The sequence below is a fragment of the Blennius ocellaris genome (assembly GCF_963422515.1).
Source record: "Blennius ocellaris genome assembly, chromosome: 3".
In the NCBI taxonomy this organism is placed as follows: Eukaryota; Metazoa; Chordata; class Actinopteri; order Blenniiformes; family Blenniidae; genus Blennius; species Blennius ocellaris.
In genome coordinates, this window is record NC_137652.1 from 4,930,919 (window position 1) to 5,002,322 (window position 71,404).

The 71,404-nt window shown below is 42.7% G+C and overlaps 5 protein-coding genes across 5 annotated transcripts; 2 read left to right on the top strand and 3 right to left on the bottom strand.

Annotated features, from left to right (window-relative positions):
- Nucleotides 1-4,581: 4,581 nt before the first annotated feature.
- arpc1b (actin related protein 2/3 complex, subunit 1B) lies at nt 4,582-11,661 on the bottom strand. The gene is made up of 10 exons (XM_080520645.1): nt 11,320-11,661; nt 10,682-10,817; nt 9,949-10,053; nt 8,678-8,900; nt 8,465-8,572; nt 7,439-7,681; nt 7,266-7,341; nt 5,538-5,737; nt 5,151-5,241; nt 4,582-5,028 (listed from the first exon to the last, which is right to left on the bottom strand). The coding sequence occupies exons 2-10, from the start codon at nt 10,743-10,745 to the stop codon at nt 4,990-4,992; spliced, it is 1,149 nt and encodes a 382-aa protein (XP_080376771.1). The 5' UTR covers nt 10,746-10,817; nt 11,320-11,661; the 3' UTR covers nt 4,582-4,989.
- A 2,736-nt stretch (nt 11,662-14,397) lies between these two features.
- Nucleotides 14,398-22,916, bottom strand: arpc1a (actin related protein 2/3 complex, subunit 1A). Its single transcript, XM_080520646.1, has 11 exons — nt 22,636-22,916; nt 21,885-21,976; nt 21,496-21,600; nt 21,064-21,286; nt 20,013-20,120; nt 19,767-19,870; nt 19,571-19,679; nt 16,643-16,718; nt 16,342-16,535; nt 15,317-15,407; nt 14,398-15,229 (listed from the first exon to the last, which is right to left on the bottom strand). Exons 2-11 carry the CDS (start codon nt 21,946-21,948, stop codon nt 15,191-15,193), a joined length of 1,113 nt encoding a protein of 370 aa, XP_080376772.1. The 5' UTR covers nt 21,949-21,976; nt 22,636-22,916; the 3' UTR covers nt 14,398-15,190.
- LOC308149283 (uncharacterized protein) lies at nt 22,624-27,053 on the top strand (the record flags this gene model as incomplete). The annotated part of the gene is made up of 4 exons (XM_080520972.1): nt 22,624-22,708; nt 25,167-25,341; nt 25,458-25,531; nt 26,038-27,053. The coding sequence occupies 4 exons, from the start codon at nt 22,624-22,626 to the stop codon at nt 27,051-27,053; spliced, it is 1,350 nt and encodes a 449-aa protein (XP_080377098.1).
- A 1,302-nt stretch (nt 27,054-28,355) lies between these two features.
- abcg2b (ATP-binding cassette, sub-family G (WHITE), member 2b) lies at nt 28,356-41,488 on the bottom strand (the record flags this gene model as incomplete). The annotated part of the gene is given in 16 exon segments (XM_080520974.1): nt 28,356-28,503; nt 29,256-29,308; nt 29,446-29,535; nt 29,643-29,797; nt 30,266-30,390; nt 31,317-31,406; nt 33,517-33,668; nt 33,953-34,098; nt 36,003-36,095; nt 36,304-36,455; nt 36,615-36,711; nt 36,714-36,771; nt 38,375-38,530; nt 38,605-38,722; nt 38,832-38,891; nt 41,373-41,488. Coding segments are annotated over 16 exon segments (1,809 nt in total).
- Nucleotides 41,489-43,587: 2,099 nt separating this feature from the next.
- Nucleotides 43,588-47,827, top strand: hapstr1b (HUWE1 associated protein modifying stress responses b). Its single transcript, XM_080520230.1, has 4 exons — nt 43,588-44,001; nt 45,394-45,477; nt 45,613-45,888; nt 46,009-47,827. Exons 1-4 carry the CDS (start codon nt 43,806-43,808, stop codon nt 46,245-46,247), a joined length of 795 nt encoding a protein of 264 aa, XP_080376356.1. The 5' UTR covers nt 43,588-43,805; the 3' UTR covers nt 46,248-47,827.
- The last annotated feature ends 23,577 nt before the right edge of the window (nt 47,828-71,404 follow it).

Genomic DNA, 71,404 nt, shown 5'->3' on the forward strand with positions numbered 1-71,404 from the left:
TGGCGCTGCGTGACGTGTGCGCCTCGTGAGCGCCGCTGATCATATAATCAAGACTTGTGTCAGTCCACTCACACTGGCTCTGTCTTTATCCTGGCACCTGGTTAGTGTGTGGGACGCATCAGGCAGGAAGGGAACATTTTGTCCTCAGAGAAGATGTGTTAGAAGCAAAAAAAAAAAAAAAATGGGCGAATGTCAGGATTTGACGGGAGTTTGAAGAGGGCCAAATTGTGATGACTTGACGAGTTTCAGAGCCTCGTCCGCCGGTCTGTCTGTCTGCAGTGGTCGGGACAAAAACAAGAACAAAATGTGTCGGAAACTTATCGGCATCCGACGCGTGTCGCGAACGAACGACCGAACAGCGTAGGACGTCCTCGCTGCGTTGTTTTAACAACACGTCACACCTCGTCGCAACAGGCCAGAAGAACTAAACCACCACAAAACATCTGGGAGAAACTTGATGCTGCATGACAACAGATGCAAGTGTGACGTGATTAAAACCTAGAGCTACACTCGGTAGAGCGCAGACCTTCGCCACTGCCTCATTTGTGTGCGGAAGCAAGTTAGCATCACCGGCACGGTAGCGGTTAGCTCATATCGATGCTAACTGACTGAAACGCTTGAGCAGGGAGCGTCGCCATGGCAACCGATTGGCGCTTCGAGGAAAACAAATCATCCATGAAGATTTCATGCAATTTGAGAGAGTCGCTCTGTGAAACGTTGGTTACACACACACACACAGACACACACACACACACACACAGACACACACACACACACACACACACACACACACACACACACACACACACACACACACACACACACACACACACTGGACCACGGTGGACTTAAAGGATCTGCGGCTCACGTCTCAGTGTCAGATACCACAGCTCAGAGTTCCAGACCTCCATTAGTCAGAGCTGCTAAAGGAAGCAAAAGCACAGCCTCCATGATGTTATTCATTAAACTGGTGTAAAAAAAAACCTCCAAACTAAACAGTACAAATATTATATATATATATATATAATAATATACAGCATTTGATGACAAAGACAATGTTATATCCAGGAAGGAGGATATTCAGCTTTTATCATCCTGAAGTTACTCAACATGTTTGATTTTTTTGGACGGATGATTGGAGAAAACCAAAAAAACGACATATAATCATGAATAAATAGGTAGTATCATAACTAAAATCCCAAATCCCAGTAATATTAATTACAAGTAAAGCAACAACTGTGAGCATGTGCTTATTTTTAATTATTTCTCAGTTGTTTTTTTTTACTTATTTTTGAATTTTTGACAACAATGACAACACAGATACTCTATTCTGCACAATTACATGTATCACACCTGCAAATTACCACTTCAAATATTTCTCCAATTCACTCACAAACGTGTGCATCTTTTTTTTGTTTTAAGAAAAAGTTATTTACTTAAATACATTTTCCATGACTTTTGGATTTTTGTAATAATTATAGCCTCTTTATTTATAAGCTGTTATTCCATACGTTTCAGTTTGTGTGCAATACATTTAAAATATATGGACATTTTATTGCTTTGTTGTTGTTTTTTTTAAAGACGAGGAAAATAAACACTGTGTGCAATGTGAATGTCTGCGGTTCAAACTATGTATTAACACTTAGGTGCAATATAGAAAATCATTCTTGCTAAAAGAAAAACAAAACAAGTTAAAGTCTAAAAATTCAGAGAAAAACCGTAAATCATCACAGTCAATCATGGTTTTGGTGTCATCCTTTGGTGTGACGGCAGAAAAAAAATAAACAAAAAAATAAAAGCTCCACAGTCAGAGGGCTGTCCACAAAAAAAAAAAGAAAAAGAAAAGACAAATGAAGTAAGAAGTGTTATGTAACAAAAGAAACCCAGCACCCACCTCCACAAACATGCAGTGCCAAGCAGCTAAAAATACAGCTGCTGTTCACTCGTGCAGCACAACCGATATCTCATTCAGGAAAACTGCTTGTGGTTGCACGTGAAAAGGTTTTATTCTACTTTTCTATATCCGAGCCGTCCTGCGCTGAGAGCTGAAGAAGGTCAGGGACGGAAACCAGAAACCAGAAACCAGCGACAACACCTCAGACCAAAGACCTGTGAGGGCCAGATGTTCCAGAACATCTGGAATGAGACTCCTGGTGAGCATCAGCGTCTCTGATCTGATCAAACTGCTCATCGGCTCATGGAGGAAAAGCAACACACAGATTAAGTGACAGTAGAAACTATTCTGGCCGGCTTTCCACTGGAAGTTGGGAGGAAATGATGATGAGGAGGGGCAGGAGAAAGAGAGAGAGAGAGAGAGAGAGAGAGCGGGAGAGAGATCTTTAATAATAAAAGAAAAAGGGGGCATCTTAACAGCAGATGTGTGTCAGAAAGCCAAATGTTATGTTGTCAACAGTGAAATCCTGCCAGCATCGTCAGCATCTTCATCTCTAATCATCAGCACCACCACCCTCCTCCTCCTCCTCCTCATCATCACCATCATCATCATCATCATCACCACCATCACCATCAGTAACAGGCTGCATGATGTTAACATGATCCTTCCTCGTCATTTCATGATTTCAAACAGGCGCATTTCACCCACCTTACAAGATTCATTTACAGTGGAAATCAGCAACAGTTGACAGCAGACACAGTGTGGCCGGAGCCCGGATCTCCTCTCACTGCGGGGGGTGGTGGTGGTGGGGGTGGAGGGGGGTGGGGGGGAGGGAGGGAGACGGGGACGGGTCGCTCCGCCGGTCACTTCGCACTGGAACGTGACGATCGTCGCCGTTTCGCCGTCGTCGTCGTCTTTATCCTCATTTCAAGCGGCACCGGGAGACGGATTGCATCCCGACCCAGCTGCCTCCAGAGGGTCCAGTCCGGAAGTGTGGGCGTCGGAGGAGGAGGAGGCGGAGGAGGAGGAGGAGGAGGAGGAGAGAGGAGAGGAGAGGAGAGGAGGAGGAGGAGGAGGAAGAAGAGGAGGGAATGAGTCTCTGTGGACGCGCTGGGTTTATGCACGTTCGGTGCTGCTGCCGCTGGTGGAGGTGCTCGCTCGCTCTCTCTCTCTCTCTCTCTCTCTCTCTCTCTCTCCCTCTCCCTCTCTCTCTCTCATCACGACTGTGGAGAGGATTGTTTTTCATCGCCACATCACTTCGCGAGCGGCTGATTCATAGCGGTGGCAAATCGGTGCCTGCAGTTCTCGTCGCTGCCTGAAGGTGGAGCTGCATTCGCGCAGATGAACAGCGGGGCTGCAACAAGCCTGAGTTCCAACTAAAAAAAACCCAAAAACAACAACAACAAAATAAAAATTCAACCATTTAAACTGTGACTTGATTTATTTTTTTTGTAGCTTCAAGTTTTTCGTTTGTAGATCAAACTGTAAATGACAGATCACCGAAGTGGGAATTTCCCATTTTAGGTTTAGTGTGGTAATTTCACAACACAACGTATGTTTGAATATTGACAATAATACCAACTCATTTTTTTTTTCTTAAATTCAATCACAGAGCTGAATTGTGACTTGTTTAAATTAAGGAATGCAGCTGACAACGGCATTCGTATATTCTTGCATATGAATAGAAAATGTTGCCGACCCAATCATTAAAAAAGTATTGCATTTTTATTATGTGCTTGTTTTCACAATCTTGCACCGATTTTCAATGTGTAGTTTCTTTTTTTTTTTTTGAGTTTCTTTAATCAGGAATGAGAGATGAAGTTATTGAGCTGGGAAGCTTTGTGTTCTTTATTCACAAATGTGCATTTGAAAACAGCAACACTTCATTTTATTTGATTTATTTTGCTTTTCCTTCAATAAAAAATTTAAAAAAAACTTAGAAATGACCAGATTAATGGAGCCGGGAAGTTCCCACTTCAGGTTTTAAGAACACTGTAATCTGATAATGTAGCATGTTCTTTGAATGCATTGTTTGCTGGTATTCACAAAGAGGTTAGAAAACAACAGTAAATTAGGGTTATTTTAATGTTTTATTTTAAAATTAACTTTTTTTTAATTCATTTTATTCAGGACACTGAGAAATTCCCACTATATATTTAAAAACAAACTGGGCCCATAGAATATCTCTTAATTAAAAAAAACCCACTAAAATATATTTTCCTTGAAAGTTAACCTTGTCGATTTTGCACTGCTTTTGTGTATCTTTCAGTTTCTTACTTAGCGTAATTTAAATAATGCTTTAATCAAGTTAGGAACTCGGAAAATTATCACAGGAAAAATGTCGATTTAACACCAACTCAAGAAACAACTAAATAAGATAAATAAATAAAAAACAACCTCATCATGAAAAATTGATTTCTTCTAATCAAATAGAAATACAGTGACGTTTTTTCACATGGAGACATAAAGATAGTGAGTGACGTCAAACTTACCTCATAATTTCAATAAAGTTGTCTAAAAAAAACCAGCTACTACAGTTCAGTTCAAACTGGGAAACTTATCATTGCACATAAGGGAATTTCTCGATGGGATCATTTCCTTGCGATCTATAAAAAACTGAGTGTACTTCCCTTTTTCTAAATAGAATCACATGTGATCACACACACAGATGCACACACACAGAAGTGTAATAGCAATTATTTATTAAATGCTTATTATGACCAGCATAAGCTCTTAACAATACTGCAGACTTTCCTTCAGATGATTATAAGATGCCCGCTTTAAGCGTTCAGCTCAGTCTGAGCTCTTTGTGATTGTACTAATCTAACTCGCTAAGTACCATTAGCAGACCTGAGGTCAGTCCCTCTGCATGCGGCGTGCGGTTTAACAAGCTCAGCACAGAGCTTTAGGGGGATTACAAAAACTGGGAGACCTGAGGTCCGATCGGTTAACTGGTATAAAAAAAAACAACAAACAAACAAACAAAACAGCATCTGATTAACATACGGCCGAGAAGCTTTGTGTAGTAAGGCATCAGTTTTTCTTCATATTTCCAGAAGCTACGACACTTTGGTCCGAGAAATGTAAACTTCACTTCAAACAATCTTTAAGTTCTTCATGGCGGACTCCAGAGTCTGGGAAGACACAGGAAAAAACACCATGAGATCACAGAGTCATGGACCAGAAGACTATATTCTGTGTGTGTGTGTGTGTGTGTGTGTGTGTGTGTGTGTGTGTGTGTGTGTGTGTGTGTTACCTTGACATCCCAGATGCACATCCCTCCGTCCATGCCAGTGGTGCAGAACCGAGTGCACTGGTTTCTTCCTCCATCCAGCACTGAGATTTGGCTGAGAGAATTGCAAGCAAGTCAGTTTAGGCTCAGTTTAACACAAGGAAACACTGATTAAAAAAAAAAAAAAAAAACTAAAGATAAATACTTGTTGGTGCAGTGAACTGTGCAAAATACAAGAACATTAGATAACAGGAACTGATCATGTGCAAGTGAATATAATAGAGAAACGGCAACGTACCGATCTTCTTTAAAACGTAAACAGGAAGTACAGATATTTGTGTTCCTGGTGACAGACACCCCAGAGCTCACTGGTTCTCTTGATCCACACACGAGGACATGTTCTCCCCTGACCTGATGCTGTTCTTGTGCAGCGTGTTCAGCTCCTTGTCGGTGCTCTGGGTCTCGGAGGCGCGGCGGTCCAGGTTCTGAAAGCGTTCCCTGGCGCTGATGCCCTTCTGGGACGCCTGCTTTGGAACGTCCAGCTTGCCACCGAAAGTCATGCTGCCTTTGGCGCCGTCGTACACAAACAGCACCGGGTAACAGTCATGGCCCTACGCAGAGAGGCCAAGTGGAGGGAGTGGGTTAGAATAAAATTAAAAAAAAGAATTATTGACTGAACATCATTTCAACATTTTAGTTGTTAAAAAACAAAAAAAACTGTCTTAAAGCTCACTTCTACTGAGTGTGGTTCGTATATTGTTTATCAGTTTTAAAGTTATCATAGAAACTGTTAAAATATGTGCATTTCTCAATTTTCTTTAACAAATATAACATTGAAAAGTCTCTTCAATTCAAAGTGCACACATAAAATTAATTAAAATGAAAAAAAAAAAAAAATTACACCGATTAAAGAAATAGAGCAAGAAAACAACGTCTGGGAAAACCCATCCTAGAGAAAAGTGATACATGCCGACTGTGCAGACCTAAATATGTATGGAGAATTAACTAACTTTGTGTAGATTGATTTGTTCTCATTTCGTCTCTAAGAAAATAGGGATGATATAATAATTATTTGGCCCGAGCCAAATTTGAATGATTACAGCAAATAAAGTCTGCAGTATTTCCTGCTTTGTGATAACTCAGTGTGGAGGCAGGTCAACAGCAGGCGCTAACTTATCAGTCACGTTTCCGTCGTGGAGGTTATAGTGGGTGAAAAGGTCACAGCCACAATGACGACGGCAGTGACAGAAAGAACCACCAAGGATTTTTCTGATTTTCTGCTATTGCTCTTTCAATTATCAAAATCATGTTTTTTGTTCTTTGTTTTGTGTCTTTTGCTTTTATTATCATTGTTGTGATTGTTTTGCTTTTTGTTTTGTTGTTGCTCAGGCTGGTTTGATCTCATGACAGTTGGAAAATATTGGGATCAGTGTGATTACTGCATTACTATAAAAAATATATATATATACATATATATGTATATATATATATATATACATATATATATATATATATATATAGCACTGTAGCACTAACAAGGGTATTGTATGTATCTTCCCACCCAGTCTATCTCTGTCTTTCCTTTCCTCTATCATCTCTCCTCTCCCCCCACAGTCGCAAACAAACCTGCTTGCTCATGTGGATATGTTGGGCTTTTCTATTTTCTCTGTAAAAGCACATAGGAATGACTGTACTGTATTTAAAAATGTAAAAAAAAAAAAAAAAAAAGGCGGTGGGGGGGAGACGACGACTCTCAACGGGTTGTAAATAATGAATCAAATAATTCACCCCAGAAGTGGACATTGGATGATGTTGGAGATTGAATTTAAATCCTGTTATGTGTGTACGGCGAGAACCCAAAAACAAAAGAAGTGGGGGGTTTTTTCTCGACTGATAAAAAAATCTAACGGGAGGAGATTTTAATTTGGTCCCTGATCTCTGGTTGGACCGTCCTCCACCTCAGGGGCATTTTAAAGGAGTCATGTTATTAAAAAAAAAAAAAAAAATGAAGAAATTAAGATGAGATGCAGCAAATAAATGTATGTTAATGACAACAACAACAACAAAAAGAAACAGTATGGATTAAAAAGAGGATGAGCAGCGGCTTCAAATTAATGTTGAATAAAGGAGGAAACTCACAGCTGCCACTAAGCTGTTCTCAGTGATGAAGGTGACGCACAGCAGGGGAAGAGTCTCCGAGCTCAGACTGTTCGTTCTGCAAAAAGCCAAAACAAAAGGTCAGAGAGGAGCACGCACGCACACACACACACACACACACACACACGCACACACACACACAGGTGAGCTCTTACGTGCTGGTCTTCCCGCCCTCGGCCACGGACACGGTGGAGTCGTGGGACGTCCAGGCCAGACGGTTCCCGGAGTGTGAGAAACACACACTGTGCACCCAGCCGCCGCCGCCGCCTTCCCCGGACGTCTGCGGCGAGGACCCAGAGCCCCCGGACTCGAACAGCACCTCTCCAAATGGCATCTTGCTGCCCCAGGGGGTCGGGCCGGGCTTCTCCTCCACCTCCTTTATGTAGGCTGAGAACACCCTGTGGGACAAGGGGGAGGGGCACCCGGACGCTTATTTCTTTATTTTTATTTATTTATTTATTTATTTGAGCAGTACACATTCTGCTCAAAAGGAGTGGGCTGAAGCAACAAGCTTATGAGCGCCCACCCCCAAACTCAGAGCAACAAAAAGTACATTCCCACACTAGAATAGAAAGAACAAAATGTCAACAACAACAAACTGACCCTGCACTGCCAACACTGGTATTATTGTTTTTTTACTATAGTATGTTTATTGTACTTATCCTACACTTTGCCACCCCGCTATCATAGTTTATTTTCCTTGTATCTCATCCTACTGTATATTTTGCTTTAGAACTTATTATACTTTATGATTTTTATCTTATTTTTAGTCCTATTTGATAGTCATTGTATATAAGATACCTCTATTCTTACTAACTGTTTGCACATTCCTTGTCTTTCCTTTCCTCACGAGTGTCCTTAAGAGCTGAATGTTACGAGTAAATTTCTCCACTGTGAGATCAATAAAGGCTTATCCTATCTTATCTTATCTTATGTTTCTGAGTCCTAAAGTTTAATTTATCACGTATTTCATAATGACCAGTACGATCTGGGAACCTTCTTTGCATTTGGCTTGGTAACAATGTGTAACTGGCTTTATATAACATCTGTACTGCTTGGAACTCAACAATGTCAGTAAACTTCACGATTTTTGATTTTAATAAATAAAAATCAAAACAAAAGCTTTCCTCCGGAGCTTTTGTCCGCGTGCGATTTCTCAAGCCTCCCCAGGGACAAAATACCTGCATTTGAAGTCACAGGAGCCGGCGGCCAGCAGCACGTTGTTGGGATGCCAGTCCAGACTCAGGATGGTGGAGCGGATGGGCTTCTTGATGTGCTTACACACCCACCTGCAGGCGACAGCACAGTGTGAGCCGCCGCCGTCCGGCCGAACCCCCCCCCCCCCCCCCCACCCCATCCCCCCGTCACGTGAAATGAGCGGCAGGCCTCCTCACCAGTCATTCTCCTGCTCGAAGTAGCAGATGGAGATGAGGCGCGAGCCGCTGCCCACCGCGAACTTGTTCTCCCTGGGCGACCATTTCACGCAGCGGGCGGCGCGGTTGATCCTGAGGATGACCAGGGTGGGTTTCCACGCTCCCTCCTTGAGGGTCCACACGTAGGCGTTACGGTCGGCGCCGCAGGTGACGATGCGGTTGCTGTCCGGAGCCCAGTCGATGCCTGCGCATTTAAGGTAAACGTGTGTATTTGACATTTACGTAAAATCCCCATTTCCACGGTTTTCAGATACCCGAGGGAAAAAAAATCTCAAGGTCTGGAAGGACAGATTCCAAATCAGGAGGGAACACTATTGGGTGTTTTATGAAAACACTTGTATAATGTGTAGTAATTGTAATAAAGACAAATCATAATAATGGAATAGGTTTTAGTGTAACAAAGTAGTTGGAGGCTAAATAAAAAGACTCAAACTGAAAGCATTTAATTAACATAGAAAAGTTCTTTTGATTGTTCCCAGCTCGAAACAACCTTTAACTATAACATCATTTAAAGTAAAAAAAAAAAAAAAAAAGCATGTATGTGTGGGAGCCCAGAGGGCGAAATATAATTTGTCCTCTCACATTTTTTACTTTCCTCTTGAGGAGTATAATAATAATGCAATAATGGCCAATTATGTGTTAATTAAATTTTTTTTATTTCAACATAATAATGATACATAAATTTCTTCGAAATAAAACTTTTCTTGCGTGTTTTGTGTTGTCTGATTATCACAAATAGGTATAGTGGAGGGGTACAGTTGTCACATTGATTCATTGAGGATTCCTACTCTGCGGCACTTTCTCTCAAGTATGACTGTAAAATGTCTTTGACTATCTTATTGCGATTATTGGCTTCATTACATTCAAAATGGCCCAACTGACTACGCTAATGGCGGTTTCTTACATGATCCGCCATTGTTACATTATTGGTTGCTGCAAGGAGGCTTCGTCTTTCTCATTTATGATTAAAATCATGATTAAATCCATGCCTCCGGGAGTTCCTGAAATTGCATGTTTGTGGAGTTGCCAAAAATAATTAGAGCTTCTGCCTCTTTTGTTCCAAGGCAACTTTAACTCACGTGCACGTTACGACTGAATCGACAGCCGTACTGAGGACATTCTAATCTGGGGTGAATCATTTGGTCCCCAAGTCACATTTCTCGTTCAATATGAATATGATGTACTTCCAATTTTTCTAAATTGAACCTTGGCCTCTGGTTTCAGTTGCTCACCTGTCACCTGCCCATTGTGCTCCTTCAGCTCATGGAGCTTGGTCCACTTGGTCCCGTCCTTCTTGTAGATGTGGACCTCGTGGTTGTTGGGGCACAGGGCGATCTCTGGAGCACAGAAACATATTTCACTGCGACTGACTCGTCTGCGTCTATGACCGACGTGAGCTGGACGGGCTGATCGGCGAAGTGGAAAAGACCCAGCTGACTGTGTGCATGAGCACGGAGGGGAAAAAGTGAAGGAATACAGTTTGTATCTGCCCACAGGCTGCACATGGACACATGGTGCCTTTAAATAGACAAGAGCGCCAATGTTTCCTTCCATAACAGTGTGGCCAGGCCTTCATGTTGTAGTCAGCTGATGAGTCAGAGGCAGCGTTCGTCTGAGAGCAGCAGTGTGGGTGCTTCTCTCTGCATTTCTGTTTTGCAGGAGGACCAAAACTTTGAGTGTTCAGCTCGCATGTGACTCGATCCGTTACATCCGCTTTACCCAGAAACTGAAGTGCTGATCAAAAAAAAAAAAAAAAAAGCCCAAATATGGTGTTGAAAACCTCAGTGCGAGGCCTCCTGCGCCTCACTGTTAACAGGAAACAGGAAATACCTTCCGCCACCTGGGAGCCAATCACAGACCTCTGGTTCATCACGCCACTGGCTCCGCGGTCAACGATGTACAAACAGCGCAGGGCTAAACGATGAGACGTAATTGAAAAAAAAAAAAAAAAGCAGCACAACTTACGGGTCCCATCTTTGTTCCAGGAGTGACAGCTAATTGGTTCCAGCAGGAAGCTGTGGTAGGCCATGGCCAATCAGATGTCAAGAGACGGATCAGGAAGTGAGGAGAGGAACCAGGGGTCGGTGGGCAGCAGTCAGTTCTATTAAGAAAAAAAAAAAAAACAGAAGTTGCATTGTTCAAAAGGGAAGAGACGAAGGAGGGACAGAAACGGCAGGGCATTTTTAATCAAGACAATCACGCTTTATAAACCTGTACACACACTTTTTTGATATTATGGGCAGTCACACACACACCAGCTGATTTTCACTGAAACACACCGAACTCGTCTCGCCCGGCTGTGTTAATGAAAACCAGAGCGTTCAGCGGTACGAGAGGAACCGAGCAGGTCAAAGGCAGCACACATCAGAAGCCAGAAGTAAAATTCAAACTGTTCCACCAGTCGCCTACAAATGTTACACAACATTATCCACACGTCTCTGCTGTGAGCGAGGGGATGTGGGCAGCAGGACTGCCTGTTGCACTCTCTCCATTCTTTTCCTGGAAAAACACATCATACTTCCCAACTGTGTGTGTGTGTGTGTGTGTGAATGAGATGTCTAAACAAACTCAGTCAACTGTTAAGTATTTTCTAAGCTACTTACCCCCGGGGGCAGAGCAGAGATGAATGGGTGAATGGCTGCAGAGATGGGTGAGGGGTGGGGTTGGGGGGGTGAGGGGGGGTGAGGGGGGGGTAGAGAGAGAAAAGAGAGTAGCAGATCAAATGAAGGAAGAGGGTGTTCAGCTCGCGGACTCTGGCCAGTCAACGCGAACGCCAACGACAGAGTGAGCTCAGGAAAGGGTGCAGCCGAGCTGAAGAGAGGGAGGAGAGGTCAGAGGGGGAGGTGGAGGAGGGCACAGTGAGGCTCAGGCGGGGACGCAGGAAGGAAGTCTGTGCAGGTCTCGGCAGCTCGGGGCGGAAAAGGAGAGGAGTTGAGGAGAAAATGAGGCCAGACGTTTACATTTTACACAAGAGCGGAGGAGAAGGAAGAGAAAGCTGGGAGTAGGAAGTGAGGGAGGAGCATGAGCACAATACAATGTTATTCAAAAAGGAGGTTGAAGGGGGCGGGGGGGGGGGGGGGGGGGGGACAACAACTCCTATAAGACATGAAAAAGAAGGGGGCGGGAATAAAGTTAGAGGAGGGGAGTAAAAATGGGAAGAAAGTAGAAAGGGTGGCGTCAGGAGAGTGAACTATACTTTATATTTGCTCCCTAAAAGCCAACCTTCTCTTTTGAAATGTGAACTGTTGCTTTCTGTTGGAATCTCTCTGGCTGCTCATCAAATAGCTTCGGGGCTGAAAGGAACATGTTCTCTGCATCAGTAAACAAGGCCGTGAGTGGAGAATTTCCTAGTTTGTCTCCTCATATCTTTGTAAAAGTTTTGATTCTTGTGATAAAAGCTGATCTGCCAGACTACTAAAAAGTTTAAAACATTTTCAAAATGTACTTTGTGAAAATTACTTGATCAGACGAAACATGAAAATATCCCTCCCCCCCCACACAAAAAAAAAACGTGCTAATATGGTTACAGCTATAAAGAATGAAAACGCCGTCCTACTTTAGATCGCTTGAAAAGAAAGAGGATACAGAGCAGCTTTCGACTCACTTTGAGGCTTGCTTGGTCGTCTTCCAGTAGCAAGGTTGGTGGTTCAATCCCCATCTCGCTTTGTCCGTGTCATAGTGTCCTTGAGCAAGACACTCAAACCCCCCCAAAGTTGCTTCTCATGGAGGTCCGGCACGGTGCGTCGCAGTGTTTTCCACGTGTGCGAGTATAAAGTGTGACAATAACACTCATCAAAAGTCATTTTAATTTAGGAGTCACATAACTTGATTTTTACTGGACCAGATGGATGAGAGCCAAATAATTTCAAAATAAAATGTCAAAAAAGTCCGGTATTTTAAGAAACCTTAATAAGCAGAACTTCTTAAAGTGAATTAAATGCAATCTTAACATAAAGCCATGTTTACGCCACCTGGTGCAAAACACAGTGAAATGTCCAACTGTGGGATTCTGAGCGCTCGTTAGACGCTAATCCGGCAAAACTTCTCATTTTCATCTGCTTTTGAAACATGAACTTCAAACGTCACGCATCCTCCGTGTTGGCGAGGTTGTTTAATAAATAAATCCAGCAGAGGGCAGGGCACATTGCTGGTTGACGACAGTAAACAAGTTCATCTGAAACTTCTTTTCTCTCGACGTCGTTCTAAAAATGGAAGGCCACGTCCGTATCCACCCATTTAGCCCCAAGCTCTTACTAGTTCAGCACAATCCCCCCACCATGAGGTGAACCAGAGGAACCTTTTGTTTACGTCTTCTTTGTCATCGACCAAGCGGAACCTCCGATTGGCCAGCTTAGGATCTACGTGCCATATGTTTAACCACGTTGATTTACGAGACACCAAAATGACTCCTTCCGCAAAACGGCCAGTGTTTTTAAGACCCACTGAATCAACAACACAGCAGATTAACAGGCGTGTTGGACGCTGCTTTGTCTGCAGTGGATCTGCTGTGATGTTTGTTCTTGTGGACCCACTTTGATAACTTCATTTCTTTTTAAATTAAACATTGACTTGATATCTCAAGCATCAGTAAAAATATATGACTTTCGTGTGACCTTAAATGAGCCTTTATGATTTTTTTTTTGCAGTTGATGATCTAATATGTAACAGTTTAAATGTTTTCTTTTCCTTGTGAAAGCTTTGCGAATAAAGATTGTAATACAGAATTACGACTACTAATCTGTAATATTTTTACACAGCAGAATAATGAAGCCGTTTTGTTTAGTTACCTAAAAGGTGTTTTTAGCAAGAGGCCAGTCAGTAGTGAAGTAACAAGCACTTTTGTTTCAGAGCGCAGTTATTCAAGGATCAATTCATTGGTTGACTTTTTGTGGCGTTTGCATGATTTTTAAACACATGTGGTTTTTTTCAGTGAAGGCATGTGGTGATACGAAACCACGTCGGATCGTAAAGTCAAAAATCGATGGGACGCTGGTGAACTCTTGTAATTGTTAGGTGTTAAATTGAAAGACATATATAAAGGTCAAAACAAAAGACAGTAAGCTGGGGGTTGTTTTTGCTCACTAATTAAAGGGTTAAACTGGAAAGTTTGAGTAAATCCCTCAACATAAATCAACATAAATCAACTCGCTGCTCAATCATTTCTTCTCTAGCTTTGGTGTGGAAGACGTCTACAATGTAGTACGACGACGACCGCTTTAGTAAAATGAACATTAAAGGGCCCAGCTGGTAGCTAGTAGAATAGTTTTTTTTTTTTCCTTCTGTTTGTTTCAGGAATAAACTACACCCCTGCAAAGTGAATTGAAATTCCATTAGGCTGGGACTGATTTGCACAGAATGGGATTCTCATTTTGTCTTGGTGATTCATTATCAGACTGTAATGCTCCAACAAACACGAGGCAGTGATGACGGGATCTCCGCAAACAGTTTAAAATATTCAGTGACACTGCATTGAAAGCCCAACATTCCTCGGGGTGTTCATTAATTGTACCTCATGTTTCAGGAAACAAGCCGGCATTGTTTCTGGGACTTCATTGATCTGGAGATGGCAAAGTTACTTCCTGCACACACACACACACACACACACATAAAACACCCCTTAGAGGCATCCAAGAGGATACGCAGATTGCACAAAGCAGCAGGCGACGTCAGAGAGGGAACACAGAAAGGAAGAGAGCAGTCGGGTGAGTTGTGTACTGTAAATGTATTTTCATACTTTATTTCATGTCTACCTCCTGATCAGTTACATAGAAACCCTCCGTCTCGTGTGGTTTTAGTGTCGTAGCTACAGAGCCTAGTGCTGGCGAGCTGCGACTCCGCACAGAGTGTCGACAGCCGCTTTCTCTCTTCCACCATCAGACCTGTACAGCTCCCAGCAGCGAAGCCCCAACATGTTCTCAGAATATCCAACAACCCCGGGGGGTAGAACCTTGAAACAGAGACCTCACCCCACTGGAGAATATCTACCATCCTCCAGGAGGTGGAATGAGCCACCCCCCCCTCCCCCCCTCTCTGCCGGACACTGATATTCAGAGGTCATGTTGAGGTTAATCTGAGGTGAAATACAGTCCGATTTTTGGATAAAACACACCTTTTAGTGTTCGACTTTTGGTACAGGAGGTTAGAGAACATAAAAACACACATTTCACGTCACGTTTTAATACGTGTCAGAGGACCTTCCCAATTTGACACCTGGTTAACCTTCATTTAAAAACAAACAAAAAAAATAAATCAACAGTGATTTTACACGTCAGCTCAGTGTGTGTAGTGTGTGTGTGTGTGTGCGTGTGCGTGTGTGTGAGAGAGAGCGGGTGAGCACCCACAAGAGTGTGTTATGGTCTGATCAGTGCTTCAGCAGACACTCGATAATGTGGTCAGTTGTGTGTGTTACTGGCTGCGTTCAGGGGAGGGGAGAAGTGAGGCCGCAGCGTCTCTTCATTCATTCACAAGATTTCTTCACATGATGCGGAGACCCTGGATAGAAGCTTCTAGACTCTGAGGGGTGGGAGGGGAAGACAAAGAAAGAGTCAATGACGGTGGACGATGGAGAATTCCAAGTGTAAAAAAAGAAAGATCACTGACCTTAAAGTCCCAAATGGTCATCGCTCCGTCGATGCCTGTGGTGCAGAACTTGCGACAATCCCTTTTGTCTCCCTCGTAGATAGACACTTGGCTGAAGAGCAGGAAGCACAGAGGTCAATCCAACAACGTGAACATGCACTCTCGTCTACAACCGCAGCAAGAGACCGTATTACTTGTGGTTTATTATCACGTTTTCCACTCAAAAGACCACAGAACCCTATTTTTTAATGAGTGTCTGTTGCTGCGAATCCAAAGTCGTCCCAAATTATTGAAATACTTATGTTGTCGGTGGGAGGATTTGAAGCTGGTCTGGCCTGTGGTGGATGATCGCTTAGCAACACGGAGAAAGAAATTGTTCTATTGGTTGAAATACTTCCGTCATGCAAATTTGAAAGCCAAGCCTATACGGTAGAAACTGACATTATCAATTAAGTGTGAACACACATTAATGAGCGGACAACCTGCCAATTGCAGACAATGGATAGGTTTTCCTGGCAAATGTCAAGCTGAGTGACACTAAAACGGCCAAAATACCTGGGCGAGACCCAGCTATGTGAATATTCAGTCACTGTGGTGGTAATTCAGACATTACTTTTGAGATCTGAATAAGCTCCGCCTCCTCTGCGGTGCGGTGTTGCGCTGCGACGCTGCTCTCAGCTTACCAACCCCACACCGACAGGAAATGCTTCCCAGTATTGACCACTTCAAGCAATATGCTGATTAAATTAAAGTGCATCTCTTTCTGTACAAATATCAGTCCGACTTAAAAATGTGGACAGAAATAAAAACCTGCTTTCAGTTCTTGTTACATGCATTTGTTCACAATTCTACCTCATCAAATGGGACTGAACAAACAATCCCTGCATATCCGCCTACAGTGGGAAAAAAGGTTGAGCAATTCTGTCATTTGGTGAAAACTAATCATAAAATGTCCAATTTGATGAATGCGAGTAAAAAAAAAAAAAAAGTAAAGATCTTTATACAATCTGCGCTTTAATTTAAACAATGCGTGTGTCCTGGCTCACGTGATGCTGTTCTGGTGCAGTGTGTCCAGGGCAGTGTTGCGGTCCTCAGTGGTGGCTCTCTTGTCCATGTTCCTGAAGCGCTCCATGGCAGAGATGTTCCTCTGGATGCTCTGCTTGGGGAGGTCGAGCTTCGACACAAAGGTCAGGGATCCGCCGTCGTCACAACGGAACAGCATGGGGCAACAGTCGTGACCCTGACGACGGAAAACAAACAAACAAACAGTGGCGGTGAACCCACCTTTCTCAGCTGTTGCATCGTGTCAAGAATTCATTTATTTATTCATTCTTTAAATGTTCTTACCGCAGCTACTAGACTGTTCTCTGAAATAAAGATGACACTGAGCAGAGGAAGGAACTCCGTCTTCAGCTGTGAGGGACTGAACGCACAAAAAAACACGCAAATTTACTTCAGTCGTGAGATGTCGAAGCATCGAAGTGTGAAACTTTTCGTGCCGACGTCTCATTCGCTGCGCCTCAAATCTTGCATCCTACCATAATTGTTAACGTATCAATACGCTGCTGCGTTTCCATGAGCCACAAAAATGACGGTGGTTCTACAAAGAGCCACATCGTACACATGTGGGCTTACACACAAACTCCCTCCCTCAGCACAGACACATTGATATAAAGTGGAAATGTACGTAATGTATGAGACATCAGGTGTGGGTTTACATGCATTAACAGGAAGATTTTCAGCCCCTTCAGGCCACAGAAATGTGCAGGGACCGTCTGCGAATTGCAAAACCACAGTGAACAGTGAAGGCAGCCGCGACAAACCACACATCACTATCAAATCAAGGGTTGTCGTGTGATCAAGTGTGATTTGTTTACTTGCCACTGTAGTGCTCTCACAAGCCCAACCTACTAAATGTAGGGGAGCAGCACCACGGCTGTGGAACGTTTTCATGCTGTCGGAGGAGGACAGTGCACAGGAATTCGAACACAACTTTCCGAGACTTGATTTCGACATTTAGCATAGCTATATAACTAATACTTCTAATCCAATAGTATTTCTGTTAACTTATCATCCGAGAGATGCGTTTGAGTATGACTTAAGAAAATCCGAACTCCGAGTTTCACACGAGAACTATTTATTGCTGCAAGAGATTGCACGCCGATGATTTCACTTAATGGATCAAGGAGCCGCGGGTTGGCCACTCCTGGAGCAGGTGCTTATAAATCAGGGATTACTCACAATGACCAGCAAAAAGATTACTGGAAATTAAAATGAATTCTCATAAACTGAAGAATTATGTTCTATTCATTTCATAAATGTATTTCTAAATGTGATGAGCTGATTTTTCAACATTATGTATGAGCTGGAGATAATCATTTTAATTTAATGAAAGGGTTCAGATTTTGTTATTTTTTTTATTTCAATTTAATCAGATTGCTTGGGAAGCATCTCCCTCATCTGTTACTAGGCAACAGTCATTTCCATCTCATCAATCAGAATAGTTTACAAACAAAAACACACCGTATTGGTCTGAAAATGAAAAGGCGGTTGTGATTAGAAGACCCTCCTATTTGGAATAAAACGACTTGCCAGAACAAACTTTTTGTGGAGATCCACATCATATTCTCTACAATAAAGAACATGAAGACACATGATATAAGACAGCTGTTGTCAAATCTTCTGCACCTCTGCTGAACTTCTGAGACTTTTCCTGGTTACATATATAATCTTATATACGTACTCCAGTGACCTCAGTATGTTTCACACCGTCATTTGGTTCAGGTGGCGTTCAAGTACAACATTGAGGACCGGATCAAACCACCTGGAAAACAGGGATGGGGCCGATCCGATCCAGTATCGCTATCGGGTTCCGATACGAACATAATTCATGGATCGGAAATGTCCAATCCCTGAAGCCTCGCCTGTGCTTTACTGTTGAAATGACAACACAGGTGTTTCCCTGCTGCTGCTCTGCTCGCTGGCTGCAAACTGTGGAATGGATTCCCCGAGCAGAGCCGGGTCTCAATGAGACACAGAGTGATGGGTCAGGAAATCCATTCCACAGTTTGCAGCCAGCAAATGACTATATGGTTTGGAATAATTACAAACGTGCAAGTCGTTCGACTTTGTTGGTTTTGGTCATTTTTCCTTTAGTTTTGTGCTTTTGACACGTGCCATGTGGCCACAAGGGATGAATCAATACGTGCCGTTGATTGATCACCATTATTGTGAATTAATAACCATTCACGGCATTTTTGTTTCATTATTAAAATTCATTAATTTAGAATTGAAGTGTATAGAGCATGGAAATACAATTTATTGCAGTTGAGTCATACTGCTGTGATAATTATATTACACATGTTGATGCTGCGATAACAATGAATGTGCAGTAGACTGCAGCCTAATAAGGATCACTGACATGTTTAAGAGGCCACGAGGCTGTTTTTATGGAGAAGTCAGCTGAATATAGGACCTTAAAAAACGAACAAAAGTGAAAAGTCCAGCACACATGCAGCCTTGTTCTGGATCAGAGAGCCAGAGGTAAACTCAGTATTTAGAATTCTTGTAACAAAGATGGAGCTTGAACAAGCTTTTAATGTAAATTAAAGGAACGTTGGTGATTTTTCAGAGACTGACATCGTTCACCTGCAGCTACTTTCTGTATGTTTTGCAAAATCACCACCCAGCATTTAATTATGGCTAGGCCAAAACATTTGGACAAAGTCTAATTTTTAAATAACTCCCAACTAATGAACTGGAAAAACAAGCAAAAAAAACCCCAAACATTGATGAGGATATTATCCCTAAGACAAAATCTTTGGTGTCATCCCGGTTGTTTAGGGTTGGTATCACAATTCAAAAAAAATAAATAAAAAGTTATTCTAAAGAGATTTGCAGCTGAGAGCTTTACTGATTCATGACATTTCTTATATACTTTTTACTTCTAGTTCAATGAGAGAACATAATGTCTTATACCATTATAGAAATAATTATTTTTTGCTTTTCAAACGGCTGTATGAAGAATTATGCCTTTATAAATGTGTCAGTTTGTCTCGAGTAGACTTTATAGGGCTCGTTATTAGCTATAAAAAGATGGTATAATATTTTTGTAAAGCATTTCAAACAGCAGTAACGTTGCAAAGCCTTCAACTTTATTTTCTACCATCTTTCACAGTATAAAGTGGACAGTTTTGCCTTTATTTGGTGTGTCGCTGGAGCCTGAGAGAAGCCCGAGCGCTACGCGGCACCTGTCTGTGTGGAAGGAGGACGTACCTGGCCGTCTTGGAGCTGTCCACCACCGTGACAGTGCTGTCATGGCTGACCCAGGCCAGACGGTTACCAGACGCTGAGAAGGACACCGAGTGGACCCAACCCCCTCCACCTGAGGGTCCAAACAAAAAGCAGCTCGTTCAGTTCGGAGATTGGGACAGAAGTGGTGTGAGAGCGGCTTGATAGAAATGATACAGACCGGCTCCTCCGAACTCTGCTAGCACTGCCCCAAATGGCATTTTGCTGCCCCAGGGCGTGGGGCCTGGTTTCTCCTCCACCTCTTTAATGTAGGCTGAGAACACCCTGGAGGACAGAGAGGGAGGGAGGGAGCGCCGTTAAAGGGAAGGAAATGCGCACGGCAAATGAGGCAAAGAGGTCCGGCCGCTTTTCAGTTATTCCTCCCCCCCATTGTGTCGTTTCTAATTCAGGCACCAACAAGTTTCACCTGCATTTGAAGTCACAGGAGCCGGCGGCCAGCAGGATGTTGTTGGGATGCCAGTCCAGACTGAGGATGGTGGAGCGGATCGGCTTTTTGATGTGCTTGCTCACCCACCTTAAATCACAAGAGTGCCTTTAGTTATTTATTTTTAGTGATTTCTTGAAGCACACAATCAAACCTAAAATACCTCTGGCAGACTGATAAATGGGCTGGTGTATAATTGGTGTACAGTTAGTGAGGGAGAGCAAGATGAATGAAAACGGGCAGGTACAAGGCCCGGGAGAAAAAGAAACGGTTGTTTTGAGTGTGGGAGTGGATCCTGCTCAGCCCAGTGGAACGCTGCACTTTGGTCTTTAAGCCAGAAGAAGACAAACGGGTACAGGCGCCATACAATGACCGTCTATGAAGGAGTGAATGCAATATGAATATTACTTAAATCAATGTAAAAAAAAGAATGGAAGCAAAACAAATTATCTAAAAAAAAAAAAAAAATTTTTAAAAAGCCTATACAATGGAAACATTACATTTTCTCACAATTTAACTCAAACTTTGAAGATGATTTTTGGATTTACAATATAAATGAATACATACAAGTTTGAAAAACTGAACACTTGTTGATATAGGTGAGAAAACAGCTATTTGAATTTGTCTGCCTGTACACACTGCACACAATTGAGAAAATGCAATGATGAACCCATTGTAAAGGAATTCAACCATGGATTTTTGTTGGGTGTTTTTTTTCCTTTCAACATTTTCAAATTGGTCAAAATAAAAACATCTCACGTGAAAAAAAAAAAAGAAATCGCAAGATTACTTCATTTAAAATTAATAGTTGACAATATTATACATTCCATAAAGTTCTTGCTGCAACTGTCCAGTGTTGTTGTTATACTTAAAAGTAAAAATGTCATAAATCCTACACAGGCAACACCCATTTTCAAGTTCATGCCAACTATGAGAACATGTCTTCTGTGACTGTACCCGACACAAATGTGTGTTATCAAATATGATCACTTCTAAAAAGGTAAACACTACAAGACACCACGAGACGCCTCACCAGTCATTCTCAGACTCGAAGTAGCAGACGGAGATGAGTCGAGCTCCACTGCCGACCGCGAACTTGTTCTCCAGTGGGGACCACTTGACAAAGGTAGCCGCCCGGTTGATCCTGAGGATGACCAACGTGGGCTTCCATACACCCTCCTTTTGGGACCACACGTAGGCATTACGGTCTGCCCCGCACGTCACGATGCGGTCGCTCTTAGGAGCCCAGTCAATACCTACGAACGTACAGAAAAGAAACGCTGAAATGCCACAAGATACTGAACACAGGCTTGAATGAGCCTGGCTACAGATAAGAATTTATGGAGAATATATGAGTCATGACCATGCAGGCTTGTATTGATGACCGCTTCACGAACGTTCGCTAATGATTACATTGGATGACTATGAGTCATCATCACAGTCTCACAAAAGCTGGATTCAGTACCTGTTATGTGTCCATTGTGCTCCTTCAGCTCGTGAGTCTTCACCCACTGGTTCCCACTCTTCTTGTAGATATGAACTTCATGGTTATTTGGACTGATTGCAATTTCTGGAAAAAAAAAAAAAAAAAAGGGAAACACTGAAATCAGCAGGGCCACATGATGGGTCAGACAGATAGCGGACAAGTTGAACCGGTTCCCACTATGCTGGGAGTAATGTTCACACACTTCGGCATTCTTATAGTCACTGGATCATAAAATGAATGAGTGGGTGCGACTAAAGGTGTTAGCCTGTGCTTGAATATTGATTAAATCCAGAGGATGGTTTGTGTATTAATCGGTGTGTTATAGCAGAGGCAAGGCACAGGTGTGTGTGTGTGTCTCGTGGCCTTACGCGTCCTGTCGCGGTTCCACGCGTGGCAGGTGATGGGTTCCAGCAGAAACTGATGGAGGGACATCTTGTCTGGGTGTGGTCCTTCCCGGGAGCTCTACGAAGCGACACGGCAAACAAAAAACAAAACAAAAAAACCCCCACACAACTTAGTTTAGCAAGTAGCCACAAACAAACCCGGCTACCAACACCAAGCAACCGGCCACAGCGACGCCCGTGTCGGCTGAAAACCCTCCAGATTCCTGCGTGTGTACAAACACTGGTAACCACCGAAACCACTTCCACGATGACAAAAATAAATAAATAAAAAATCTATTCAACTTTAATTGAACTCGGAAGAGTTAGCATGAATTAGCTCAACCCTCGCCTATCTCGAATCGAGACTTGTCACGGTAACGAAGCCAGCAAGTCTCCCCTGGAAAATTCACACTTTTATCAAGAACGACACGCGCAAACACGTCTGTACCGAGATATTTCGCGAACTCCAGCGACGTAACCTCGACGACGTTAGTCGGTTAAGTCGGTAGGAACGTTACTACTCGGCGCGAGCCTGAATTCCACCGGTGTCACACAGGCCCGACAGCTGATTCAGACACATTTCTGAATTACTGACGAGCTGCAGTCGACAGGTTTACGAAGCAGGCCTCCCTCCCCACTCAGTCCTCGGTTTCCCCCAGCGACGGAGACGCTTTTAATCCGGACTACAGCCGCAGCGAGCCGCCGCGCAGCACCGCTAAGCGCGATGCTAACTCACCCAGTCAGTCCGGTTGTCCGGGTGGGCGCTGCTCGTTTAGCCGGCGAGCTACAGGGACGCAAAGCGGGGAGAGGTTAGGTCGGGAGTGGACCTGAATTCGCGGACTCTGGTCAGTCGACACGAATTCGTCCGGGAATGTGGAGGGAATGTCAAGACGGCCAGCAGGATACGACCGGGAGCATCCGGCAGCTAACTCGGTAGGCAGAACCCGTGAATGATGCCTGGCTGACAGCTAGCTTAGCATCATCACGCTGGCTGCGAGATCCGAGTGTCGGGGGGGCTGGCTCACCAACCGCGACCAAGAGCAACAGCGCCCCCTGTGGCTCATGGAGAAACATCCACGTATGGAAGCACTGTGCATTATTATTATTTTTTTTTTCAGTTTGAAATTTAAAAGCCATAGAATTTCGAGCACATAAAATTTTTCTGGATTTTTTTTCCAATATTTAATTAAATTCAGTGTGAAAATATTCCTTTTTCTAAAATTTGGAATGTAAATATACATATTTAAATTAACCCCTAAAAAAATAAATTCAGTGTAAAAAATGTCAACATCTAAAACATTAATTGTAAAAAAAAAAAAAAATCAACGTCTAAAAATTCAGTCTCCCCTGTGCTATCACATTCTGCCACCAAGTCAGCCAGCACCGGACCCTCTAAAAGCAGGGGAATCAAACATGAGGCCTGTGGGCCAAAACAGGCCTGCGACAGACCCAAATCCAGCCCTGGCGTCCTGGGGCGGTTGCACCGGAGTCTACCCAGAATCCACTTCCTCCCGTTCCACGAAAACATACTGATAGAAACCTGCTGGTGGCTACTATAAATCCACAGTGGAGATGTTTACTGCTTCACTGTGTGGTTCACTGGCTGCTCGGCTGCAGGCCGAAGGGCTCCTCAGTGGGTCATTAAGATGAAGCGGAGAAGATTAGAGGCCGTCACTTGCCTTAACTTGAGGACATTACCGAATTATTGTGCGCAGACAGTCATAAAGTGTCTGATCTAAAGGAATCAGGAGACTATACAGAGGCATAAAATCCCTCAATCAGAATCCAAACTCTTAATGTGGAACAGAAATTTGATAATTTATCTGTTATGAATACTTGTAGCTTAACATAATTTTTTTTTACATTTTCTCTCTCTCTCTCTCTCTGTATGGAAAGTTTTCTGTTTTGCATTTAGCACCTTTTCTGTTTTCTAGAACAAATATTAAAATCATAGTGTGAAAGACATGAATTGCAATGAACTTTCATCACATTTAGTTCCATATTTTCTTGAGTAAAACGCATCCAAAACGTTTTCTGTTGAAATTAGAAGCCACCTTTAAGAACGCTTTAAAAGAATGAGGTAGTTTGTCCAACCAATCAGAGGAGACTTCAATTAAATGCAGCTGCCAGGTGAAGCCAAACTGCTGCAAAGCTGAAACCAGGTGGGCTTTTACCTGCTATGTCGGTTCCATTTCATCACATTTAAATGGCATCTAAAGCAGACGAGTCATTTCCTACACCTCCACCACACGTTCCATCAGGTGGAACTGACATTACAGGTGAGTGCTTGGCTTTGCCGGACTTTTGAAGGCGATACAGCTTCAGATGTTTTGCTTGTTTCCTTCTCCAGATGGGAGTAGAGCTGAGTTTGACGTGGAGGTTTACCACAGTCAAGCACCTTTCAGTGCTTTACCGCCTCCGCCACTGCTCTCTTCACTCTCCTTTTCCCCAAAACTGGGCTGCTCCACCAATGTGCACACTCCTCTTCCAGGTACAACGATCACCTCATATTTTTTTTTTTACATCTTTACAGAAAATGGACGTTCAAATATCTCTTTTTGAATTCAAACTCTAGCTGGAACATTTAAAGTGATGAGTGAAAGTGAGAGAATCAAGCCTCCCTCTTCCAAACATGTTACATAATCTATCTACGAAAAAAAAAAAAAAAGAGCTTAATTGATTCAGAAAGACGACAATAGTTTTCACTACTTTTATTTACAGGTTTATACAGTTTAGACCTAAAATGCAAGTCTAAACAGTTGAAGGTCTTGTTGGACCACTTGTACAAAATGTCATTAAGAACTTGGCTGACAACTTTGTCTTGACTTAACCTTTGTCATAGAAGATTTAACCCTTTAGTGGACACTTGTTATGCAGGCATTTCAAGAATTTAATGTTTTTTTTGTCATGTACAGAGATGTGATGGAAATACTGACTAAAACCACATGTTTTTATAAAGAAAGAATTCATTAAATAGGATGAATGTCGCTTGATTTTCTTTTTTAAACACATTGTTCCACATAACGATGTGTCTTGTTTTGCGATGGCAAAGCCTAAATATGACTTACTAGGTATTTAGTATTTTCCATGCTACTTTTGCACAAAACACTGAAGTTACCAGATATGATCATGTGCTCAAGAAATGTTTAAACAATTTATGTGCAAACTAAAATGTGTTATATAAGCCTTACACAAGTTCAAATGATAAATATTTTAAGGGTAATCAAAGAGGAAACATGAATTAATGTTGTACGGTCGTCTCCACAGTGTTTGCTACTCCCTCATATATTCCCAAGGCAAAGTCTGTGACCTGGGAGGCGCCGCTGCATTGGACCCCCGGGGGAGCAACGTGCCCCTACTGTGAGACTCGGGTCACCACCGAGGTCGCCTTCCGGGTCGGGACCTACGCGTGGCTCATGTGCCTTGTGTTTGTGTTGTGTGGGTGAGACGAGATGCCTTCAAAGGGCTAAAATCCTGTTATCTAATCGCTCGGGTGTCAATCGCGCCGACTCGCGCCAGCTCTAAGACGGAGACTGACGAGCCGTTTCTGTCTCGCAGGTTGGTGCTCGGCTGCTGCCTGATTCCGTTCTTCGTCAAACACTTTAAGGACGCCTATCACACCTGCCCGCGCTGTCGACGGATCCTGCATGTGCAGAAGAGGAGCTGCTGCAGCTGAACGCTCTTCTCGTTAAGTCGCGAACGGTGTTTTTACCAGAGGTGGCACATTTTAAGCAAATTTTATCTCTGCGTGAAACAATCGGATTAAATAAATGTTTTCCATGTCAGCCTGTTTTTTTTTTAGTTCTCTTTAAAAACACGACCTCACTTGCACCCGGGAAGAAAGTGCTGAAAAGCTTTTACGCTTCGTTGGCCTCGTCTTGACATCTGTCGGCTCGATAAGTGCACACTCTCATGGTCGCTTACGGCCGGTGTGGATTAGACCTGCGTGTGCCGTGTGTAGTAAACGTGTCCTCCCAGATCAGACCCCTGGATTACAAGCCTTGGTCTATTTTAGAGCTTTGAGCCTTCGAGTAATGAGCGTTTGAGCGACTGCCAGACTCTTTATACCCACTCGGAGGACGTACGAGTTTAAAAGGTGCCACTCCGGTGCACACGCCCGCCCCGCGAGCCACTTCAGGCGAGGTGAGCGCCGATGGAAAGCGGCAGAAACACGGACACGTTCCGCTGACCCCCCCCTGCATGGCTGAAGATGCATTGGAGTGTCTCGCCACCATCGAATCGGTTTCCTCCTTATTGCCCTCGGATTTCTTCCACAGAGTCAGCAAAACCGAACTTCTCTCCTACTTGATCCTGTGTGTTGCCAAAATGCCCTTCATACCGCCGGTGTCGATTGCGCGGTCGGGGTTCTCGGGACTGAGCGGGAAGGAGAAGCCCGCCAACGCCCCGTTTTCTCCCAACGAGGCCAAAGCTAAAGCTCCAAGGGAGGACAAAAGCGGCTCGGTGAAGGAGCGGCTGACTTTAAACCTGAAGCAGCTGGGGAAGAAGAGTCCACCCAGGAGTCATCTACCCACGGCTAAAGGAGTCGCCGGACCGGAGCTGCACGCGAACAGGAAGGACCGGCCGTTGACCTCGTCGCACACGGACCGCTCGGGGGAGACTACGGCGTCCAAGACGCAGCACCACAGACATTTGAACCACGGCTCCGTGAAGAGGGAACCGGAGGCGAAGGCGAGGATCGGGGATCACGACGAGGCCCGTTTCACGCTGACGCTAACACCCGAGGCCGTCGTGCTGCTGCAGAGGAGGAGCAGCGAGCGGCGTCAGCGTTCGGCCAACAGGAACGCAGCGAGCGGGGCCGGCGCTGCAGGAAGTGCCGCGGACGCCAAGCAGAGGAGGGACGTCGTCTCCAGGAGGCACCAGCCGACGGCGCAGAGGAACGGCTCTCTGAACGGCAGGATCGCTGCCAGAAACGCAGCCGACACTGAAGTGGGAGACATCAACTCCATCGTGAAGATATCGCTGTTAAATGAGCAGCACAGGTACGATGATGTGGAGTATGAAGAGGACGACGACCACGGTGTGGACGAGCGCGTGGTACTGAAATGCACGGAGTGGCTCCGCGGCTTGGAAAACACACCAGTAACGGTGGGAAACGGCCTGAATAAGCGCGCCGGCAGTGTGAAAACCTTCTAGTGGTGAAATTTAACGAGCAGATCTGAAAACTGTCCAGTCTTCTGTTTTGTTTCAGGTGAATGTTCTCATGTTTCTCAGAAGCGTCGAGGCAAAGGCGACATTCTGGTTTTACTGGGTGCGTCGGCGTCTTCTCGTGTTACATGTAGACATTCACAGCCTGTGTTTAACTTCAGAGCTTTAATGCACACACCAAAAAAAACTACTGGAAGGTCTTGGATATGGTTTCTTGAATGGAGAGGAAAAAAAAAAGGCTTACTCTTCAGAAAGTTGTAAAGCAGATAAACCAATACTGCTGTGCTGCAAGTAAAGAGGGCAAAGTGCAGGCTGTGACCCTGAGCTGAAGAAATAGTGCATAATACATGCAAAGTGTTGATTTTTTCTAGTTACACAACAGTAGTTTATCTACCTCACACAGGTGCATCTCAAAAAATTAGAATATAAATGAAAAAATGATGAAATAGTGTATGATTTTGAGATATTGTATTTTTGAACATGGCTTAAAGGAAGATTTGAAATATCTTGAATATGGGAGATTGATATAATATATGAGAACAAATTCCAATTGTAATGCAATTTTTTGAGATGCGCCTGAAGAGCTGACCGAAGAAAAAGTTAATATGCAGGAATGTTAGGGTAAAATGTGCTCTTTTTTTTTTTTTAATTAAAGCAATTTGAAGTAAAAATGAGGAGCTGGTCATTTGTCATTACTGGCTAGGCTTTGGTTTACACCATACTATATGTTAACAGGTTGATTTTGCAGAAGTTGCACAAAGTTTTAACAGGATAAAATAATATTGCACTAAAATTCAAAGACACTTCTTTGAGTTTGCCCTGGTGATGTTTTTAAAAGCAGCTTTGTCACTCATTTAAAGCAAAACCATTATAAAAAAAAAAAAAGTACATATTTCCTCCATTGAAGCCAATGTTGTGTCACTCACCCTAATCAGCTTTGTGAGGACTTAAGACGTTGGCTCGGGCGTTCAACGCTCCCTCGTGCACACAGCGAGTGTGCTTTGCAGCAGCTTATCCACCTGGTAGTCAACTGTGACAACACGTGCATTTGTTTATACCTGTGAGCATCTGCGGGACAGATTCCACGTGATGCTTAACAAAAAACAAAACAAAAAAAATAGATTACAGTAAATACTTCCTATTTATTGTTGAAAAATTACATAAGAAAGAATGGGGATTTTGCACCAACAATACAAAAAAAATTGAATTTCGTTAAATTCTGTGGTCTTTGTTAAAATAAATAGAAGCATATTTGCTGATGGGGTGAAAAAAGCAGTTGGACGAGGGGAATCACTTCCAGCGGTTGATTCGACGCAGCTGCACGTAGGCCAGCGACATGCAGACCGTGATGATTACCAGCAGAGCCACCTGGTTCTGCCAGAAGCCCCACACGGAGTAGTCGATACGCTGGAGGTCCAGGAGCAGCTCCCCACTGACACTGCAGCACAGACAGCAGGCGGTCAATATGAATGTTTATGTGTGGACACGTGCGTTTGTGACGGCTGTGGGAATCAAACTCTCACACTCGCAGTTTTTGGGAACTGTCGTCCTTGCGGGGGAAAATGTGTTCCAGCTTTTCAGAGTTGGGCTTTAGAAGTTTTAGTGGGCTTTAAGGGAAGTCTACATGAAGTGTGACTCTATGCAACGGCCCCGAAAACACACGGTGTGTGTTGTGATTGTGTGTTTTATGTCTACATTGTGGGTACCTTTATTCTCATACACTTGTCTGAAATATCAGGGCAAATATAAAGTCCTATTAAAATAAATCATAAACATTTGAAAAGGGGTCATGTTTTTACATCGGGTCAGGGCAGGTGGGAATAACAAGTTTAGAGCGAGTCTGCAGGAAATGAATGGAAGCCGATGTAACGTTCAGTGAACTAATGCAGTGAGGAGTCCACAATATCTTATACCTCATTAGAAAGTTGTTGGATTAAACGACGAAGGTTAAAACTTGTATGACCTGGATATATTTAGATATTATGGCTATATGTATACAATTTCCACAAGGCCTCAAGGCTGAGGTTGCAATCAGCAGGTTATGGTCAGGATTTGGCTCCGGGGGTTGAGGGTTAAGGTTAGAATTAAAATCTGAGGCACACATTCAGTCCATGACTGGACAAAACAAATAACGCTGCACTACTATTTGTGTCTGTCTGTTTCAAGCTGTGGCTGTGCTGTCATACTCACGCTGTTTTGTTGCGGATGAACGTCTGTCCTTTAAACTCATTGATGTACGCAGCCTACGTGAGAGAAAAAAGATCATCCCCAACCATTTTTCAATTCAGAAGAAGGTAGATTACAATCAGTCCTACATATCTGAATCTCACACAATCGCCACACTGTCCTTATCTGGCTGTGCATGTTTTTCATATCTTACATTCAATCCGTATTTGAATATACTGATCCACTCCAGCCAGGAGAGCCAGCTCAGCATGCTGTTGAGATCGACAAGAAAACCACCAAAGACCTGGAGCGGAGGAGCAACGAGATAAGAGAGGAAACAATAGACGTTTGAAGGGGCTGATGAGGGCACATCGTGATCGGTCGCTGGTACGTTCTGTCCGAGTGTCTCACCATCATGAAGACGAAGGGAAGAGCAATGAGGATGTTGGCCATCGCAAATGAGGACGCACTCGCCGATACGAGGAAGGCTAAACTTACTCCCGCCAGACTGACCAGAGACATGGTCAGAGCAAAGCAGAAGAAGGCTTCAGCGGTGGGTTTCAACCCTGGGGGAACAACATAACACACATAAACGGGAAAGGCTGAAGATGACGTGTGAAAGACAAGCCAAGAACGTAATACAATCCTGGGTTAAATAGAGGATTTAAACAACAGTGGTGAGAAGTGGCTGCATGTATTTGAGTGACTTGAATGAATACAGTTAGAACTCTGCAACTCCGCGCCGTTAGGATTTTACTCATTAAAACTAGAATAGAGTTGAGAAGAAGAGACATCGGTGCAGAAAGAATTGGGCCGAATCCTCATTCACTACATAATTTACTGCTTTCACAGTCAGATGAATACCTCACAAAAGCACTTTATGGATTTAGAAATCTCAACATTCGTCCAAAAATAGCAACAGTGGATAAAGCCGCTCCTGCTCCTCTCTGCACATGTGGCATGACAAGAGGATTCCAACACCTTTTATGAGACACAATAAGACAAATGCATGTGGATACGTGCAGGCTTATTACCCATCATCCAGTAGGAGATGGATGAAAAGACGAAGATGGGAATGATGCGATTTGGGATGAGGTCAGCGAAGACCTTTGACAAGAAGTAGACAGAAGTTCGGTAGTAGCCACTGGAGTTCTCATGACTGCAACAAACACAACAACAAAAACAATAAGTGTGTTTGTCCAGGATTCAAAGTCACCAAAAGACGAGACTCGACCCTTACAAACAGTAAATACTGGAAAGTAAACATTGCATGATATTACCTCACTTTGTATATTAAAGGTACCGTAATCAACGCATTTCAACTTTCTTCTTTCAATTAAAATTTGACATCAACTGATCTTTGGAACTTCTCAAAACATGGGAGGGGATGTTAATAACCTGCTCTTCTGATTGCATCGTCGTCTTTGGTTTCGTCGCTTAATAGAAAAAAATCACCCCCATTGCTGTTATATGATCAGTGTTATATTCCAAATATACCTTTATATCGTTACAGTCAGCACAGAAAGGAAGCTTGGGTGCATGAATTTCTCCTAAACTTAGTTATTTATTTTAAATTTACCTATTTATAGCAATACAATATGTCACTGGTATTGTGTGAGTCTGTTTTTTGATTTGTTGCACAAAAACATTTTTAAAAATCAATGAGAAACTTATAAGTCTGCTCCTTTTTCTGTACCAGTAAGTTACATTTTACTTTGAACATTTTTAGAAGTAAACAATATTAATCTTGAAGTCTGCTGGGATCCACAGGCAAAACTGTTTTTGATTGAAAGTATTAAAAGTATTTTATGTATCTGGCAAGTCTTTATTTGCTGTGACTCTGACCAACCATAGTTATGCAGGGAAACTATTTTTTTTAAATCATTTTTAATTTTTTTCTATTATACAATAATTACAGTTAAAAAAATTGTTTTCATAAACTGAAGGAAATAGAAATCTTGTTGGGGGGGGGGGGGGGGGGGGGGGAAGCATCTTCCCAATACCAAGACGTGTTTTAGCTTCCATTGGTGGAAACATTTGTCCCTTTCAAAAGCAAACACAGCGTAACCTCAAGGTTTCACTCACATGAAGATCGCTCTTTCATTGATGAAGAGTTCAACAGCTGAAAGATTCCCAAACACCATGTTAATGATCAGGAAGAAGAACGCTCCACTCCTGAGAGAGAGAGAGAGAGAGAGACAGAGATAGAGAGAGAGAGAGAGAGAGGTCAGGTTAACTACTATAAACATGGGCAGATTACAGCGTCATAAAATTGTTCTTTTCATCTAGATTTTACAGCTTCTTTTTCATGATGCTTTAAATCTGTGTCAACAATATGTGTGTTGTTGTATCTGTGAGGCTTTGAGCCAGGCAGCTTTTATAGATATGCCAATTGGCTGTTGCACCACAATTTTAATGCACTCACATTAACCCTTTATAGGACAATGTGACCATGTTTGCTAACTCTCGCATATATTCTATTCTATTCTTTCCTGCATCACCAAAGTCAGAAACTGGATGTCCAAAAATGTGAGTTTTAGAATAGATTTTAAGATTTTAGAATAGATTTGAGCTCCTCCCTATATCAATGGTGTTTTGACTCCGTATGAGGCTGAGCTCCTCTAATAGGGGCTAACTCTGGATCTCCCTGCCGGAGGGTCTCGGACTAGCAAACTCACCGTCCTCTTTTAGGTCTCGTCTTAAAACTCATTTTTAATCACTCTGCTTTTATGAACCGATTTTCTCTTATTTTTTTACTTTTTATTTCTTCTCATTTCTATTTTTAATTTAATGTTCTCTATTTTATGGCTTTTAATTGTATTGTTGTTTTAATGTAAAGCACTTTGTAACCCAGTTCGCCAGTTGTAAAATGACCCATTTGAGTCTTTTCAGTCGGGCTTCGGAGCCCATCATAGCACAGAGACATCTTCTCATGGCCTCAGATAAAGGACTGGTCTCTGTTCTGTTCCTGTTAGATCTTCAGTGCTGCTTTTGATACTATTGATCATAACATCCTATTAGGGAGGCGACAACATATCAGGGTTAAAGGTACAGCACTACACTGGTTTCAATCATATTTATCAGGCAGGTTCCACTTTGTTCATGTTAATCATGAGTCTTAAGCTCAGACCAGATTTAAACATGGAGTTCCACAGGGTTCTGCCTTAGGACCTTCACTTTTCACATGATACATACTTCCTGTAGGGAATATTATTCAGAAACACTCCATTAACTTCCATTGCTTTGCAGATGACACAAATCTATCTGTCTAAGAAATCTGACAACACTGAGCAACTTGTTAAACTAGAAGATTGTCTTGAAGATATAAAAGCCTGGATGAGCCGTAATTTTCCACTTCTGAACTCAGACAAAAGAGAAGCTAGTCAATTTGACTCAAAGCATCGGAGAGAGAAATTATCTAAACATGCTTTAACACTGGATGGTATTACTTTGACCTCCAGTACCACTGTGAGGAACCTGGGAGGTTTTTTTTTTTTAGACCAGAACTTATCCTTCAACTCTCACATTAAACAAATCTGCAGGACTGCCTTTTTTCCACCTACGTAATATTTCTAAAATTAGGAATATGTTGAAAAAATGAATCCAAACATTCGTTACTTCCAAAGTAGATTATTCTAATTCTCTACTGTCAGTGTGCTGACAGGTTTTCTCTGTAAAAGTTCCCTGAAATGACTATATTGTATTTCATGCTATAGAAATACATTTGAATTGAACTGAGAAGTTTTGAAAAGTGATTTACAAATAATGTTATTATTTATTGTAGTAGTTTCAAATTAATGACTACAAGTTTGAAGACAATCACAGACAAATTGATTAAACAGAGAGACTAAATATTAACAGAGGTGCTGCTGCTGTTATGTTTTGTCCGATTGCTTTTGGTACACCGTGACTTCCTCCCTGCCACTGCACTTGCATTTACCTTGAGAATGCATCTTAAGCACACAAAACACAGATTACATAACAGTGGTACTGAAAGATTGTCGCAGGAATCGAGCAAGAAACAGAATACTGGATTTTTGTTTCAAGTGCAATTGCTTTGGCCGATTTTATAATCATATAAGTGACACATTTATCCATACTATAATGTTTTTAGGTGTTGAAATATCACACCGTGGAAAAGAAAATTCTCTGTTTCCAAGTGTTCAGATGAGGGTCACGGAATATGCTTGACTTGATCGTCTCTCTTCATTGAGTTGGTGTGTGACAATAGAGTAAGCACGCTGAGGTGAAAGCCTTTGGCTGTTGTGCAACAGGTGATGCGTACCTGTTCTGGTAAGCCTCAGGCAGGTTGGTGGACATTTGGAAATAAATGAGCCCCACCAAGACGGCGAAAAAGATGTTGAGAGCCAACTGGGCGTAAGATGTCTGCGGGTTCCTCAGAGTGTTTATCACTGTCCTGCCGCACACCACACGCATCTGATACACACACATGCACACACACGGAAAAGACAAAAAATGATCTATGTTCTTGATAGAAATCGTTATCTGGGGTCATTCAGTGGGCAGCCAAGCAAACGTGCTTAACAGCTGGTTGTTACAGTCATTAAACTGTGTGACGCAACTTCATAAACTCACTTCTGCTTCTGTTAACCATTACACTAATAAGGTAAGCCAGACGTTAACGGGAAAACCATTTGAGCGTGGCAAACATGCTCGTGCAGCCTTTTCGAATTGTGTTTCCCAGCTGCAGGTTCACTGACCTGATAGAAGAAAGATGTGGTGTAGTTCAACAGCTCTTCATCACTGGCGGCGTCTTCGGTGACACTCACACGCTGCAGCTCCTCAGCCACATCGTGGTGCAGCCGCGACTGTCGATATTTTATTGCCAATGCGTTTTTATCCTCCACTTATAAAAGAGAACAGTCATATATCACAGAATTGTTAAAGACAGAGAGATTTATAATTTATGACCGAAAGAGTCATTTGGGCTTGAGACGTCTTTGGCTTAGGCCACTTTTACACGACAACATTTCACGTGACAACTAATCCATTAAAAAAAAAAAAAAGGAGTGTGTTTACACTGCAGCACACAGACAACGATGTAGTGATGTAGCGCTGTTGTTTGATTTTGTAATGAAACCACACAGACGTGTCCAGACAACAATACGTTATAAACGGATGCTATCAGGGGTGAGTCTCAACTATAAAACTACTGATATGGAGGATAAAATTAGAATACTGACCGCGAGTCATACCACCAGGACGCCGCCATGTTTGTTTACAAGTGACTGAGCAGAAGGAAGAGGAAGCAGTGTTGCCAGATCAGATTGACAGTTTCCAGCCCAATCACATCTTAGAACTCCCCCATTCTAATAAAAAGTTGTCAGACACCCGTGCAAACCCGCAAAATCACAACACATGCAAAAGAAAACACACCCAGAGCTTCACATGTGCATCAAATAACCACATCTAAATAGTAAATCAACCATAGGCTGTGCAAATTGCAAAATGAACCTCTGGCATCTGAGCAGGCCCTGATGAGTAATATTGCCAACAATGTGCTAAAAATGCTAAAAGTGCCAAAAATGTGCAATGTTTTAATGAGTTTTTAATTTTTTATTTACTGATTGAGTTTTTAATTAAACGAGCAGATGCCATAGAATCAGTGGGCTACAGTTACCAAAATCAGTCGCACTGCAAATACGCTAATGTGACCTAAATATTGAGCTGGTCGCTGCAGTGCATAATGGGAGTTCTGTTTGTCGTGTTCTAGAGGTTATTAGGGGTTATATTAGGTTTGTAGTGTGTGTGTGTGTGTGTGTGTGTGTGTGTGTGTGTATGGTTGTGCTGTGTTGTGCTCCTTAGTAAATGTAGTTAATTGGTTCATCCAGTTTAGTTTGGTTCATTAGCTGTTGGTGGGCAACAAGGAGTGAAGAAGGTGTGTGGAGAGCGAGAGAGAGAGAGAGAGCGAGAGAGATTTTCACAATATCAAAAACTTGCCAAATGTGGTCCAACGCACCCCAAATTTTAGTCACCAGCCCAATGTATTTTTTCCCTGCCAGATGTAAACAAAAATAACTAAATTGTGCGGAAAACTGCCCGAATTCATTGTCATGTAAACGAGGACTTAGCTACATGTTTGACATCTGGAAAAAAAAAACATACTGAATGAAGAAACCAGGCAACGTGCAGAGAGACTCCAAAAAGACAAATTGACAGCAAGATTCCCCCAAAACAGCTAAACTACCTCCAACAAAAGACAAAGGCTAAAGCACAAACGAGACGGTGAGATGTGATCAAATGTGATTCAATGAGATATTTGAGTGAATTCTGTGACAGAAAATTTCCATTTCTTCAATCACAATCAGGCTTCTTGAAAAGGGTGGATGACCTGACAATAGTTTTTGATGCAAACATGTAAAAGGCAGCTCACTCTCCACACCACAACCTTTGTGGTTATATGAGTCTTCTTGGGTGGAAGTGGTCACGTTATTATTAAAAAAAATTTGTATTCTTCCTCTGGTTGTTTATTTTATTTTTTTTGTTGATTTTATAGCTCACAGTGGTCACGTTGCGAAAGTATGGTCATTCTCTGTTGTCTTTTTGTGTCTCTTTGAGGTAATTTTGGGCCTTTTGGTTCCTTTTTTGGGACCTTGAGTCGAGATTTAGTCTGTGTCTAATTTCTGTTAATTACAATTCACATTATAATATGTGTAATGTACATGATTATCAATGAATGAAATGAGTGAAATAAAAACCGTGCGTTTTAGTTGCTGAGAGTAAAAAGAATTGTGTTTTGCCAAAGTTTACCTGCAAGTTCTGAGTACTTTTCTGACTTTATATCCCCGTTTGAGATGTCCATGAAAAAGTCAGCGGGATTGTCGAAAGGCTCGATTTGGTAACCTGACCAAAACACACAGACACACACATCCTTAGGAACGTTTGTGATGATTATTTCCCTGACAGCAAACATAGTCCGGTTTCAGCAGACAGCTGAGAAGAACAAACGCTGAAGTGAGGTGGTGCAGTAATTCAAGTGTCACTACTTTTGTAAAAAAAAAAAAAGTATTCAGTATTGGACATGATCCTCCCACACAATCACATGACTTACCGAGGTCTGCGAAGTACTCCATCGCACGGTTTGCGGCTCCCGCGTACACCATCTCGCCTTTGTGCATCAGGGTCAGGTGGTCGAACTGTCTGAAGATGGAGTAGCGCGGCTGGTGGATGGAGAAGATCACAGTCTTTCCTCTTCTGGACAGCCTGAACACACATTTTTTATTAATTTTTTTTTTTTCCCCTCCAAGATGGATGAAGAGGCAGCTGAGAAATGAATTGCATTCCACCGCTCACTGCTGGACCAAAACAACGTGAGTTTCGACTGCCTATGGGATGTCACACGTGAGGTAAATCAGCGGTTACTTGTGCAGGAGACCGATGATGCAGTTTGCCGTGTTGGAATCCAGCCCAGTGGTGGGCTCGTCCAGGAAGAGCAGCGAGGGAGACGTGATGAGCTCCATCCGATGCTGCACCTCTTCCTCTCACCCCCCGACACACCACGCAGGAACTCTGTACCTATCTGAACACACAGAAACCAGAAAACACACTGAGATCACAGGGCACAATCCTGAACCGAGCTCCTTCGGTGAAATATATTCTCTTTTGATCAACTAACTTTTCACTCATGTACCAAACTTCTTGACAGTTACAACCGGAGAGGGAGTCAGGTAAATCAACTTCACATTTGGGTTGATGGATCCCCTCTTCTGCTGATAAATGAGCAATAAAAGCAGTGGGAATAAGTAAAGCGATTTCACCAGCAAGGAACAAAACACATCAAATAATCGTTAGAAAAGCAACAGGAAAGCAGAACTGTCAACTTTCACACAGAGTGAAAGTGACACCATTTAAAATCACATATAATATGTCATATTTTGGGAAATGTCATACTTCATAAGTAAATGAACCATAAACGGTGATGTTATAGGTTTTTATGAACAGGCCTGCAACAGTCATACCTATTATACTCAAAAGTTCCAAAACAGCTTAAGTTCTTCTTCCAATTCTTCTTCATTAGATTTCCATTACACGTCATTCTGAAAATGTTAATAAAACATCCTTAACAGTTTCAGTGCAGCTGTCAGATTTTCAGAACAATTTATACAAGAATGTCCCTCGCCAGTCACAAACCTGCTTCCAAGGTTTTATGGCCAAAGTTTGTGTTTCAAACGTTGTTACTTCAAGTTGCTGTATATGTTTACAGCTTTGGATGTACTTAAATATACTATTTATGTGCAATAGAAACTCTTAAGGATCTGACAGAAAACAACAGTGTAGTTTCCAACAAACTGCAGCTTCGGGAGTGAGAATAAGCATCAGTAATGCTTGATTCTGAATTTGGATCCTATTACTTTTATTTTTGTAGAACAAAACACTGCAGAGGGAGACTTTTTCATATGTTATATAAAAAGATCTTGTTGCCGTGTGGTCATCCGAGTGATAGAAAACTTGTTTCTCAACAATGACACATACAGGGTGTTTTCACACCAAATACACAGTAAGTAAGTAAGTAAGTAAAATGTATTTACAAAGTGCTTTTCACAGATAAAATCACAAAGTGCTGTACAGGAGAAAAGGCAAAAACAACAATATAAAATGTATATACATGTGTAAAATTTAAGTGACACTAGTGAAAAACCCATCAACCAACAGCTCTCCTAAAAAGTACAAGAGACATTTAAGACATTTCCTGTTTGTGGCTTTGTTGAAGTTTGAACAACACAAATATCTGGTTTGAATCAAACAAATAAAACATTTTTATTGCTATCTTTGCAGAAAAAAACTAAACAAAATGAAAAAAAAGAAAACAAACAAGAAAAAAAAAATCGTAAAAAAACTGAACCAAAATAAACAAAACAAAACAAAAAAACGCTGACTCATCGCCCATTTTTAGCACGTGTATTGGATGTAATGTCCCCACTTACACTTCACCATGAACCTGCCAGATTCCCGAAGACCGATAACATCTATATTTATGTTCAGGAGCAAACGAGTATAAAAACCATGTTCGCCACGACTGACACCAGTTGAGAGTTTGGACTTGGAGCCCTGCTGTTGTGAGATTCACGCAGCCCGTGTGTGTGTGTGTGTGTGTGTGTGTGTGTGAGACGGAGTGTGTGTACCTTCGTGTCAGCACAGTCATCGAGGCCCAGGTCTTGTATGATGGCATTGACTCTGTCGTTCTTGTCGCTGCGGGAGTGAGCTTTGGGATCTAGTCGGAGGTTGGCGCTGAACAGCAGGTTCTCTCTCACAGACAGGGTTCCCATCAGGATGTCGTCCTGGGGGGATGGACGGACAGTTCAGAGGCCCAGAGCCGCACACACACTGTGTGTTCAAGTGTCTATTTGGGTACCTGGACCACATAGGCAGACCTCAGCCTCAGCTCGGATGTGACAGCTTTTCCGTCCACCAGGACACGACCGTCACGCAGCCCGGCAGGGTTTTTTCTGCCTGCGATCACGTCCAGGAGTCTGTTACAAGAGTTGGGGTTACAGGCTTTACAGGCCCGGCTTTGCTGGTTTTCCATGTATAGGACTGTCCATGAGGTAATTGCCGTGTGCAAATGGCTATATTTCTTACGATGTTTTGCCACTTCCTGTGGCCCCCATGATAGCGTTCATCCCTGGTCTCATGATGCCACTGGAGCAAAGAAATGCGAAGTCATCGGTGGTTATTTGTTTAGTCTCGTAAGATCTATGTGCCAAAAATGTGTTTAGTACAATGAAGAGGGAAATTTGTGTTTGGTAGATTCTTTAATTCTGTAAAAATGAGTGCTGTCAATCGACTAAAAAAAATTTACTAGTTAATTGCACAATTTTCTGTAATTAATCGCATTGTTTTTCTCCTTGTAATGATATTTATTCAGGGAAAACTACAGAATTAATTTCGTCTCGACACACAGAGACTATATTCAAATTATAAGACTAATTTTTATCATGTGCTTTTAGTTTTTGGTGAAACTTTTTATATCCAAGATCAGCAAAATGAGAAAAAAAAACATTAATTAATTAATTAATTAATAAACACCACTTTGAGGATTCGAATATTTGTTGACACAAAGTTGTAAAATTAGTACATGAACACAGTGACAATAATCTACTGTAATAATCTACTGCACTCTCTCACAGGACAGATAAAGTAAACCATTGAGAGAGAGAGAGAGAGGAGAGAGAGAGAGCAGCACACACACACACACACGCACACACACACACACACACACACACACACACACACACACACACACACACACACACACACACACACGCACACACACACACACACAATACAGGAGAGCCAAGGGAAAGAGAGACAGAGGAAAAATTTATATTTTACTTGCAAGTCTTTCTTCCAGTTTTAGCAGTTTGGTGGCTCCTGGTCAGCCAACATAGCAACCTGCTGTTTTGCTGCACAATTACTACTGCGGTTGTAAAATTCTTCTTTTCAAAGTAAAGCTAATATGTTATACTTGTTATAGTAAAAAAACGTTTTTTAACGATTTAAACGTTTCAAATCAAGCAACTAAATTAACGTGTTATTTTTGACAGCACTAGTAGAAAATGCTTCCTACATTCTGATAGATTAGTAAAGCTTGTCTCTCTCTCTTTTTTTTTAAATACTGCCGCATCAGTAATGACTGCATTTGAGGGATCAGAAGAAAAACGTGTTGAAAATTGTTCAGTCTCCTCTGCCAAGGCTAATAAGACTTTTCTTTTTTTTCTTGATGACTTTTTTTAGTGGCTTGGAAAATTAAAGTAGAAACACGTCATACAGGCACTTGAAAAAACACATTCAAATAATAAACGAGAGCCTCAGAAGCGTGTGGAATGACGCATACAGCCACAGCAGCCTGCTGTGAGACAGCATCAGCAAAGCAGCAGAAGAATGGACATGACTATAGATCATCTACATTGAATAAACAGATTTCAGTTTTCCTCACTGACTGATCTTGGCTTTACTTCATACTTTATATAGATAACCGTGCAACATTTCTTGCTGGTATTATTCTAGTGCTGTTATATGAAGTTTAAATACGGGGAGGCTTGGAAAACAGTTGGCCCATGTGTGCGTTAATATCAAGGCAGAGAATGCTTAAAGTTGGATTAAAAAAAAATTAAAAAAAAGGAGTTACGACTGTATAGTGACCCTCACCGGATTTGTTGACATTCAGATGTTATCATGTTATCGTACTTTAGTAGCAATTACAGTACCTTGTTTGGGGAGAATCTAGTTATCACTAATATGGGGCAATAAATCTAAAGTAAACTCAACAAAAAAAAGAAATAAAAAAGCAAGAGAACAAAATACAACCAATATTTCAGGCTCATGTTGTCAATGTGAAGCAATCCTAACATTCAAAATGGCTGCATTAGATTGTATAACACAACACATATGAAGTTTTTGTCCTTAAAGTATAAAAGCTTTTAAGTTTTTGATATTTGGATTTGTGCCGTTGCTATAAAGCTCGGTCCGACTTAATAAAATGCTATATAATAAAATTGAAGTTTTCAAGGTGTTTTTAATTTAACAAAAAACAAAAAAACCCCATTGGTATCACTTTAAGTAGTGGTCAGTACAAACAACATGCTTGAAAGTAAGATATTGGCCACCAAAATGTTTTTACTAAATGATATTTAGCACCTAAAATAAGGGCTTATTAATTCAAAACTATCAAAAATAATATTACTGTGTATGTATGTATCTATGCTGTATTTCATAGATGGAAACACATCGAGGTGGACAGAAATAAATGTAGGTTACATTTGTTGCCTCCTTGAATAAATCAACATTAATAACTGAGTGGTTGTCACGTAACTGTCACCGATGGTGAACGGCACTACGTCAGTGGTTCTAAAGCTTTGTAGTATTTATCCCTCTCATATCTCTCTGTTTTCTTGAAGATACTCTTAAAAAGGTCGGTGACCTCGGGTGTCGTAAGATGAGTCCTGTAGGAACCATCAAGCTGTTCTACATATAGCGTTTCCACACAGTGTTAAAATTAGAAAACAATACACACTCAACAGGTAACGCAAGCATATCATCAACACACACCTACTGTCGCCTGCATACAAGTACTATGGCTGTGCACATTTATTGCATCTCGGGCAAGTTTTTTCTTCTTACCTCACATCTCTCAGGATGTGTTTTTCAGATATCTTGCGGCACATCTTTGTTTCATCAACAGCGTAAAGCACATTGCTGAATGTGATGGTCGGCCCGTATTGTTGGAAGTTCTCCATATTGTAAACGACCTCCCTGTCTTTAGACATCTTCAGAAGCAGCAGTCACAGGCAGGGATAAAACCGAAAAAAACAGACTTTCAGAGTGTGGAAGAGAGATAAATACAGAACAGCGTTAAGAGTCGGGACACACAGGACTCGCGCAGGCTGACTGAGGGGAAGGTGAGCAACAACGTCACCTATGCACTTCTGTTAACACATATATGACCTTTGGACATCCCCGGGGCTCGGTGCAGACACTTGTGGCTTGAACAGATAGCCTGACCTTGAACCTGAAGAAACTCCCAAAGCCGATGAGTCTATATGTGATGATAAGAGCTCACAGTGTGCGTGCAGTCCCTGCAATCTGCCGCTCATCAGCATGTAATAACGTTGTTATGCAACTTTATGCTCTTGCGGTTTGCTGATTCATATTCAAGACGAGTCAAGTCAAGACGGAAACAGCAACGGCAACAAAAGTGCTGACCAACGGAGCGTCACACTGGTAGTGGAAATGACAAAAAAGATGCATTCAATCCAAAACAAAGTTATGGGTGTCGGGATTTTATCTTTTAGGAATCAGCTGTGATCAGGGTGTGCTTTCAATTACTTTTAATTAATTTTACAAAGCAAAGAATGGTGATATTACTTTAATCATGGTGGCCTATATTTGCTAAACTCAAGTGAATATAGTTGTGGATGGTGGTGTAACTGAAGCTGTATCCTTATATACTGGAGTATTCGATAACCTCTACAGCACTGTGAGGCTAATAAATAAATTAATATAATATTAATATAATATAATATAATATAATATAATATAATATAATATAATATAATATAATATAATATAATATAATATAATATAATATAATATAATATAATATAATATTATATTATATTTTATTATATTAAAAATGGGAAAAAATTATTAAAATTGCAGGGATGATGAGTCACACACTAACTCACTTCAACAACTTTAATCTTCAGACAAACTTTAACCAAGTCTGAACCAGAGCCTTGACTGAGAGCCAAAATGTGACCTCACGTAATTATGTGAACGTCTCCTCACACTGTAAAATATTTCTGTCATTTCCATGACAACGTGGACAGAACCCCAAGGACACGTATGCTCCCATGCCTTTGACGACCCACATCAAACCATCTGAGGACGTCATCTGACCTGAACTGGACAGATGTTTTTCATGAATTCAGGAACTGAAATCGATTAATATCTGCCTGCACACCTGAATCTATCTTGACTGGGTCCCATCTCTGTTACTGCTGCTACAACACAGGTGGAACAGACATACGAACACACTCGTGCTGAAAAATTGCACATTTTGCGTAGTTAAAATATCTGTCAGTACTACGACTGAATATGACTGGCTCACATAGAAGCACATACGCCTACAGTATACTGAATAAAGAGCAGTTAGAATCTCTTGTTTAACAAACTATTGCCTTTGGACACACAAGCAAAAAAAAAAAAAAGTCACAAAAATGGCTCTGCAAAGGTCACTTATTGGTTTGGTGTTTAGCAAATTGAAGTTTAACCTTCCAGGATTGTAAGTCTTTGCAAAGTTTGCGAATTCTCCCGGTGCATGCATGGATTTTCTTCTATGTCTAAAATTCTAAAACTAACAAACTTAAAGAAAACGTTAATTGGTGAGTCCAAAGTGAAGATTGATGTGAGTGCACGTTTGTGCGACCGTCTCTGTGGGTGTACATTATAGATTTTTTATTTTTTTTTTTTACGAATATTGAACATAATTCAGCTATCTCTGCGTGTACCCTGTGATGGACCCTGCCCACATTCAGCTGAGATCAACTCCAACCATCAGTAGATCGAGTGTGTATTTTATTTTGGGCTTTAAAATTCCATGCGCAGGCTGCCCCCTGCTGTGCAGAATGCCACATAGCAGGCTGAGGGGACTCGACTGGGAGGGATCAACATTGTTTTTCTCTGACCTTTTATCTGTTTTTACCAATGTCCAATCAGGCGTCGTGTTTGGCTCAAAGACCCGCCCAGAGAAACCATTGTGGCCAATCATCTTCCAGTACAGCGATAAAGTGGGCGTGGCCAAGCCCAGAAATTCTAAGGTGTTGTCATCGCGTTCCTGGGTGTTTTACATTGGGCGTGCGTACAGAATAGAAAGCGACCATAATGCGGCTTTAACAACATATTTTCGGATTTTCTGTTGGCTTTTAGGGTCGTGTACCGTATCGCCGCGGCGTAACACTGCGAGGAAGCACGCCAGGCACGCGAGGAAAACCGCTGCTGTCACGTTTGGGACGAAGGTTAGCTTGTCGGCTACTAGCTAACGCCTCGTTAGCTATGGAGGAGAGGAAAGAGGAGGGGGAAGCGGAGATCCAGGAGCACGGCCCGGAGCACTGGTTCTCCAAGTGGGAGCGACAGTGCCTGGCGGAGGCCGAACAGAGCGACCCGAACGAGGAGGAGACGGAGCAGAGCCAGCAGAAGCTGTGGCACCTCTTCCAGAACTCCGCCACGGCCGTAGCGCAGCTGTACAAAGGTAGGCACGGGAGCGGCGAGGCTAGCCGCCGAGCTAACGCTATCTCCGGGCAGAGCGACACAAAGGACACCGCGAGCCGCTCCCAGCTGCTGGGGTTTTTTTTTTTTTTTTTTTTTTTTTTTTTTTTTTTTACTGCGTCGCACGTTGAGCTGGTTTCAGCCCAACATGTCTTTATTGCCACGCTCGTTTTCGTCGTTGCCCCTCGCCGCGGTCGGATGCTACCAGCCGCGGCTAAAGCTAGCTGTCGCGCTAAGCAGCCGGTCACCGTGTCAGAGTGTCGGACACCCGGCCTGACTCCCGGCTCGCAGCGGCCTGAGCTGTCACACGGCTCCCCGGACCGGGCGTGAGGGCAGCAGGTCGAGCTAACCGTACAAAGAAAGACCTGGCTCACTGACCACTATGTAATCACAGCTTTTAGCTGGCTTATTGCCCCCCCACCCTCCCTCCCTCAGTCTGGTCACAACATGGCTTACAATAAAAAAAAACCGTTTTTGTCTATCCTTAACAGCTCGCAGCCAGTCAAAATGGCGATACACAGGGAGGAGGTTGTGGACTGAAAACAACACTAGTTTAAGCTCAAATGGAGCTGCTGCAGTCGCTATCCTCCCTCGAGGTGTATGTTTATAAAGTAAGCAACGCCAGTGCGTTTCACACAAAGGCCAAGATCGGTTCACTCGTCATATTTAACGACGTTATCCACAAGTAGAACAAAATGGCGAAAGGATTAATGCAAATGTTTATGATCAACGCCTCGTGTTTTGAAAACTCTGATTAAATGAACGTGCATATTCAATAAGCTAAGATGGGAGACGTCGTGCTCGGTTACATGGGACTTATTGATTGACCGATTGTGTTTGATTGCGTTGCTCAACACATGTCACTGTTGTCTTATTTTTGGCCATGTGGTTGACAATCTTTCCTTCATTGTGGTTGTTTTATCTTTAGTTCTTACATCCAGCTTCTTTTTTAAAATGTGTATATATTGCCGGACAACAACATTTGATCTGGAGTCCTTCCAGTCAACTCAAAACCAGTTAAAGAAGTAGGACCTCAACTCCTCTTACCTGTCCACATGTCAGTCCTGCAAGACATCAGTTTCTGGTGTCTTTGTGCCACAGTAGGGCTCCTGAAATTTAAAATGTTGCACCTCCCATGAAACGTTAGTAATCTTAGTTCCATGTGCTCCGAGCGTTTCAGACGGTCAGCATTTCCCCAGTTAACTTTCCTCTGGCTCAAACACGGTTGACTTTGGTTCACGGTAGATCAGATCTTTCCCTTTTTTTTTTGCTACAGTTGAACAAGGGCCGTTGTGAACTTTGCAAAAAAAAAAAGAAGTGCAATGTGCCTTTTCAGGCGATCTCTCTTGACTGTTTTGTTAAATGTAATCTCCAGATCGAGTATGTCAGCAGCAGCAGGGCCTCTCTCTCTGGGCTCCCTTCCAGAATGCAGCCACAGCCGTCACTAACCTGTATAAAGGCGAGTAAAGATTCACTTCACTTGGTGATTCATTGTCACTTTGAGCCATTTCATATAATGTCTTGGACTCCAGGTTTGATTTGGGGACAAAAGAAAGAAAGAAAAAAAAATCAACTATCCTTGTTGTGCCATCAGAGAGTATTGAAGCCCGCCAGAGGAGCTATGACCTGGGCATCCACTTAGGCTACCAGCGCAGGAACAAGGAGGTGATTGCATGGGTGAAGAAACGCAGAAGAACCATCAGGCGAGAGGACCTCATCAGCTTCCTGTGCGGCAAAGTTCCACCTCCGCGGACGGCTCGCGCCCCGCCAAGAGGCTCCATGGTGTCTGCGAGCCGACCGGCGCCCCCCGAAACGGGCAGCTCCGTGGAGACCGACCTGCAGCCCTTCAGAGAGGCCATAGCACTTCACGGTCAGCGACGATCCCACCGTCCCTTTTGCTGCTCGTTTTTTTTTTTTTTTTCTTTCTCTGAGGTCGTGTTATTCACTTAATGCAGGTTGATGTAGCTTTTGTGTGCTCGTTCCCTTCCAGGACTGAGCGGCGCCATGGCGAGCATTTCAGTGCGTTCCGGACCTCCCGGTTCCCCGACTCACCCCGCCCAGCCCCTCAGTCGCCGTAGGAACGGCCTCCACGACGTGGACCTCAACACCTTCATCGCTGAGGAGATGGCGCTCCATTTAGATTCCACCGCCAACCGTAAGCGAGGCCCCGCCCCCTGTAGTGACGTCATCACAGACTCACCCACTCATAAACGTAACAGGATGCTCTGAACTTTTGCGACACCACCGATCCCTCCCCCTGTCCTCTCCTCGGTGGCTGACTGGACAGCTGACGGGGACCGACGCCTTGGCCAACCTTTTGAAATCTTCCTTCCGAGTTGCAATGCTACAAAATAAATAAACATAACTATCCTCTGCCTCCGTATTTAGAGCCATTTTTATTCTCCCACACCCTCATTCCCCCCCCCCCCCCCTGCAGGAAGTTTGTCTTCAGACGTCCTCTCCAAAGTAGATTTGTTTTTGTTTAGTTTTTTTTGTTTTTTTCTGCAGATTTACTTTCGTTTGTCTTTTCTTCAGTTCATTTTCAAACTGAAGAAATTCTCATTTGCAGAATGTCGCATCGAGTTTGTTTGTTTGGCCGGGCTCCTTCGTGCTTCACGTTCGATAATCAGACCAAGCAGACTGCGTCCTGTCTGCTGTTCTCTCCCCTTCTCTCTCTCTCTCTCTCTCTCTCTCTCTCTCCCCCCTCTCTCTCCCCCTCCCTCAAGCGTACTTCCTCCTCTGTGGAGCGCTGGCCGAACCAGACTGGACTCATGAGTTTGGGCTTGTTTCGTGGAGAGTGGGTGGGGGAGGGTGGGGGGTGCTCAGCTGACACCCCCCCTTCCCCCACGACTCCTCTCAAAAGCTCTCATTCTGCTGCTGCTCTGTGTGTTTGCGTTACCTGACAGCAGATCTGGCACTTACTGTGTTGTACTTGTCTTCGCCTTTGAGAAAGCTGCTACAGTATCTCTGGTTGTTGTGCAACAGTGAGTGTGTGTGTGTGTGTGTGTGTGTGTGTGTGTGTGTGAGTGTGTGAGAGCGCGCTTGTGGATGCAGGATTCGGGCAAATCCAGCATTCACTTGACAAGAGTTATTTTCTCTTTTTCTTAATTTCATCCTACTTTTGAGTTTGTTTGTTTGTTTTTTGTTTTTTTTAGTTGCTCTCTAGAGCTGAAACCAGGGTTTTATCACAAAGCAGGAGGGTCCAGTTCACAGACGCGCCGAGCAACAGGGCTAAACGGGGAGAGACACTTTGTTTAACCATGTACCCTTGTCCTGTACTCTTTTTTTTGATTTGTAATTTTATAGCCACACTGTTACGTGTTGTCGAGTTTACAAGAAGTACAAATGCGCACATTTCCCATATCGGTATCCAAACACGCTGGATTCTGCAGTAGAGCACCAGAGTCCCGCCGCTTCCATTTCTACCTACTTCACGTTTACGCCTGACACAGAAACGAGGACTTCAAAAGACTGTTGCATCGCCATTGTCCTGTTGTTTGATTTTTTTTTTTTTTTTTTTTTTTTTTTTTTTAGAAACGCTTGTGATTTTAGCTTTAAACTTAAAAAAAAAAAAAAAAAAGTAAAATAATTGAAAGTCACAGATTTAATTTTGTTTTTCTGCCAACCCATGAACTTTCGGCCACTTGCTATTTGCGAATTTCACACACACTGCTTTGTGATACAATCTTGTGTAACGTGTGTAAATAACATGTAGGTGCTGTTATATGTGGTACATATTGTAAAAAGAAGTGCGAACCCAATTGGGATGTCCATGTACAATAACAATTCTGACATTAAAGAACATACAAATGTTTAACTGAAGTTGTCCTTTGAGTATTTTACGGGCCTTTTGTGTCACCTGCTTGATATCGAGTCTGTGTTTTCTGTGGAAGTGATATTTCTGAGAATAGAATAGTAGAGAATTGGTTAGATATGTGAAGTTCAGACATGATCGCTAAGGTAAAAAAACGTCCAATTTGATTAAAATATGGGTTCATTCACAGTAACCAGTGAGCTTCAAATGCATGTTTTTATAACTGGGAGTGAATTAAATGGAACCTGCTCAATGAAAGAGAATGCAACACCTCACATAACTCCAACTTGAGACTTTCCCCTTCCATTTCAGCCTCTATATCAAACCTGTGGCCCACAGCAGACCGTCAACAAACTTCAAATCAAGTTTCTGGCAGGATCGTGTAGTACAGCTGCGCAGCCACATGGTGGCGACACAGACTTGGTCTTTCGTGCTTTCAACTCTCCCAGGAGGTTCCTGCACAGAGAAGAACATTGCACACAATTTTATTTCCACACAGAATTGGCAACCACTCATATACAAGCTCCCGAATCAGGAATCCTGTATTTATGTGTTGTTGTGTTGTTTAATGCAAGCATCGTGTCCCTGCTTTTAATTTCTTTAGGAAGTTAGACTTGCTTCTTTCATTCCACATGACATGTTTCCAGCAGCAATATTCACAGCGGGAAACAAAAACAAAAAAACTTGTTCAAGGGCAAAATAAATGATCAGAGGATTAAACTGAGCAAGTTATAACAACTAAATAACCGTGATAAAATGACTTAAATCGTAGCTTTTGAGGCGACTAAGTGCATTAGTGTGCAGTTGAGAGGCTTGATGAGTAATTAGAGGTAATGCTCTGTTCACCTAGAAGCTGGCGTCATCTAATACACCAAAATGTGCATCGGATGGGCAAAATGAGGCTCATTTTGCTGCTTGAGACTTCAAAAGATGAGACTTGTTTCTGTGTCAAGCCTGGAAACCATCAAAGGACAAACAAATGTTCCCATTCACACAATAATCTGTCCAAATAGGCCATTGTCAGGCCCACCCACACGCTTTTACTTTTCTTTAAAACACTCTTACAATTCTTATCACATCTCCCCCCCCCTAAAAAAAACAAAAAACAAAAAAACTTTAACAAAGTTTGCAGAGTCACCCAGAAAAGGTTTATTAGTGGCATTTTATTTTTGCATTGGTAATGTACGGGACGTCTCCACCTACGGCATTCATGCACAGTCCGATGATGGATTTGTATCTGCACAATGCACAGCAGTCATAAATCCTGAGCGTGACTCATTGCCTGTTGATTTAGGAACTCTCTGGAAATCGACAAGCTTGTCTGTCATTACATGCATAGCTGGGTTTCTATACAGATTGATGGAAGCCCAACTCTGATTTGTTTAGGGAGTGTATGAGAATTACTTCAGTGGGACACTTAAGGACTCTCCTGGAGCCTTAGAGTGGAAACAACTTTACTGTTTTGAAGCGTGTCATTGGTGAGGAACCGGAAAACAGCCAGGAGACAGGTGATTTTTGGATTCCATTATCAAACCGTGATGGATAAGCGGTGGTCCAAAGATAATTGGATCTAATAACTAAAAGCTTACTGGTTCGTGTCCCTAACCATCAAGAGAAAACACATCATGAATCAAACATGCTCACATGATCCACAGTGGGGAACCCAGAAAGGAGCAGCACAAATGCCCTCCATCTCAATCAATGAACCTATCAATCAACTTAATGGACTCTCGTCCCTGACAGATTTCTATAGACTGTTGCTGGTGGGCAGCGGACGTCTGTCCCAGCTGACACAGTGCAAAAGGGGATTATCAGCCCAGACAGGTCCCCATTTTATCACCACACCTATGGCCTCCGAGGATATGGAGCTAACTCCAAGGCCAAAAGGTTTGTTCATTTGAAAAAATAAAAATAAAAAATTACATTAATAAATACATTTGAATTTAGCAAACTAAATAAAAACACTGTATTCAAAATAAAGAGTGAAAAGTTGTTTCTAACTTAAATATTATTTAGATTCAGCTCTGGAATTCTTTCAATAAAATCATTTATTCAAAATTTTAACACTGACATTATATCTGTTAAGATTTATTTTATTTTTTTTCAGTTGCAGGTTATATATTTTCAGATTAGGATCTTATTTTTTCCCCACATTTAAATTTAAACATTCTTGAAAATGAAAGTTTTCAGGTTTTAGATTTTTTTTAACCTTCAAAAGTTTCTTTCACTTTCAGATCATATATTTTCAGGTTCAAACTTTAAGCCCTGTTCTGGTGTAGTTTTATTGTGAAAGACAACATAGCAAAGAAAGCCTCAGAGCCTTCCCTGATCATGTTGCCTCTATACTTACTCTTTATACACTATACTCACCTGGTGGCTGTAAATGAAGTTAAACTGAGGACCCAGATCGCTTTTACATGCTTTTTCGGACAATTCTTAACAATTACCAATATATAACAACTGTGAAATATCATTGCCTGTCCAGGATTTACACGACCTTTACCCATGGTCAGCTCGAATCGACTCCATAAGGTGGACAAATGGATGGATTCTACGGTCTTGCAAAAAGAAAGATTTTAACATAAAAGAGGTGAACATGGTGAATTGCATCACAAGTTCCAGTGGTGGTGACAGTCATTTGTCTGGTGTAGCTTGGAGCTCAGCACCAGGGTTATAAGCTCTCGCAATTGTATTTATGTAAGTTTGAGTTCAACGATGTATAACGCCTCGGTATACAAATCAACTTTTGCTCATTTACAAAGCACACTTTGTATTAGAACTCCCAAATGAAACAACAGTAAAGTGAGCCAGTCAGTCAATGCCGTGGCACAACTTAAACACATTAGTTACATTGGAATATCAATTGTTTACATTTTAAGCTGAAAATTACGTATGAACTATATTAAATGCGCTTCACTAGATTTGGGCGAAAAGAAAATCTAAAAAAAAAAAAAAAAAAAGTAAAAGGAGGCAAATGCCTGAGATTCCATGTTTGTGATCTGATCAGCAGGTTTGACCTGGCACGCAACTCAACTGCTGTTGTAAACCAAGTGCAGCAGAACCTCTTCACTGAACTGAAGCCAGAGAAGCAGCAGCTCCACAACAACCTCTGAAGTGTGTGAGAAAATATCCAACAAGTCAAAAGGCCATGGTTGACCTCACACTGTTTGGCTCTTGCAGAAGTCAGCGTCACAGTTTTCCCCGCCTCCACAGAGCGACCCGGCGCCATAATCCACACCAGAACATCTTTCTCCTCTCGGCCAACGGTTGTTTTTGTTTCATCGTGTGTCTGAAGGCTCTAAAGGCTGCAGTTTGATGGAACCATGGAAGAGGAGCAGAGCTGACCGCAAGCTGCTTCTCACTTCAAAAGAAGGGCTCTGTGTGTGTGTGTGCTAGTAGAGAGAGAGGGAGAGGGAGAGGGAGAGGGAGAGAGAGGGAGAGAGAGAGAGAGAGAGAGAGAGAAGGAAAGAGACATGATAAGAAGCAACAAGTGTCTGAATGTTCCAGAAAAACCCCTCGAAGATGGCCATCTGGGCTGCATTCTCACACACACACACACACACACACACACACACACACACACACACACACACACACACACACACACACACACACACACACACACACACACACACACACACACACACACACACACACACACACACACACACACACACACACACACACACACACACACACACACACACACACACACACAGGTGTCTCTGAGGATGCCGTCTGGTCTGAAGAAGAGAGCTGGTGGAGAGTCTTAAAAAAAAGCCATTGCAGGGACACACACAAATACAAAATACGTGTGTGTGTGTGTGTGTGTGTGTGTGTGTGTGTGTGCGTGTGTGTCTATGAGCGCTTGACCATGAGGGACTCATTCAATGGCAGACAAACAGCTGGCGATCAATGATGCACTAGTTATCCCTCGCGTGCGCGCGTGCGGGCGCGCGCCAACGCACGCGGCGTCAACACAATGAGCGACGGTAATTGCCGCACCAGCTCGCGCTAATTGATAGAGGACAGCATGCTTATACACTCACATGCGCACCAACACATTAACACATTAGCACATGCACATAAGCAGGAGCCAATCAGGCAGACCGAGAACGCGTCCCCACAGAGACGGAGCAGCCGGAGATCAGGGGGGGTACTGGTGGTGGTGGTGGTGGGAGATGGAGAGGTGGTGAAGGGAATGGGAGAGGAGGAGGAGAGGTTAAACACTCTCCAGAGACAGCTGCTCTGAGTTGTGTGATCATAGCTGTGTGATCGACGGCAGGTGAGCCGTGCGTGGCACGCATTCAAAACACAAGGTCTGAGAGATTGTCTTCTATTTTGGGGTTTCGATATGTTTGTGAATGTTCTTCCTCTTCCAAAAAAAAAAAAAAAAAAAGAAGGAGCTCCTCCCCTTCTCTCAACCCCCCCCCCCCCCCCCCATCCTCCTCCACCCCCGTCACCCCATCTTCTCTGTATCTCTCCCTCTTTTCTTTTCTTTCTCTCAAACATGTACATGGAGGTGATGGCACACGGGAACACAAGCGCACCAGATCTTTCGAGCTCCCTGCGCACCAGCATGTCCCTGTCTTCCACAAACGCCATGAAAAAAAGAAAGAAAAAGAAAACCCACGAGCTGATCACCATAGCAACACGTTATATATCTTCCAGCAATATTTATCCAACCCAGAAAGGAGGGGTTGTGGTGGCGGAGAGAGAGAGAGAGAGAGAGCGAGAGAGAGAGAGAGAGAGGGGGGGGGGGGGGGGGGTGGGGGGGGTGGGGGGTCGTGATGCAACCCTTCTAAAAATCAAATGGTCATTACAGGAAGGGGGGGTGCAGTTCCCCCAGATGGCCACCGGGCGGCAGCAGCATGCAGTGTTGCAGCATCAGCAGCATCAGCACCATCAGCAGCATCAGCAGCAGCTTCACTCTGAGACCTGCCGCTCTTCAGTCAGTCTTCAGTCTTCTTCAGTCAGCTGCCACACGGAGATTACTGGCTGCATGTTTTTTTTTTTTTCCCTCCACCGTACTTCTGAACACTACACCGGCTCAAATCGCTTCTCACAAAGCGTGTCAGCGAGTGAAAAGGGGCTCGAGTGCTGCGAGGGTCCGTCACGGCGCGCTCCTCTGTGACACACGGCCGACGAGGACCACATTGAAGGGGTCCAGAAGGACGAGGAGAAGCCTTGTTGAGTGCAGCCCTGACCTGTGGGGATCCCAGGTGCTTTAAAGGATGCAGCAAAAAGAAGAAAAAAAAAAAGAAGAAGAAAGATTAAGGTCGAGAAGATAAGGAATAGATGTTTGGGGCAGAAGAAAAGCAAGGATGTCTGCAAGCACCCCCCCCCCCCCCCCCCCCCCCCCCCCTCCTCCCCACACACACACACTACACACCCCCCACCCCTCACCACCCAGCAAAAGGATTAGATGTTGTGCTGCTGGCTGCAGATGGGTTAGGGCTTGATTCCGTATGCATGTGTGGTGTGTAACGCCATGGTGTGTGTGTGTGTGTGGGTTTATTTTTTGGGCTCGGAAGCAGGTTAAGCAAGGAGTGGAGAGGAGAGAGAGAGAGAAGGAGAGAGGAGGAGAATGAGAGGAGGGAACAGGATGAAAGGATGTAGGTGAGTCTAGGAGGAGAGGAGGCCTAAATCCTCACTGAGCTCCTGGGAGAGAACAAGGGGAGACACGCAGAGACTAATGATGGAAGAAAAGAGGAAATATAGAGAGGAAAACAGGAAGAGACTGACTGACTGTGTGTGTGTGTGTGTGTGTGTGTGTGTGTGTGTGGTTGGTATATATGTGTGTGTGTGTCATATGGAGAACGGGGCAAAAAGTGTAAGTGAAGCGCAGGTCTCCTTGCTTACCGGTTTATATCGAAAACTCCAACAGGACCTGACAAAAGTCTGATAGGATCATCTCCTCTACATGTTTACCTCACTCGTACACTCCTACAACACTTGGCCTCACCGAAAACACTCACGGTCCCACTTGCCCTCTCTCCAGCACTACTCAGTTTTTTTCTCTCCCCTCCCCCCCCCTCCTCCTCCTCCCAAAAAAAAAAAATTCTGTACTTGAAGCGATATTTCGTTTTAAATTTTTCAGCAGGCTTTACCTGGTGTGACTCTGTGAGCCATTAGGCTCTGACAGACCCCGGCCCGATCAGTACCTCAGTGGTCCGACTGCTGGAATTCAGGGCCCTCCCCGCATTCTGCTCTCTATTCACTGAAAAAAAAAAAGGAAGCTTGCAAAGCAAGGAAAGATTGTTGTTTTCCGTGTTCGGCTCAGTGGCTTTTAAATATCACCTTGTTTGTGATCCCGCCCCTTGAGAGAGAATGGAAAACATCTTTTACAAAAACTTAATCCTCTTCAACTTCTTTTTCTTTTCGATTTTCTGTCAAGAAAGAAAAAATATTTGTCTAAACAGCGATGACGAATTAATTTCTGGCGCATTAACTGATTAAGATGAACATGAACACCCCCTTTTTTCAAGATGCTTGTTGTTACGGTGAGTTTGTCAAGGTTTAATTTCAAAATGTGCTCAAGAAAGACATTTTATAGATTGTGAATAATCAATTCACAAATAATAATGATTGGAGCTGTTGACAGAGTTAATGAGTAACATGGGAGGTGTAACAAGTCACATTTCCAAGCAGGTAAAAGTTTGATTACAGTCAACTTCAAACTTGGAAATCTGGAGGAGCCCCAGAACAAACTTTCAGCAGTTGTGATTAAGAAATGTATATTTTGCAGGAAATGCCAAGCGAATCAGTACAGCTTGCACATGGCTCATTTTTACAACCAGCCTTCATCCAGGTAAGATTTTCTCCTTTTGCTTTGTGAGGAAAACCATAAGAAATTAAAATATCTGGAGGCTAAAACCAGTGATTATCTTATTAGAACAAACATTGTGTAGTTTAACATCATAAGTGGAACAGATTTACAGACTCTACATCTAATTAGCACAAGAAAAGTGAAAATGTGTAATTGCCTTTAAATTCCAACAGCCATTAGCATTATTCCCTTCACCAACGGACGTTGGGCGACCAGCAAAGTTTATGTGTTCCTCTGCGTGTATTTATTTATTGCTTTGTATGTATTTGACCAACTTTTCACAAAAAAACTACTTGGATCGCATGAAATCTTCATGGATGATTTGTCATCATCCAAAGGCCAATTGATTAGACTTTGGGACGTTACTGGCGAACCGTTTCCTTAATAAATCCCCCCAAAAAACTGCAAATAATTTCCCCCTACAAAGCGGATGGGAGAGGCCCCTCGGAGACGAAAGGAGATCAGCGCATGTTGCCATGGAGACGCTTCCTGCTAGGTGTTTCACACAGTGATGTAGCTATACATATATACCTAGCTAGCATCGATAAGCGCTAACAGCTACCACGCTAGCGATGCTAACTCAGTTCTGAAGACAAATGTGGCATTGGCGAAGGTCTGCGCTCTACCGAGTGTAGTTCTCGTCTTATAACGTGAAAGTACTAATTCTATAAACCTATTAACTTATTCAAGCCTTTTTACGGGCTTAATGTTTTTTTTCTTCCCCTCTGTGTAGCTGCTGCCATCAACCTACTTTTCAGATTTCCAGATTCAGCAGGCGGCTGGAAAAATCTCTCCAACACTGTTTTGTCAGTACTTTGTTATCTGCAGCGCGTAGTAACAATGGATTTAGCTCAATCACGAGCGAGTCGGGGAGGCAAACACTTTCCTCTCTATTGTGCATGCAAGGTTTTCAGATCGCAAAACTCCACAGATGCTTCAAAATCATATTTATATTTTTAGATTCGGCTACAGTGAAGTTTAAAAATGTAGATGTGTGGGATTTTATAACAGCACACCTGATTGTGAACATGTAGCAGGAAACGATCATAGCAGATTTTCTTTTTTTTTTCCTCTGTTACTGTCAATTCAAGGATACTTTGAACTGATGTGATCAGAATCTGATTTCTGATTCTTCACAAGCATCGCTGTGGCCGGTGCAGCCAAGGTGTTGGTCTAATGGTCATATAATAAAGGTCATCAAGCAGATATTTGATTTGTTGATTATTACCGATAGAGGGTTTAACTGTGGTCCATTTTTGTTGGGTTCCAGCAATTTAAATATATATGGAAATATGGCCTACAAACGTGCGTGGAGTTTGATACAGGATGGCTCAGTGCTTTGCAAGATTGTTGATACAAGAGTTACTTCAAGGCAATAATAACAAGAGCAACTTCTGAAATAACTGCTGTTTGCAAACAGTTCTAGTTTGGCTAATCAAAGGAAAGTCGTGACCGAAAATGTCAGAACTGAAGAAATGCAGGACGGTAAATCGAGAAAATTCCGGTGATCCACTTAACTGGGTGACTCTCACACGTTCGTGTTGTTTTCTTTCGGCTGCCCCCACAGAGGATTTAACTAGTAACTATTAAACATACTGGTATTTCGTCGGCTGGGACCAAAACCGAGGTCAAAGTGATGTGAAAAGGGATTATAGATTAGATGAGTTGATGAGGCTCCAAATGAACGTTTAAAATACTTGTAATCTGACAAGGTGTCATCTGTTGACCTGAGCTAAAGTCGAGGCAGAATCCCTCGCTGTCGCTGACATTCAAGACACAATACTTCAGGTCCGATAATGAGATTTCGCTGCTGCGGGGGGGTGTTTAGGCTCTCGTTTGTCTTTATACAGGTTTGTGTCAGCGCTGTCTTCTTCCTTTGTCTTGTGACCTCCAAATGCGCCCTCAAAAAAATAAAATTATTTAGAGCAAGAAGATAACAATCGGCTGGTGGACATGAATGTTCAATAAGGTCAGTCCAGATGAGGACGCGGGTCTTCGGAGTTTGAAATGAAGGGAATTCGGCAGAAAGATGCCGTTCAGAGGCAGCTTTGGGAAGCATCAGACTACAAGACATCCTTGCTTGTGACTCAGAAAGAGGCGGCAGATCATTGACCCGGCTGTGCACTGCAGGCAACAGGGACACGCTGATCTTGAGGCAGACTGCAGTCTGTAGGTAGGAAGGATATTTTTCAGGTATTTCAAAACGTGATAGGGATATATTGTGGGAGGAGGCACTCAAAGATTCTAAAGATTTCAAGTCCTCTTTCTCTGTGGAGGTCATTACGAAAGCTTATTAAAGGAAAGGGCACAGTTTCCACTGCAGCTTTGGGGGGGGGGGGGGGGGGGTGGGGGGATTTCTGCTGGGAGCTGCTCAAGCCACTACAATTATATTCTTCTCCACTGAGTGTGCAGTGCTCTTTATGGTGTACCCTTCATGTAGATAATACACACAAAACTCTGTGTCTGGCACTAAACATGACATATCGACCTGAACAGTGAGCTGAGAATCGAAGTTATATCTCAGCTGTATTATTAAAAAAAAAAGAAAAGAAAAAAGGATGGGTTCACAGATCTGTGCTTAAAGCGCAGCACCATTATAACAGTTTTCACATGTGTTCCGTGCAAACAATGTAAACGTGTTAATTTTAAAAGTTGCGGTATTAAATCATCCAAGTTTTGACCACAAACTTGCTTTTTAGCTTCCACAGTGCTGACGTCATGAATTACAAATACTTCAATTTCCCCCCAATTTAATGGTAGTTTTGCATACTTTTGATTATTATGAGCACGCTTTGCTCCCAATTAGTTTCCAAACCCACAAATTGGTACAGTGTATGTGAACAATTTGGATTAATAAAGAGACATTTCATTTGCAAATTTTTTTTTTCAATCCCATGAGTTAAATCATTCAACTGAGAAATTCTTGCTTTAAAATCTGTTTGCTTACAAAACAAATGACCACATTGGGATTTTTATACACTTTAATTGTTTTGAATGTGTTTTGAACATAGATAATTTAAAATGGAACAAAAACTGTAACTCATTCTGCGTTGTTCTTCAAAAGACGACCGTTGATGATCATCCAGTACAAATTCATTTCATTGTCACAGCAGTTGTACTCGTGCACAGACGTTTTTGTTCCTTCCACCTCTGCAGAAGCGATAACATGGATGTGGGGATGCTGGACCTCGGTCTCACTCTGTCAGGGTCTGTTTCCCTCGTACGTCTGAGGAGAGGCAAGATGGCGAAGGACGCTCCATAGAGTTAATTGAAGGGATAAATGATTTATACGAAAAATTAAGCATGACAAGTCCCCTTCCCTCTTCATGCAATTACACCTGCGGTAAGTCGAAGGTGTGGGGGAGGATTAGATTCAACCTGACATGCTGTTGTGCTTCAGAGGGAAGGTCGTGACCGTTTCAAGCCAATCTCAATACGGCAGTCTGACTGGTGTTTAGACATTGAAAGAAACTGACTGTGTGCTACTCTTTCTTTCTTTTTTTAATCCAGAAAAAAGTTTCTACTATAAGTCTCTTTGCAGTAACTTTACCTGGGGCGAGCTTGTACACATCTGAAAGAAAAAAAGAAAAGAAAAAAAAAGCTATTTATTTTGATATAGTTGCACATTAAAACATATTGCTAATATTGTGACATTTAAAGCTTCATTTTGACAGCAGGACTTTGAGGGGAGTTTTTTTTCCCCTGCCCCTCCAGAGCAGAAACATTGGGGGTGGGGTATGCAGTGGTTTAACATTTATTTATTCATTTATTGTCATTGCGATGTGGCATTTTGGATCTTCTGTGCTACAAGGATACGTCATTGAGACGACACTGAAAAGGCCATTGTCACATCAATGAACCCGTTTTACAAGGCAACTGAAGCACAGTCAAGCACAGCACAAGTTAAATCCCCTCCGTTTTCACACTCCATCAAATGCGACTCTCTGTCGCTTTAAAGGCATCGACATCGGTCTTCTTCTTATCGCCTTCTTCCAAACCCACTCCATAAATCCACTGACACCAGTGCGATCGCTACCAGTGTCCTTCAACCTCGTGTTCACATGTGAGAAGTTCCTCCGACACCATCTGTTTGTTAAAATTACGGCAACACAGTTCAACCTCGTGGACTCCCGGAGCTGTCGCCCCGTTCTGATCTCGCCCTCGGTCTGGCCTCCTGCTTCGTCGTCAAGTCATTTTCGTTGAAGCATGTCCTGCTGTCTATCGTACGCCGCTGAGCCGCTGTAGGCAGAAGTGGAGCTGCGAATGTTTTGAAACTATCCCATCAGGCGTAACATATGACTTTACCTGCCACATGCAGTGTCGTGTTCAATAAGCCGCGGAGTCTGAAATACATTACCTACTATAGCTTTAAGTCATTTACCAGCGGGGGATTGGTGAGCTCTTTGACTACGTAGATATCGCCATGAGACAGACCTGTGGAATCTGTAATTCTCAGCTAACACAGAAGATTTCCAATGAATTTTCAGTGATTTCTGGCACATTGCCGCCGCTGACAGACATGACATGTGGTCGCATGATTTCAAACCTTAAAGCGGATTTCACGCTGCTTAAAGATGTCGCACATTCAAAAAGCACAACACTGTGCAGCGATCGCAGAGATCAGGGCTCGTTGGGGCGTAGGGTCACAGGTGGCAGCATTTCTTGCACAGACCTAATTAAAAACCGTGAATTTGTTTTGTTTGGGAAAACACCTGCAGGTGGTGACGCCGTTAATATCAGCCCAGTCATTAATCCAAACTTCGGTTGGACTCGTCCTTTATAGCACACCAACTCTCCATTTACGTCAACACAGACACAGTTGGGGTCTGTCCGTTTTCACACCTGTGGGCTCCCCAAGGCCCGTTTTAACCACATTTTCTGAACGCAAGCTGTGGTTTACAAAATGTGATAATTTTCTCGAGCGCTAAATTTGACACATTTGACTAATCAAAACAAAAGCCCTATTGCTGACCCCTCCGTGAGCATGCAAAAGCCCTCTAGTGCTCCTCTGTAATTTGTGAGCAATAAGCATTTGTGAAATGTGGTGCTGGCATCATTTGTGTGTGCAGCACTTAAAAATCACTTTGGCAAAATGAGCTTCTAAAAACCATTTGTTTATTGAAATTTTTTTATTTTTTTTTTATTTTTTTTGCGAGGTTGCAAAATTCGGACGACCCAAATTGCCCTGTCTGAAGACTGAAAATGAGTTCCGTAACTCCTTCAAGCGATTCGAATGCTCTTTCTTTTAGAGCACATTTGGGCCCTTTGGCTTCCCTTGACCACAGTCGACGGCTTGATCCTCAGACCCAGGAGGAACCACCGTGAAACTGTTCGGACCACGGAGCAGCGGACCGATACTTTCCCCTCGCACAAATAAGACGGGAGCCCTGGGAATTTCCTAATCCTGTGTAAATGTGTTTTGTGGAATTATAAAGGCTTATCCCTGTTTTCCCTGAGGTTTCCCGTCAGAGGTGCTGGAGGAGAGTTGATTTTGAGCTCCTCAGTCCTTTTTGGCCCCTGAGTGAGGAATCTGTGCTCACTGGTGTGACATCACACCGCAAACCGTAATCCTGCGGAAGGATCTATAAATCGAAAAGGAGTTGAAGGTTTTTCCAGGGGAAGTTTCAGGGAAGAAAGTTGTTTGATGTGCTGTGAATACGCCCGTGTAAAAGTATCTTTAAAGAAATCAGTCACCCAAGCTACCGTTCAACCTTCGTTTGAGAAGAGAAGTTATGTCTCCCACTTTTAAACTCTTTATGCATGTTAAGTCTCATTGCCTGGAAATGCTGCAATAATAAATCAACAATTAGTGATTTCCTATCGAAATTATTTTTAAACGTTGGATGTATAAGGTGTGTTTACGAGGCTGCAGATTGCAAGATTATGCTCTTTTCCATCGTCCTCCAATTTCTCCACGGAACAACATTTTGATCAGTATTTCATGAAAAACCTAACTTGGATCATAATAAGACCTCTAATTTGAAACCAGGTCCGAGATCAATCAACCTGAATTGTTTTAAGGGTACAATTTACCACAGATTTATCCTAATTTTAGTAATCAGTGATGCAGTGGCCCCGTATCACAGTGAAAGAGCTAAATTGGAATGAAGTCCTTCGGAGGTTACATCTTCTTGATTACCTCCAACATTTTCAGTCTCGTAATACGGGTTTCTTCGAGTTCCTGAATGGCGTCGCACAATCAACGATGTCAAGTCTATCCCATCCACAGTGACTGATCCCAGGCGTATACCGAAGTGTGGCGGCCTGCGATACCTTATCAGCCATAGAGCCTCTATTTGGCACTTTCAGACCTCTATCTGTGTGGATTGATGAAGGACTGCCTCTATAGTGTCAAATTCAAAGACCTGGTAAAGACAGATAAGTTGTTAAGATATGTGTCACGAGGCAGTCCCCGGAACTCAGGCAGCCATTGAAGTTATCTCCTCCAATGGCTAAAAAGCCATACACATTCTATTATACACGTTTTCTTTGCTGTACAATGACTTGTGCTTTTCAAAATTGGTCGGATCTTTTCATAGGTTTTGGGAAAAGGGCACGATAATAACATGAACCGTGTGACCGTATTTTTGTTCGTTGCATTTTTATACAATCCCCCAACATTCCAGTGAAGGGGGTTGGAGCTTGTGTGGATACGTTCGCTTCAAGATTAGTTCTAAGACAATGTCGCTATCCGAGCTCTGCATGTGGTTGATAGCAGTCCACCTTTAATTACTGTGGGGTTCGTCTCTCATGGTAAAACGAAGGCTTTTGTGCCGCGCCGCCACTTAAATGATGTATTCAGACTGTATAAGTGAGCATCACAATGCGGTACCACAGAGTTGATCTTCCTATTTTTAGCCCGTGGTCCTCCTGACCTCAGAGACTGTCCACCGATTGAAGACAGGCAGACTCAGGAAGGACAGCTGGTGCCGGCCTGTCACACTCTGATGAAAAAGATCCACAATATAATGCAACACTTTAAGCGTACGTGACTTATCAGTAATTCCGGCATTAATAAGCACGAGACTCAGCATGAAATTAGAGTATGAATAAATGCATGACATGTGATCTCATGAGGGTCCATGCTAATGAGGGAGTTTGATGTGTTGACTTCATGCTTGGCACATGAAAAAAAAAAAAAGTTCAAATCATTAAGTAACATATGTAGTTGATGCATGAATTAGCCTTGTTGGGTCATATGAGCCTCTTCAGTGTGACTTCATCCTGGCTCATGCCAAGTCAAACAGCACGAGTCAGCATTTTTTCCCCCCGTGTAAGTCGTCATATTTGTGACTTGAGTCTGATTGAAGATTAATTCCACTTTGTGTTGTTTGATATAGATATTACAGCTCCGCTGAGACCACTTCTTCTTCTCAGTCGTCTCCCATGACACACACACATGCATGCGCACGCACACACGCACACGCACACACGTGCAAAAATGATCTCCAGTTTCTTAGAAAAGATTTAAATAAAATGCTAATTTAATGATACATTTAATGAGTATAAAAGACAGCCCCACTTTTGATCACATCGGATTTGATTTAGTCACTTAAGCTTTTGAACATACTGAACTCCACTTTACATCAGACGTGTTCCAAAAGGTATCAATAGACATCAGCAACCTCAGTGGAAACTGTTGTGTCATTGCACTTCTCTTTATTCACGCGTGAAAGGGTGAATTTAGCTGTTTTATATTAGCAGCAAATAGAAGAGGTATCAGAAGGAATGTGACTCATGTTCGACCTTCACCTCAATGACTTTCAGACACACTGCTTGTTCTGATAATTTAGGTATTAATAAAAATAATGAACAAAGTTATTCTTATGTTAACAAGACGACCTGCTGATAGAGGTTAATGTACAATGGGTTTAATATTTATGAGTGGGTCTCTGAGCGTGCATACTAAAAGTGACACTGGATCAGTTTCTAAAGAAGAAACTATGGAGGCCACAAAATGGGATTACCTGCTAAAGAATGAGGCCAAATGCAATTAAACAAGTGAATAATGTATTGTCTTTCTCTTGTGGCTCTCAGACGATTCGCCCGTCATGGTAAATGATGACAAAAAATGAGGAAGACACTATTGACAAACCACTGGGATACTGTCAATATTAATGAAAATGACTGGCATTGACTATATTACAGTCTTCAAAGAGTGTAGCAGCATAAAAAGGGAAGATCCACTCGAGATCCCCTGAGAATCCATGAACTGAACTAACCTGCTTTCAAGAGCAGTCTGCAGTTTTCCTCTTTCTTCCATAAGCAACGTGGCACAGTAATTCCATTAAATGTTGCCAGAGTGAGTGAATGACTCCTACATGCAGTCATATATGAGTGGTTCCTCTAACACAATAATGAAAATCATCAGCTCAACCGATGGTTCAGTTAAACTTCTCAGATGATTCCAAGCCAGATATCAAAATATTAGATGATGTCATGTGAAGTTCAAGAGAATCAGTAGTTATCCTTGTATGAATATCATCAATCTGTCAGTCAGGTTCAATTGTGGGGAAGATTACACACTCGGCAGCTGTGCAAAAGACGCTCTCTGACATGCTCGGCGCTGGAGATCACTGCTAAACACGCTGCTGAATCAAAGGAGATTCATGGAAAGTTTATTTGAAGGACAATGTGTGATAGGAAAAGGTGTTCGAGCAGCAGGAGGAAGTTTTCAGTCAAAGTCCATTCAAGAAGGGGGGGGGGCTTCACAAGGAGTGACCTGAAGGTTGAGGCAAAACGTGCAGGCGTGTCCAAGAAAAAAAGGACTGGGAGCTACGAGTGTTGATGCCCTCCTGAAGCAGAGGTGAGAGGAGGATCGGCCGGGTTTAGAAGAAGAACTGTGCCGGTTCTCATTATTTCTTGGTGTGCTTAATTGGCTGAAGGAGCCGGCTTGACTGCAGAGAATCTCTGAGCTGTCGTCAAGAAGAAAAACGTCAGGTAAGGGTTAAAGCCACCATGAAACCGAGCTTCACAAAACCTCAGCGGGCGCCAAAAGCTAATCGCTGATTAATTCCACCGCTAATTGACGCACGAAATCATGCAATTAGACATGTTTTCCTCATATTTGCCGCATGATTTCAGTAGTAAATGTGCTGCTGCAGAGACTCCTGGAACAAACTGTTCACTGGTTCCAAAACTATCTTTCTGGATGATCTCAGAGTGTGCAGGTTGATTCCTGTGTCCAAAGGTGTTCCACAGGGGTCTGTCCTCGGTCCATTGTTATTTACAATTTACATCAATACCCTCAATCGGAATGTGTGTGGATGCCAACTTTCATTTTTATGCTGACGACACAGTCATTTATTGTTCTACACCGTCACTAAAAGAGGCCATCTTTCAGCTGCGGGCAGCTTTTTCAGCTGTTCAGCTGAACCGAAATGACCTGAGGTTAAAGATCAATGCCATGAAATACAAAGTGATGCTGTTTTGTCATTCCAGGAGGAGGGAGACGAATGTGACCCCCAGCACTACCCAACAAGGTCACGTCATTGAGGAAGGTAACTCTTCCCCTCTCATTTGAGCCTCACATTCAGCAGCTTGTGAGAAAGTTTACATTGAAATTGGGTTTTTATTTCAGACATTGATCATGCTTCTCTTTCCGGACCTCTTTCTTGTCCCTGTTGAACTATGGGGACATCGTTTTATGAATGTCTCTTCTCAATGTCTTCATTCACTGGACACAGTCTATCATGGAGCATTGAAGTTTCTAACAGGCTGCAAAGCTCCCACACATCCTCTTCCCTTTAGGCAGGCGTTGGCTGGCGGCTCTCCCTCTACAGACACATTCACTGGCTTGGTTTAATCTATAAGGCTAATCTTGGCTTGCTGCCTCCATACCTTTGCAGTTATATGAACCAAAACACCCAAAATAACTACAGTCTGCAGTCTAAAGACTTATTTTTACTCACAACTCCAACTGTCCGTATGGAATTGGGCAAAAAAAGCCTGTGTTCTGCTCCATATTCATGGATACTTTACATACCGATCTTAAACTCACGGAGCTGCTCTCACTGGGAGAGTTTAGGCCCTTTTACAGCACCTGGAAACAAAAAAGTCACCATGTTCTTGTTTTGCCTAACTTATTTTAAACTAGTTGATGTTTTTTCTTTCCTTTTTTCTTTATCTTTATGCTCTCTGTGTCTGTGCGTTTACTGTGTTTCATGCATTTGTCTTTTGCTATTTATTTGTTTTTAAGAACGTTTTAGTATTACTGACACTGTAAATGAATTTTAGGTACTTGTACCAGGACACACTTGCAAAGGAGATTATTAATCTCAATGTGTTTCTCCTGAATAAATAAAGGCTAATGAAAATGAAAAAACTAAAATCCGTTCGGTGCATATTGCAACAGGGCAACTGGACTGTATAGTTGTTTTGAAACATCATTTAGAAAATGTATCGAGTTGAACTCAAGATATTTGCTTCGGTTTTAAGTCAGCATAACTAATTTGATACAACTAAGAATGGAGGGTTCACGAAAGGTGCTTTCACGTCAACTGTATTTAGTAAATGAAATGCGACACACGCAAGAAGTAATGGCTAGTACTCAATTTATGGCCGCTTCCATTAAAGGATTGATGTGGCTGACGGGCTCAAATTGCTGTAATGACTACATAAAAAGTTGGAATGAGCTTCGAGCTAATTTTACCAATCTGATCAGGACACTCCTGGTTTAAGTGATGCTTCTAAACAAGAGTGGCATTAAAAGTGAAGCTCAAACTTGAAAATATTAACCTTGTGTTGCGGTTTACACTGTAATTCCTTTCAGAAGTTAGGTTTTCTCGTCGTGTCCCAGCTGCTCGCTGAACTCAACCTTCATTAAAATGGAAATGTGAAAATGAAAAACATGAAAGGATAAAAGAAAACATTTTAATGAAAGGTTAATGAATGAAACTCCTTGCTTCGTTTGGCGAGAGTAAGAACGGTCTTTAAAGATGTCATATTTTCCAGTTATTAAACACTTTCACTTGGTCTTGTTGGTCCTAAAACATTACATTCAAAGTTTATTGCCCCAAATCCAGCTTTTCCTTGATTTTCCCTCCATTTCAATATTGGATCATAGGAGCTACATTCAGAATCTGCTGTGTCTGTGTGAGCTGGACTGGCTCCGCCCACACACGTCCATCTATGGGAAGAGGAAGGAAGTACTTCCTCTTGTGGTGCCATGTGCCAGAGCAGAGCTGCCTGATTGTGGGAGGAGTCAAAGGGCAGGAGCCTACCTTGATTGTGATTGGCTAAACCCCCTGATGACACTATATAGGGTTTGATTTCTGATTGGCTGGTTGGAGCAACACACTTTTTAAAACCTGGAACAGGGAGAGAGAGGACACACTTTCTTCATTCATGTATGTGGACAATTATTACTGTTAGAAAACCATTAGAAATTGAATTTTACATAATATGACCCCTTTGAAACGACAGCATGAGCAAGTATCAATACGAATAAATACATGAAGATTATATTGGGAACATTCATTTAAAATTAAACTGTAGCTCAAATGTTGAGGTCGATTAGAGGTAACAGTTCTCAAGGCCACTGGTTTCGTGTTTTTTTTTTTTTTTTTTTTTTCTCTTGTTCTTGACAAAATCTACTTTCATGACAAAAAGCCGGGACGAAAAAGAGGCTTGTGTGTACAGTGATATCACCGAATGTTGGTTTCAGAGTGCGACAAGTGTGTGGTCGGACTGTCAGCTTCACTTAAAGCCTGAACCCTCGTCCAGTGTGTGTGTACCAGGGCATGCGTGTGCGTGTGGAGGCGTTGGGACGCTGACGCTGAGTCCACTGGGCGACAGACTACACACACACACACACACACACACACACACACACACACACACACACACACACACACACACACACACACACACACACACACACACACACACACACACACACACACACACACACACACACACACACACACACACACACACACACACACACACACACACACACACAGACCACCAGGTACAGAAACAGTGCCCCCCTGCTGTGGATCCCCAAGATGGCGGCCGTCACTGTCACTGACGTCAGCGGGGTGCCACTGGGCTGATGTCAGTGTTTGTGTCGCTCTTGCAGGTACGTGAGTGACTTTTCTGTGACGAAAACCAAACCTGACAGATTAAAAAAGAAAAGAAAAACAAAAGGGTGGGCAGTCTGACAGCACCTCGATCTCGTAGAAGTCAACACTTCGTCCGCGCCGTCACGCCACAAACGATTCCAAACAGACAGGCGCTCCCATTCACTTTCCTTTTTACTCCTTCCGTTTCTTTTATTCTCTCTGTTCTGCAGCTTCTCTCTTCCTTCCTTCTGCTCTCCATATCTCATTCTTTCTCTCTCCTCCTCCTACGCGCGCCCCCTCACCTCTTTTCTCTCGCCGTTTGATCAGCGGAGCAGCATCTGAGCAGGAGTATTTAAAGAAAGAGAAGGCTCCCCTGCCTTATTCTCTCTATCTTACCCCTCTGTCTCACATCTCTCCTTGCTCTCCGTTGCTCCCCTACCTCATTTTCCTTGCCTCTTAAATCCACCCCCCACCCCCCGTCTTCAGATATCCCTTCTGGCACACATACTGATCGTCATTATCCAAAATTCTTCAGTGTCAGATTTTACACAGTGACCTCCACACACTGCATACATGTGCGTGTCTTCAAGGATGTGAGGTCGTAGTTTTCAATTACACACTGGGAGGGTTTCTTCTGAGTCACTCAAACTTAATCTGGCCTGAAGGTGCAGCTCCAGAGACCTGCGATATCTGTGGACGTGTGTGAGTGGTTTATCTATTTCAGTAGACCTCCAATGTGGGCGTGTATCGGCAATTAACTCAGAGCAAATATCAAACATTATCAGCCATTATCTCATTGCTTAGTGCGCTGTCGAATAAATGAAAATAAAAATGTTTGTTCTACTGCCAGTGTCATATTCGAAGGACACGCCTGGCTTTTTCCTCAATTTTCTTAGTGGCAACAAATCCCATTAAAAGACCAAAACCAACCAAGCAGCAACAACCACGGCATGAAATTGAAGCCACCGCGGAAGTATCTTTAAGTGTATTACCACTGAGGTTCACCAAGTGCAGCCTGCAAAAGATGCCCATTCAGAAGGCATCCAACTCTCTTCAAATACTCTTTGAGTCAATAACTGAAACCTATTCCAGATGTCACTCCTCCACTCCCTCAGGGTGCTGGTGGTAATTTCTTTTTTCTCTCGAGTGGTTTAATTATTCAGAAGATATTCAGCCACAAAGAGAAGTACACTTTGGGGTGTGATGGAATTGATTGTCATTTTGTTAAGATTGAGCTTTTTTTGTACCAACAGACCTTCAGGTCAGGTTTCAAAGTTTGTTCTTTAATAAAAATCCTATTACCGAGCCTGTACTGATCAAGAGCTGACAAATCACTCATAGCACTTAGTTAGCAGATATCTTAGCCACGTTGTCACACCAGGGTTGTAATCAGTGGAGTCACCTCGGCCAGCGATTCTTATTTTGACCGTCACGGTTCACACTCAGCAACTCCGGTGCGGACAGAAACACAGCAATCAGGATTACTCTCTGAACACTTTATTAATAAGTGACAAGGCAAAGAACTCAAAACCAAAATACAAAGGAAAGCAGAACTCTTAACAAGACAGAACTAAAGACTACTCAGGTACTTTAAACAAGAAAAACTGAACTCAGAGGTACCAAGACGGACACCAAGAACCACCCAAACAAAACTATAAGGACCCAGCGGGAGACTAAAGGAGCACACTGCCTGCAATGAAGCGGCAAATGCGGAACGGCGTGGACAGGGAGTCTTGTTGTGCTGAAGCCGTTGAGGTGGGCCGGGAACAGAGTCCCAGGCAGGAGCTTGATGCAGCAGGGTGGGGCCCGGTACTACAGCAGAGGAGAGACAGATTAACGCAGAGCAACACAGACTGAGGCAAGGCAGCGCAGGGTACCACTAACGGTAGGTAGTTATACGGTCCGACGCCAAGTCTTTATATGATGCCAGCTTTATAGGGAGAGAGGTGCATTGTTGAGTGAAGCCACACCCTGCCACAGGTGAGTGCCCTCAGGAAATCAGCACTGCACTCCTCCACACCTCCGCACCGCATGCAGCACACGCCCACCGAGGAAAAAGGAAAGGAGGGAAGGGGAAGGGAACAAATGCTGCCACTAGGCAGAGCCAGAGGTGGAGGTCACGACAGAAAGTGCGGTATTATTGTTTGCCAGTCCTTTGCAGCCACAAAACCAATTCTGCTTGGGAAACCAAAGTCAGCTCCAGCGTTGCTCCAGTAGCTGCTGACCTACTGCCGCACCGTGTGGTTCTCCGGCTGTACATTGGAGAAGAGGAAGGACCTGCAGCAGTACAAACACAGAACAACCTCTCCTGAGAGACACATCCTGATCCACTGCTGGCGAGAGCTGCTAAACATTACCTTGTTTCAGAAATAATGGTAATAAATTGCCTTCTATTCCCCGATTCAACTTCATTATATTCACATTCGCCTCTTTGGGGGTGGAATCACAGTTCAACGTTTGGTTATAGAGTACAATTAATGCTTTTTGTAAATGGAGCAGCCAAATTAACTTGTTTTAATTCAACTGATCAAATAATTTCAGAGGTTCACATAATTCAATACGATAATTTTTATGATCACTTATTAAAGGATAAATTTATGTCCTGCCTCCATCCCCTATACCGCTTTACCCAGTTCAGAGTCACAAACCGCTGGAGCTGATCCCAATTAGTCGAGGACGAAGGTTGTTTGAGGCATATTTGATGAAAAACAGTGCAAAGTATTAAATTCTCTCTCTCTCTTTCTCTCTCTCTCTGTTTTTGTCACCTAATTTTATTATAACAAACAGCAGCACTGCTGGCCAAGTCAGTTTTGAAGACACCTTCCTGCTGCTGTGGGTAGTGCACCGAGTGTATTTATCTCGCACCGAAACAGGTTCCAAATAAATGTTTGAGTAACATTTGGCTGAAACTACAGTGACTATTGTCTGTGGCTATTGGCCACACTTGTGCCAGGAAATTTTTCAGAGCTTCGTCTGAAAGTGAATCAGAAATATAGTGAATTATCTGAGAACAAATGCTATTTTTCTTCTAAGTTTGAACTGAATGCAGCCAATAGGATATAGGAGGGTGTGCTGTCAGCACAGCCTGCTGGTAAGTGGAACAGTCGTGGAAACAGTGTACCTTCACACTTTTCTCTCGTCAAATTCAGGGTCAATTTAACTTTCTGAACCCACTAATCACTGCGATTAGCCAGCTGCACCCAGATAAGAACTTAAGCTCAGTTTTTAAACGTTTTTCCCAACTCTTACCTTCAGTTTTTGACATTTCCACTAAAATAACTTTCCATTTGTAAGACTTTGTGCTACAATATAAAATATTTTCATTCACGTTTTGGAACACTATCAAGTCAAATTGAGTCTCACAGCAAGTGAGGCCAGTCAGATCAACACAATCACACAATATTTATTATTATTTATATATTGAGTGATGGTGGTCTAACACAGGGGTTCTCAAAGTGAGCCCCCCCCCCCCCCCCCCCCCCAACTCTGTCTTCACATGTCGTCTACACTCATTTTTAACATTCTAGCATGCTTCAATTCACATTTCAAGAACTTCCAATCTAAAATTGTGTGTTACAGTAATTAATAGTTTTACCCTATTAATTTCATTTTAGACAGTTTTGTATAACTGGTGAAAAAAATCAAAAGAAATAGGAAAAATCCCACTGGGAATAGGCATCCGGCAGAGATTTCTCCTGCTGCTGTGCTTCCACCCCCCCCTCTCCCCCCCCCACATCTTCTCCAGCATCCCTCAGGGGAGGCCGGCCCCACACGTTGAGAACCACTGCTCCAATACCTTGCAAAATTGGCTCTTTGTTGTCAGGTTGCAGACTGAAATACACAGCGATGACACCCATATTCATCAAGTAGCTGAATCCCCCCAAGACAAGCAACCATTTTTTTTTTTTTTTTTTAATTGTTTAAAGAATAATTGGCTGTTTTTCAATTTGTCACATTAGATCAATGGGAGATCTGCTCAGTGTTGCACATAGAGCCGCATTTTAATCTTAACTGAAATCTTGAAGAACACTAACTTGTGTTCTGTGGTAGACGGTCAACTATCAATACAAGCACGGTTGGCTGCAAACCAATATTTCAATTCGAGTTTCATTATTGATTAAAACGACATTTGAATGACTGGGTGGAAAAAGGACGTGTGATAACATGGAGTTGGACGTGTTGGTGGAGGAAGTGAACTCTCACTTCAGGGGGAAAAACAAGAACTGATACCAAAAAAAAAGAGGACAAGGCTCAAATTAAACACAAACTGAAAATGTGTTATATGACTTTCTACCACAAGGTGGTGCAGTGAGTCACTCTCTCCTCCAATCCGTTGTCCGGTCTCAGTTGCAGGGTTTTGAATACAGACAAAGCTTCCCAGTAGGTGACCTTTACCACCACCTGCGATCCGCAAGAAGCCACATTCAAGTTTTTAAAGCAAAAAGAAGTGGAAAACAAGCTACTTATCTTGTTCGTACAATTCGAAACTTAGATTCAGTGCAGCTCAAGCTAACACATGCTGTATAGAAACAAACGGCTCCTGATTTCACTATTTTCTTGGGATGTGTTGTTAAAAAACAAACTAATTGAAGTAAGCTAAATAACCTTAACGTGAACTATTGGCTGTGGCCTCGTGGATTATTATTTTCATTGTGGTAAACTTACTCTCAACCCCATC

Coding starts and splice junctions, on each gene's coding strand:
- arpc1a (XM_080520646.1), bottom strand. CDS start 21,948: ATGTCCCTCCATCAGTTTCTGCTGGAACCCATCACCTGCCACGCGTGG. Junction 21,287..21,495: donor GCACAATGGACACATAACAG/GTACTGAATCCA, acceptor GTACGTTCGTAG/GTATTGACTGGGCTCCTAAG. Junction 20,121..21,063: donor TTCGAGTCTGAGAATGACTG/GTGAGGCGTCTC, acceptor TTGTGATTTAAG/GTGGGTGAGCAAGCACATCA.
- arpc1b (XM_080520645.1), bottom strand. CDS start 10,745: ATGGCCTACCACAGCTTCCTGCTGGAACCAATTAGCTGTCACTCCTGG. Junction 8,901..9,948: donor GCACAATGGGCAGGTGACAG/GTGAGCAACTGA, acceptor TTAAATGCGCAG/GCATCGACTGGGCTCCGGAC. Junction 8,573..8,677: donor TTCGAGCAGGAGAATGACTG/GTGAGGAGGCCT, acceptor TGTCGCCTGCAG/GTGGGTGTGTAAGCACATCA.
- hapstr1b (XM_080520230.1), top strand. CDS start 43,806: ATGGAGGAGAGGAAAGAGGAGGGGGAAGCGGAGATCCAGGAGCACGGC. Junction 44,002..45,393: donor CGTAGCGCAGCTGTACAAAG/GTAGGCACGGGA, acceptor TGTAATCTCCAG/ATCGAGTATGTCAGCAGCAG. Junction 45,889..46,008: donor AGAGGCCATAGCACTTCACG/GTCAGCGACGAT, acceptor GTTCCCTTCCAG/GACTGAGCGGCGCCATGGCG.